Consider the following 72,089-nt stretch of genomic DNA (forward strand, 5'->3'; position numbering starts at 1 on the left):
GAAATTAAAAATCACTTTAATAAAGATTTTTTTCAGTTCTGTTTTAACAAAACTTTGCATCAATGACAAAGAGTGGAAACTTTGAAACTGGAAAACAAGATCATATAATGATGCTGATTTAGCAAGAGCATAAAGTAGAACAAGAAAACCGATTTTCCAATTGCATTTAATTTGGAGAGTTTAAGACTTAAATAAAGAGAAAATTATGGAAACTTATTGGAGCCAGAAACCATTAGTGGACTCTAACACTATATTAGTTTAAAGGTATTCTGTCAAGTGGGATTTTTAATTTTTTTCCATGTAATTACTGTCCCTGCAACATTCCTAATGCTGTCTTTGAAGCTGAAGATTAGCACTTACTTCCCTACCTTCCCTGACACCTAACCTTCCTTTGTGTCCTCTACAAAGATATTAACCAGCGGTCTCATCTGAGTTATACTTTGCTTTGTCTGTTTATCGGGCCAGTGTGACCAACGGTATTCCTTATTCATGCTTCCCAAGGATCTGCATAATAGTTGGTAAGCAGATACAGCCTCTCCTGGATTTGAGGGCACTGATAGGCAGTGAAGAAAATAATCTGGTGCCCATTAGAGACATGAGACCACGCTCTGGAAACAGTTCACACCAAACCTGTTAGCCCCGTTGGAAAAAGTATTAATACTAACAAAAATATACACCTACATGTAAACCAATCTCTATATATTACTGAAATCTTGGCAAGAAGCATTATTGTCACAATGATCCCATGATACAAGATCCCACTGGGTCTGGGTGTTGGGGGCAGACGTGTGCCCATCCCCATGAACTCTGTGCAGGAAGCAAGGTTGGAAAAACCTGGCCTGTAGGGCTGAACTGATATAATAATCAGAATTGGTTGTGCTTTACCTTATTTTATCTTTATCTTTTGTTAAGCTAACTTCGCTTCAGTTCCTGGTAGGATACAGAGACTTAAGGAGGAGTGTTTAAGCAAGATGTCTGATTCCAGAAAGTTTCCATGAGAAGTTGCTTTGTCTGGGGAAACCCCGACTTATTAAATGTGCCATGCTGATGGGAGAGCTGCTGACTTGCTAACTGAGTGACTCAAATGTGTTTGAGCAGCAATTCGTGGGAGGTGCCAGTCAGTTTTCCTGAGTCCTATAGATAAATGTGGATATGAATGCTTTTTGCAGTAATTAGCATTCCAAATGGCATGTGGCATTTCTGCCTCTAACATTACATTAACCGTTTTCTGTTTTTAACATTGTTTGGGGAAAAGTAAAGGCCATGTTATAAAAGACTTCAATGTGGGAGACTAAGTTTAGTTTCCTTATTTTGCCATAGACGTGGAGGTCCCCTCGGTATATGACTTAGCTGCCTTCATCAGATGAGTATTTGAAAACCATGATAACTAAAGTTTTCCTTTCCTTGCCATGTTCCCCTTAGGGATATTTCTTTTTTTTTTATACAATTAAAACACGAAGAGTTTCTGAAATAAGTGAAGATTCCTGCTACCATGATATACAAGTATAACTTGTATTTACATAATTAAATTTAATTTTTCAGAAAGGAAAACAATCCAAAAAAAGCATGGCCACTGCTAGATGCAGAAGAAAATCCATGGGCTCTATGTGTGCTTGTGCCTGGCAGAGGCCCTGCTAAAACAGATTATTCAAACGTCAAGAATGATCCACAGAAATTGTAAGCCTATTTATACTTAGGACACTTTTATAGCACTTGAAGAATCAGAAAGTGTTATGCCATAACTTACTACAATCTATCTGCAACAGATTTTATATCCCTTATTTCATAACATCAATTCACACAGAAATCTCTCTCAAGCAAAGTTGCTTTGAATAATTTTAAACATCTTTATTCTTTCAGTAATCATTTATTATACATATCACATTTTTAGAAAGCACTCTCAATTAGAGCTTATTTTATGCTCTCATGTGAAATACTTGTCTTTTGTGCCAAAAAGATCTGAGAAACATCTACAGGCAACACATTACTGTAACAGTTCCCATTGCAGCCAGTTTATTATCTGTCTAAACTGCAATTCTTCCTGTGCAGTAACCACTGAAGTCAATTGGGCTCCACGTAGGCTCTCTGCACTGATCTGAATCTATTCCCACTGAAGATAATGGTTAAACTCCCAGGGCCAATCTCCTAAGTACTTTTGAAAGTCAGTTTGTCAACACTGGCATTTTAAGGAACATTTTCCACTGGGTCATCTATGTCCTTAGCATTTGCTTTAAGCTAGAACTTGGCATACAAGATTTCATCACCGAAGAATATTTTCCTAGCAATACTCAAACTTACTCCTTCCCCAGCTCTTCAAAATTGATGTTGTCAGTTTTGTGCTTTGAGTAAGAAACAGAGTTTATTAGTTTAAGCGTCTTCAGAAGGGCTGGCTGAGCATCTTTAATCACACACAAAAATTAGAAGTCTTCACAGAAATGACAGGCTTGAATTTTCAGCCACAGAGAGTAAATTCTCAGCTGTTTATATTTCATGTGGTCTAATTTCTACCTGAGCCTCTGGGGACTTGGAGATCTCTTCCTAAATTCATATTCCACAGAAGATGAACAACTGCGTTCAAAACACAGGACTACATATATACCCGCCAGAACAAGAGAGAAGCCTGGAGACAAGTTTATCCTATAGACAATGACTATGCAAGTGGGGAAAAGCTGTCAGCCTTTTGGTTTCTCAAAGAATTCGCTGTCCCACCTTCAAATTCAGGCATATTAAACTCAATCTATACAGCTATCAGCATTGCAACATATCATAAACATACTTTTTTTGTCCCATCAATAGCTTGGCAAGCTTATATGTCTTCCTAGAAATGGTGACATGCAGATTGGGTCACCCTGTTTAGCTACTGCACTTTTATAACCTCAAAGCTACTGCATAAGGCATTTCACTATTTGCACATATTAAAATATATATATATATATGTGGGAACTCAATTTTCCAATGGTTTTCTATGGGAAGACTGACACACAAAAAACAGGAATCAAATGACTATCTACTACTGAAAGGTGACAGCAACAGGGTGTTCATCTCCCATTTAGGTCTCTGGAAATCTCCCAGTTTTCCTCTTTTTTGGGGAGGACATTCACAAGATACCACTTGCATGTGTCACCGCCACAGAACTTTTGAGCAGTTAGGACTACGTTGGTTGAAAACAGGAATATTAAGCCTTACCTGAGCCCCACTACCCACTCTTGCTCCAGGGGAAGCTGCCGCCTCATGGGGAGCACTGGGCTTGCCAGGCTCATTGGGAAACCAGCTGACAAAAACATTGTATTTATTGGTTTTGCAAACCCCACTGGCATTCAAGCCAACTTCAGAAAGGAAACTGCCCTTCCTCTTTTTTTATCTAGCCCCAAACAATGACAAAAATAATAATAATAATGTAATATATTTATGCCAGCAGTTGCAATCCGTTACCACAAGCCCCCCAGGTGCAGCACACTGCCAATGCTCCCATGGATTTTGTTCTCACTGGAGGCTGCAGGAAAGCAGGGTAAGAGTTGATGAAAGATTGGAGGGAAACAAAGCAACAGTGAAAAACATGCCTGAAGTATAACTAGCACCCTTTGCAGGGGAGCTTTTGTAGATTATTTCTGTTGTGAGACTGGAGAATTTAGGAACAGGGGAAAGAGGAAAGGAGGCTGAGAGTATTCGGTCAATGCCTGTCTGCAACTACACGGGCAAAATGAACAAGCAGAGCAAAACATGTTTCACCTACAGCCCTCCATCCCTAATAGCAGCCATGTTGGGAATTTTGTTTAATTAGTGTAGAAGAATGAAATAACCATGTTAGGGCAGCTAAGTAGAGACGTATATTTTTTCATAAACCCTAATTTTTCCCATTTTCATGGAAAATCTAGACGATTTCAGCTTCTCTGTAGGGGAATAAATTTTCAGTAAGGTTCAAGACAGAAGGGTGGCAATCCAGCAGGGAGTGAGAGACGCAGAAAGGGAACAAAGCACCAAGGTGTTTCTGTGCTCGGTAGCCCCCAGACACTGCTGTGCTCCAGCCTTGCTCACCTCCACCAGCAGCTCTGCCTTGCTTGGGGTGGGAACAGGGCGGGCAGGAGGGAGAGAAAACATCACTGAATCACAGAGCTGGGCTAAAGCATTCTTCAAATATCATTTCACAGAAAAATACATGCACTTTGGGAGTCAATGAAGCTCATGAAGTACTTGGCTAGAATTGGAAATGGGATGTGTTGTACTGAAGAAATGGAAGACGCTGAAATATTTCATCTTCATTTGTTCCCCAAATGCTTCAATTTTTCATTCCCAAAGGACATCATGCATTACTTCCCAGCAGCTCATCTTCCCAAGAACCACTGAAGCAAGCATGCTTTCTGCTTCCAACAGCAAAGACCTGCTTGATGGCTGTGGGACATTTTGGGGGTGCATGAGCCGTGGTGGACACCCAGAGCCAGCTCTAGCCTGCTCGGTCACTTAGAGGGACTAAACCAGAAGCAATTGTAGATTGCACGGGGGATTGGAGAGGCACTTTTCTGCAGAGCTTTCATGCAATTGCAATAGTCACAACACTCATATTCATCTCAATACAGCCACCAGGGACGATAGCTGGTAGTCAGTCCCTTCCCAGCTCCCAGGAGGCGGGCACCAGCAGTTTCTGCAACAAATCCAACAGCCTGCTTCTTGGACAAGAAGTTGGTCAGACTAGGAAAGGCGTGGGGTGGCCATTCACAGGGACTCTGGAGATCCTTCGCTAGCACAGGGACTAGGAAAGATCCTAAATATTAAAATTTCGGTTTCTGCAGTGCCCCAAACAGGTATTGTTGCCTTTATTGTTTGCCTTTAATAATAATAACAATTTTATTTAGCAACAACATACTCCACATTCCCCAAGCTTTAAGCTCCTGTATAAAGGAAGGATCATGCATCTCAAGATGTCAAGAAATGGGCAGCCTGATCCCTGGCAGTGCTTAAAGTTCAAGATCCAGCTTTCAGTACTCGCTATGAAAGGTGATGATAGAGATGACCATGATGACCTTTAATTTCTAGCCCCAAAACAGTCTTTGCTTGTCAGTTTGCTTGAAAGCTGCTGCAGCAAATGAAGAGATCAGATGCCCCATTAGCAGACACAAAAAGTCAGAGCAGGAAACATCCTCAGCTGCACCAAGACACAAGGCAGCAATTTTCTACCAACAGAACTAACACTACAGGGCCTGGTTCAAAATACAAATTCGGTGAAAGGCACTAAAAAACAAGATAATTCAAAGGCTAAATTTCACCCTACCCCAAAAAGCCTGTTTTCCTCAATTTACTACTCAGATCATAGCTTAGATTAATAAAAAAAATGTATATACCTCACTTTTATGAGATGCTCAAGCCTTGGCAAGTGTAATTCTGTTCTTAAGTAAATGTGCTTCACATAAAAACTCCAGGACATTGTGAGGTCCTTTATTTGTCATACTTTTTGGATATTATATTAATGGTAATGGCAGATGTACATGTGTGCTAGGTGTGAACATCCTATTGGATGAAAAATTTAAAAAAGAAATAAGGCCATTCAACGAGTATTTGAAATCCACTATTTTATCCCTGGCTTATGAAAATAATTTTCATTTTCATTAACGGGAGTTATACCGCTAGAAGCGCTTGCCTTCCAGAAAGAGCGATAATTTAAAGCTGATTCTGCAAGCAATCTCATTGCAAGAGCACATCTGGAGCATTTTTGAATGTGCTGAGTGCTGACATAATTAAATAGCCTCCAAAACAGTTGATTCAGTCTCTACAGCTGGGATGCTGCGAGACAGGCATGTAGCTTGTTCTATCACTCATAAAACAGGATTGTTTGATCTCATCTCAGCTAAGCAGACAAGGAAGAGAAGGAAGAAATGAAAGAACTCTGCTTTCCCCTTGATTTTTAAAACTGAAGGGACAACCTACATCTTTGATGCACCATGAGCTTTGTTTTGTCAGATGGCTGCTGCTGTAAAATGGAAAAGCTTTTTCTGAGAAAAGAGGAAAAATCAAAAGAAAAGGAAAAAATGGAAGAAAAATTAAATGCAAAGCATGTAAAATAAAGTTTGAGCCACCAGGAAAAATAATTAAGCAGCAGTCTGTGTGGACTATGTCACACTGCCATTATAGCAGAGCTATCGCCATCAGCATAAAAATGCTTTTTCCACAAAGCTCCTTTATAAATAAAATTAAAATAATATACACCGAGAACAGCAGAGGGTTGAAAAACCTGATTTGCTCTTTTTCTGCTTCTTCTGTAATAGTTATTATAGAGCAATACGCAGGTGTAGCTCCGTAACTCCTGAATCATTTCTAACACAACTATCTCTGTACCGTACTGAGAACTACAGGAAGACCTGGGGGGAGCTGAGGGTGGTCTCCACTCCTCAAACAGAACAAGGACTGCTTCCTACCACCAAGAGGTCATTTATCCAGCTTGATATAAACTGTCCTCTCAACAGGTCTGTTATCATCAACTTACCTCACTAATCCTGGCAATTACAGGATTAATTCCCCCGGTCTACAGAGCAGAGTCACCCAACTTACTGGCTGTGGTAAATGGTTTTCCTTCCAGGCCTGGCTTGGTACACCCACGGGCCTACTTTGTGGCAGCCACAAACCTAGAAAGCAAGAATTTGTTGAAAATTTGTTGAAAATGTCAACTTAGCACACTGTACTTGAGAGCCAATCATTTTAAGACTGTGTTAATTCAGGTTTAAAATATTTCTAGCTTAAAAGAAAACTGTTAGTGAGAAAAAGCACCCAAACACCTCAACTCTGCAAACATGCACGTGCTTACAAGGAGTCAGCTTCAGTGTCAGCAGGAAGCCAAGCAAATAGCAGTGCCTAGCCGTGATTTGGGAGCTGCAGAACCGAAGCGCTGAAGATAAAGCAGGGGTGAAAGTCCCCAGAGGGTGAAAAAGCACGGTGTCATTACCTTTGGCAAACAGAAGACAGCAAGTGCCACCTACGTTTAGGAAGGTCTGCAAGGCCAGGCACTGAAGAGGCATTTGGTTAAAATTAATCTGCAATTTATTTCTTAGTTGCAGAAATTTGCTAAGTCATAGGTCTGATGTGTCTTAAAAAAAAATAATAAAATATATTTAAAATTTTTAAAAAAATCTTAAAAATAAAAAAGCAGATTGCAACTTGTTGGTAAAGTTGCAGTAAAATTCAGGTAGCATATCGGACTGTGGGGGTGTTTAACTGACTTTTGTTTATCAAGACTGATTATACATTAGGAAAAGTGACTAGAAAAGGTAGAAGGAGGTAAACAATTTTTCCAAAAACAGCTGTTTAGTCATCTCTATCAGCCCTTGGTAGACACAGATGCGCTGAATCACCAGGTGCCGAATGGGCTGCGAGCGAGTGGCAGATTGCAAACACCAAGCGATTTGCTTTTTTCTGCACCATTGCCATCTAAGCTGATCGTGAAAAAGAATTAATAATTAAGGGTAATTATCTGACTGAACACTTTTCAATATGCTGAAATCAGGCCCGTGTTGTTTATGGACACCTTATGGCTCTTCCTCCCTGGATCCTGCTGCTGCCCCATGCAGGGACACGAGAGAGGCGATGGCAGGGCGAGGACAGGCACGTGCAGACCTTATCGTGAGACTTGCCTTGACTTGGACACTTAATCTTGCCTTTCATGAATGCCACATTCTTCTTCTCCATATGCCACTTTCCCTTGGCTGTTCACCAGCCCTGAATGCCAGAGGTTACAGGAACGGAAAAAACACTTACTTCCTAATTAAAGAGTCATTTGGCAATATGTGCTGTAATTTCACTGCCTTGGTTCTTTCCTTCTTATGTGCTGCTGGGCTGGCAATGACTTTTGCTAAATAAAACCTCAACAAAGGAATGACAAACCTGTTAAAATAAAACATTGATTTGTGACCTTTATAGTAAAAAGATCCCCTTTCTTTCCAGCTTTGTTATTAAAAAAGTATGTGCTGTGAAAGGTTAAGAGACTGGAAATAGACACCTTGAATAGAGCTCCGCAAAGAAATACCTTAGGACATGCCAGCGAGGATCAAGCAGTATTGACTGAGGTCCAGGTGGAGAGTTTCTCACAATGCCTCAGCATCCTGGTAAATAGGTCTGTCTAAAGCACTCTGCTGGCTTTTCCAGCCTGGGGCTCCAGCCGTCACTTCGAAAGAGTGAGGAAGCCAAAACCTGAGGAAAATCAAGTTTTTGAGCTAGATTATTTCAGTCAGTGTGCACATGTTTAGTCCCAGTGACACAGGTATGAAAGCAATGAGCATAGCTGAGCTGGTAGCTGGCCCATAACAATTCCTCCACCCAAAAAAAGGAGCAATAACAGCACCAGCCTCCCCAGTTCCTTGTGCACAAGACTGCACTCACACCACTGCTTGGAGACTGATGATATTTTACAAAAATGCACTGGAAAGAGTCTGACCAGCTAAATATGTGACTGGTTAAGGCCACTGACTCTGTACAATATTGGCCAAACATTACTACATTCACCAATACAATAACCTCTCCAAAATAGCGAACGTATGCCTAAAGTGACACAGAAGCCCCACAGAGATTTCTTGGTTTTATGAGAGCCAGCAATTGCACAAAGGGAACACTGCACGGCGAGGTCTTCTGTGCATGCAGGCTACCTAGAAAACCAGCACAGATCCCTAATTTCTTTCACTCTTAGACCAAGTGCCCACAGAGGACTCGCAGGTATTTCAGCTCTCCTCTCCGATGCCTTTGAGCCACTATGATTTTGTGTGCATCACCAGCATTTCAGATTTCAATTTTGCACCAGTTTTTGTATGGCTTTGGAAGCCTAAGTGACTTTTCGACTGTCAGTTTTGATGGCCTCACTTTCCTCATCATAACCCACAAAAGCCACGTGAAATACATGAGGGCACAGTTTCTGTGAGCTAGCTCTAATACAAAGTATTTGTCACTGAAATAACTAGCTACAGATGCACATTTGCAGGCAAATCTTTCTGTGCCTTAGGTGAGATAACAGGCTGGGATGGTATTTGTCCATTTTACATTTGTGTTCTTACAAAACCTTTGCCATCAATCTGTGTGTAGTCCAGATGTCTCCTGCTATCTTCCATCGCCTTTCTGCTCATTTCTCTTCCCATCTCTGTGTCCTGTAGGTAGGTGTAATCAATTTAAATGAGATACTTTATCTCTTGCCCAGAAGTCTGGATTTTGCTATCAGTTCAATGATTTGTACACTTCACATTGAAGTCAACTATTATTTCAGAAGTATCTTTTAGTATGCAACAAATAATAAAAGATATTGTATTGCTGTCCCAAGTCACAAAACGCTATGACCTGGCTTTGCATCCATTTTCTTTACTTACACACATATCATGTTTCCTCTCTTAAATGAAAAAATACTTTTAGATAAGGGGAAAAAAAAAGAACTCAAAGAAAAGTGGGGAAAAAAAACGAGTAACTTCTGCTACTTATGCCATTGTACATTGCTTCCTTGTGCAGAGAATTTCCAGTATTGGAGCAGTAATTTCAAACCAAATTGGACTAGCGGGGTCACCAATCCTCGTTAAGAGACACGGCTTCCCAGGAGGGGGGCAGCAGGTTTTCTTATGCTCTGTCTCTGGTTAAGCGTTGTGTAAATTATGTGATAAAAGCAGATGGTACTACTCTTTCTAGATATGGCTGAAAAAATTGGCCTTGCTTAGAATAGTCCCTAGGGCCCTTTCTTGGAGCATTCCTCTACAAGGAGAAACAATTATTTTACTTTTGGCTGCTATTGTCTCCTGCTGAGGGAATACATGTACAGTAATGATGAACTCTGTGAAGGGTGAAATGAATGTTGCTGCAGTTTCAGTATCTTCAGCGCTGAAGAGTTTTGGCTCCCATGGACCCGGCAGGACTTTGCTAGCTGCAATCTCACACTGACTTGAGTTTGCTTAAAAGTGATGCTTTATGCTGGCTCCTGGCTGGAGCTGTGCAGCAACAAAACCCTTCACAGCAGGGCACGCCCAACACCTTGCTTTACACCACCACAGGCCGCGCTAACCATTTATTTTCTGGCCTCTGTTAGCATTACTGATGCTTACAGGTCTACGGGGTTTGGAGAAGAGCAAAGAACACTTCAAACACCTCGGCCACCCTGTGTTAGACAGGAAATTGAGTCTGCCGTTGAGATCTCGGGTTTTTTTCCGCTTGTTTACAGGACAACACAAACAAAGAAAATGCTGTCTGAACACGGCCAGCATACCGCTGAGCTCAGTTATGTCCATCTTCTACTTCAGCTGGCCTCATGAGCTCAGTTTAACACCACTCTGACGTTGCTCATATGGTTTCCAAGCTTAACACACACACCAGTCTCATGTCTGTCCACAATATGCAAGGAATATCTTAACCCAAGAGTGTCCTCTGCGTGGTTTGATCCAGTCCCACTGATATCATGCCGCGAGTGGGACAGTACCTGATGTTACCTAATAAATATTTGTTTGGTGTGCCTGGAGATTCACAGCAAAAGCTGTAACCTGGTCTTGTAAAATGGCTCCCTGGATATACTTCGGACAAAAAATAAATCTTCTCCCCAAAACTTTAACTCTTCATTTTGTGATTTTTTTGGATATAGCATTTCTTTGGGGCTGAGTAACTTCCCTTTTTCCCATATATATGGTAGGGGTTTTGTTTGATTGTTTGGTTTTTGTTTTTAGCTTTTTTTTTCTGTCCATGATATTCCTCAAAGAGAGGGTGTCCAAGCTGAATATTTTTCCAAACAACTTATCACAGTGCACAGTGCTAGAAACACACATACCACAAACATTAGCTCTATGTGGTCATTAGGTACAGAGTTTCGAAAACAGTGCAAATCTCAGCTATGTACTTTGTAGAATTTCCAGAAAACTGCCATCTGGCCTGAAGCCCTCTTCAAACTTCATTTATACCAATACACAATAACTTGCTCATCTTCATCAAGCCAGTCCTTAAACTTATACTCAAATGACTCACGAAAACCCACAATTTCTATTTGCACAGTTAGAGCAAATCTCTTCTTTAGCTGTACAAACACTGACACTCTACCAGTTCTCATCTTTTCTCTTGGTCTGCAATCAACACCCTTGTATATTGATGCTGTTCACGTCCTTTTCTTTTACAGGCACATTGAATTCCATTAAAATGCTCTGTATAGTACTTCATCCCTCTTTATCTGTTTTTCATGAAACTGGACTAGATTTTTTTTTCACCGAGAATAAGAACGGAAAGAAAGATAGTATCATATAGCATTTACCTCATACTTTTAAAGAAGCTTCTGAAAAAATGTAAAATAAATATCATTGACACCAACAGTTTTCTTCTTAGCTAAGAGGTGATCACATTATTTGGTAATTTGCATGGATAACCTCAGGACTTCTCTTTTAGCATATATGTCTCATCAAAAGAGTTTCCTTCAACATATTTGACTAATACAAAAATATTTGCACGTGGCTGGTCACTTACACAGTGTAAGCATCTTGACCCAAATCACTCAATAATTTCAGCTGAACGGGACCTCTGGAGATCATCTAGCCCTGCTCCGAGCACCTCCACTGCAACAAAATCAGGCTTCCCAAATCAGGCAGTATGGCCTCATCATGGCCAAGGTCTCTCCAAGAAGAGATTGACTGTGCCAAGCTCTTTAGCACTTGACCCGTGCCTTATTCCATACGTGATACTGCCTTCATTATCCTACACAATGGGCACGCTGTTATCCTCAAAAGGATATACCTTTATCTGCTTTAGCAGTAGCAAGAACTGAGGTATGATCCCACAATGTTTGCAGGAATTTTTGCTCTTTGTCCTGGATTTTTCTATTACCAGTTTGCCATAAATCTTACTGAATGATAAATTTTATATACGTATTAATTAGCATCATAAAATTAACTTAAGACAAAATGGTAAACCTTACTTGGAAACCTGTTTTTCTTTGTCTTTCTGTTATTGCTTATCATGCTTCCCTGACAAATAGAGGAGCTTCTCTAGGGCACATACATTTCCATTCAAATGAAATTAATTCTGATCAGGTACACACAGATTTACGTGCTCCTGGATGCTGATTAGATAGAAGAGTAATCTGTTTTGAATTAAACGTTCAGATTGCATTACACTATTTCATGCCATTCATCACATTAGGAAATGAAAAGTGTTGCTTCACAAAAAACAGAATCACTGAATGAGACACACTGCTATGAAATGCTTCAAGCCTATCTGAGATACTGCTAGGACAATCTACCATCTAAGTGATAATTCAATTTAATTTTTTGCCTATATTCCTTTCACTGAGATAGACGTCATGGCAATTAATGAAGATAAAATTAAACTAACTTGAAAAAAAGAGATAGATGGTTCTCCAAAAACATTGAAATGAAAGACATGGTGTCGTTATGCTTGGAAATATCTTTGTTTTCTTATTATCCTTGAAAACCTCTGGATTTGTTGCACTACCTTTATTAAGCACAGGCTGCACTGACTCCCAGGCAGCAGGGGCAGGACAGCAACAAGCCTCAGCAGAAGACCAAGTCTGGTCCTGTTGCCACCAACAAAGCTGGAAACTGCTCTACATTGCACCACGGTGCACCACAGGCATTTGCTTCCCAAAGAGTAACTCCTCTCAGCTTTCTGGAAAGCAAAAAAAAATAATCTAGGATTTGGGTCTCTAATAACCTGCTTAAACTTTTGTCATACTTGCCACCATCTTGACTCACGGAAAACAAATTCCTTCTGAGCGAATAGCCCTCAGTTAGGATCTCAGTGATTTAATTAAAAGGGAAAAGTTTCCTTCCACAGCCAGAAGGCAGCTAGAAATATTGGACAGTTAGCGAGAAGAGGAAAACAGCTCAAGGATATTGTTCAAAACATCTGGGTAAGAGAAAATGCAAATAATTTAACGAATTGTGCTAAAAGGAGACCAGACCAAATAATGAAATTTAAACTGCATCCGAACCAGAAGTTACTGGCCTTAAGTTTAATCTGTATTGCAGGGAATCTTTTTGTCTCTCTGGTCAAGCTTCAGCTGGAAGCACCAACTCCAAATTACTAACAGCATTGTCAACATCCTTATATACAAAAGGTGCATTATTCATGGGAAAGAGAGCCCGTTCTTCTGGGATCCAAACCCAGGTTTTTGGGCTCACGCGTCAAAAACTTCACACACTTATCAGGAGCAAACAGAACCACCTGAAGCTTGTCTGCTTCTTGCAGGGAAGTAAACAAAATTCAACTATTATATCCCAGAGTTCACCTTCTGCTTTTGTCCTACCTACTATTCAAGGGGAAAAAAAAATTTTGAGTTCACAGCTCTCATGAAGAATGCTGCAGTGACAGTAAAAGAGATGTCCTGGGCCAAGATCAACTACTGAAATACCTCTCTGAGCTACTCATACATTTGTTTGTCACACAGAGACCTCTCCTCTTCATACAGATAGAGGAAGAAATAGAGGACATAACTTCAGCTTTGGTTAAGCTGAAGGAACAAACACCCTGTTTTCTCTGGAGCTCAATAACTTCGGTTTCCTTTGTTCACCTGAACCCATAACATTGATTATGACTGGAGTATACTCATTACTCTCTGAATGCTGGACAGCATAGAAGAAAACTTGCTTTTAACCCTTTAATATACAAATGATGCCAGCAGCCTAATGCAGTGATTTCACCAAGCTAACTTCCAACAGTCTGAAAGGCTGAGACATTTTGTATTCAAGAGAAGGACTGACCACTGGACACACATTCTCACTACGAGACCACTTTTTCCTTTTCCTCAATGCCAGATTAAATTAACCTCTAAAACCCTTATGAATCAGAGGCATGCGGGTGGGTTATAACAGTCTAAGGGCAGCAGCTACTTACCCAGCTTCCTTAAAACCAAAAAAGAAAAGGTGTCTTATTTTTCAAAGACTAGAGGCTATGTGCTTTGTCTCTTCAGGTTCCTAAGGCTTAAATGAGAGAAGATTGTCTTTGCTTAACCCATGCATTGATATAATTAGCCAGAGATATTAAGTCACTCTTTGTCATTCTAGATAACTGGCTAAGCTGACATATAAACTGTGTTTGCATAGGGTGCGTGTGTGGTTTTTTGTTGTTGCTTTCTTTTGTTTTTGTTTTTCTTTTTTAAAGTTATCATCAGTTTTGCAGTTTCTTGCCTGATTTAAGACATAGGGATCTCATCTGATTACCAGAAGCCATCAGAAATGATTGTCAGCAGCTCTGCAGCACCCTGAGTCAGCTCCCTTCATACCCAAGGGTCATAACTTCCAGGCTGGCTGATTTATGAACCACTACCCCTTACAGCCTTCCACCTCTCCCCTACCCATCTCAGTCTCAACCATCCTGCAAGCCTCACTCATCAATCTTATTAAAGGCAGCAAATATATTAGCCAAGTCACCAGCCTCTCCTTGATGTATATAATTACTCTCCTTTCCAATTTGCAGTGAAAATCTACCAATGCTCCAGTTTTTATTTCCTAGCAACCTTTTCTAGACCTCTTTTGGCTTTGTTTCTGCCTATCCCACTAGTACATTGCATCCCATTTTCACTTGGTAAAGGTGTGCTTTCATGCTTTCTTTCAATATCTGGCTTTTGGTCTCCTCTGAGCCACTGTAGTCAACCTTATGATAAATGGTCTTAATTTTGAAAAACGCTTCCTGCTATTTTCAGCATTTGGAGCCGTCCAGTGGCACAAATACACACAAAATGCTGCAGCTCAAATACAGGCTGTGGGAGCCAGAGACTGAGAACTGGAGGAACTGTGTACAACTGCCATAAAATCAGGACAAAGTATGGGACAATCTCCAGAAGCACTGGAGGTATGCCAGTCCTTGGTGGAGTCTGTTTTTTTCCTCTCCAACACAACTACTGCTATTTGCCCCATATTTTGTACAGCTACGAGGCACCAATGCCACACTCACTTTCAGAAGCCAAATTAGGCTTGGTCACACTGTATAGGCTGTACACCAAAATGTGTTTCTACTGCAAATCAGGACCTCCCAAGGATCAGTCTCCATGGAAATACCTGAAACAGATTATTTTCTGCTGGTGGGAACTCAGAGAGCAAGCTTGTTAGCGAGTGTGAGCATTGCACAATGGGCGAGGATCTGGCCAAAACTGAATGAGGTTTCACAGCTCCTAAGCCCCCTCACCCCCCAGTTTCATTTCTCTGGGAGACTCCAGAGGGTGACAGCACCCATAGGAGAAGGCTGGGCAGCAGAGGGATCTTGCCTCTTGCCCATCTGCCACAGCTCTTGGCCACCATCCCAGGGTAAATCTGCTTCACATCTCCTGGACAGCTCAACCCTTCAACCCATGAAAGGAAAAGAGCATGGGATGTAAAAAGGAGCTGCGGGCTAGCTGTGAGTAAGCTTTAAAGCCGTGCAAGAGCTTATGCATGTGCAAAGACAAAGCATGAACTCTTCCTGCTGGTACATGCTGAAGAGGGCTGAGGTAACAGCTGGGTGAGAATTAAGAGCTTTAAAACGCAAAAGCACTCAAAATGCACTAAGAAAAAAATATAGGGAGGACGATAGGGGAAAACAAACACCAAAAATATGTGAAGAGGAGCCATACACCCTGAGGCAGAGAGGATGCCAGTCCCCAGCCCTGTGCTGGGAACATCCCCTTCACATCAGCTCAGAGGCCCTCCACCCCCCGGAGCTGCCGTCCTGCTCAGCACAGCCCCCAGGGCTGCCCAGACATTACTCATTTCTTCTAGCTCGGGATCAGCTGAGTTGGTTTGGGTGACTCATTCAGTCCATACTAAGAGTCAGGTTTTAAAGTTATTCAAGCATTTCAGTAGGTATCTTACAAGATTTTTACATCTACGGATCAAAAATATATTGCATGTGAATTGCCACTAAAAGCAAAGGGACGTAGTGCCTGGAAATAGGAAAATTCTGATGCCTACATCATAAAGAGCCTCAACGTGTTTAGAAAGGTGGCCCAAGGGATGCTGAGCACAGTTCTGCCTTAACGATATACTGAGGTACAAGCATTATGGATATGACTAGACACGGTGCTTTGTGTCCCCCATGCAAGAGACATGGCTGGGTGCATGGCTGACAGTAACTCTGATGCTTGAAAACTGGGACATACCTGAATTCATTCCAGTTTCTTTCTAAACCCTAATGATGTAAATGCTAGCAACATAAATCATCTTTTTTTTTTTTTCTGTACAGCAGGTCTTGCTCGCACTCAGTTTACATGGTTATAACTCACAATGCTTTTAGTGTACTCATTCCTATCTGCAGCTCAGGGAATGCATCAAGAAGCCTCTTGTTTGCTGGTATGAATCTTGTCTTTTATGTTCTGAGAAAAATACCCAAAGTTGGGTATTTTTTTAATGTCATTTTTATTCAGTACTTGACAATGGCAACAAAAACCGAACACTGAAGAATTATACTTTTAAAGAGGAGTTTCTATCAAGCAGCTATTCTTGTCCCAATGTAATATCTCATTTTCTCAGCAGTTGATTAAAATCCTTCTGTTCCACTGGGATACACCCAATGACACTCCCCTGATACAGAGACATACAGAAGAGATAAAAGAAAATCATATATCACTGGCAACGCTTAGAACATTGTTAAAAGCATATATTCAGTGCCTACTTTTATGTATACAGATAGCTGTGGTGACAAATAGCCTATTATGGTATATGATTGACAGAAAATAGAAACCAGAAACTGAAAAAGAATACTGAATAAGCCAATGATCATTTACTGGTCATATTTCATATTATTCCTCTAATTTATGCACTTTCAGATTACCCACAGGAGAAAGAAAGCAAGGAAAGAAAATAACAAAATTTTAATGTGCCCCCCAGCTAAGAACTGGAGTTAATTATGGATTTCTCCAGTATTCAAGCCAATAAAGGATGGGACTCAGGTTTATATGACGTGGATGCCATCAACATCTCTATATGCTTCTCCAGCAGCACCAGGGGGTCTTGACACTTTGAAACGCAGTGTCACAGAATGATGCAATCTTGAATCAAAACTTAATTTGACTCCAGTGCCTTTGTTTCTACAGCTTAAAAAAAATATTAAATTTTGAGATCCCAAGCAGTTGTATATTGCCATTCATAAAACCAGCGTTGACCTTGCTTTACTCGCGCATCGACACTGATGAGTTAAAATGGGACAGGAGTTGTCAGCACACCGCACAGCCTGACGGCTGCATTCGTATGTCGGAGGCTTATCTCTGCTCTTCTGCTCAAGGACACTTGTGCACAAAACCTTCAATAAAATGCTCACCACTGGGAGCAAAAAGTCTTTGAGCTCCTTCTTGGATTTCTATTTTATTTTTCATTTGGGCAACTTCTCTTTCATTTTATGTGAAATGCAGTCCTCACTGAAGTCACTGGGAATTTTGACACTGACGTGAAAGGACCCAAATGTCACAATTTAACAACAGCCCACAAAGAAACTGAAAGTTTGGCATCTGAAATCTGTTCAGAGGCAATCTCAACCAATGCTGGGCTTAGGTTATGGTTTGCTTTGGAATCTTATTGTGTGTCTACTGAACTATTTTACAGCAATTTTTCAGTAGCTGCTATCCCAAATATGTTATAACTGTACACACAGAATCATAAAGGAGAAAATTGAAAAATCCCTGTTAGATAGATCCGTGCGCCACAATTCTGGTGATTTAACTAAGGATTTAGTGGTCATACAAGCAATCAGGTCTTTTACAGTTTCATTTGCCAGTATAATAGAAAAAATAGAGGTTTTAAGAGTAGTACTGTCAGAGCACCTCTGTTTATTGACTCTTTAAGGCCTCAGTAAATTACTTTTGACCTAAGTATTTTTCACCTTCTCATCCATTTTCTTCATGTAGTTAAGACAACCATATAAACTTTTCTCCTTAAGCAGATGAACCTATAATTACCCAATTGAGATTTCTTTGCCCATTTTTTTTTTTTTTGTTCTTCATGAGCATCAGCTACCCCCCACTGCCAAGATGAGATACTGGTCCCATACTGCTGATGCAGTCCAGAATCACTGTTCCTACAACCCAGCAGGTAATCATTCTTTTCATCCACTTCATTCATTTCACCTAATCAATCATCAATTCAAGAAAGTTCCTTGCATTTTTTGTATCTATCATTTAGATGGGCAAGCAGTACATATTTAGCTCCCTTAATATTTCTTCACACATCAAGTCATCAATCTCTCTAGTCCCTAAATCATTTTTGTTGCTCTTCTGTGAATACCTTCTGGCTTTCCCAAATCCTTCCAGCCCTGGAAGGGCTCAGCTGAGAATGCAGCATTTCAGCTTCACTCTCACAGGAGTACAAAGTTAAAAATGAACTCTTCCTTTTTCACCAGGCATTTCTAATCATAATTAGGCCAGTTAGCACCGTTTTTATTCCAAATATTAACTCTGCAGTGGCAGTGCATAAAGTTTGAAAGTCACTCAATTTACTTTGCAAGATTTTTAATGACTGTTTTCTACCATCTTGATTGAGTTTGTTCCAAATTTTTACTGGCAAACTGAGGTTTGAAAATAGATGAAAACACCAGAGATCAACACCTTGGAGTTTGCTGCATTTTGCCTCAAAATGATGACAAAAGTCATTTGATTTCTAATCAAACACCATAAACCATCTTTTGCTTTCCAGTTCTTGTCACTCAACTCGTTTGGCATTGCCTTCTTGCAGGCTGAGTTACTGTCTCCCAGTGATGCAGGAAGCTGACAGTCTGCTTTAAAAGTTTTATATATATATAATTTGTGTATGTATATATACATGTATGTATATATAATTTGTGTATATATATATGTTATATATATATATAATTTGTGTATGATGTTTACTGTAAAACAATGCAAAATTTCCTCTTCTACTGCCTTGGAAAACTTTTATTAAACCCTTGATGGGTCTGATTTGGATATGAAGTACCTTACTAACATAAGGTAGGCAAAATCCTACTGTGGCTTCAACAAAAAGCCATGGGTACAGTTTTGTCTGATACCCCTTCACATTGTAGGAGGTCTGCTCAGCACAGCAGGATGATCAGCTGCTGCAAAGTCAGCAGTGGGAGACAAGTTCAGATATTTCCCTGAGCTCAGGAAGAAGTATTGTTTTAGAGCACAAACTGTCTTACAGTTAAAATTTTATTTCCCTGGTACTCGGCTTGCAAAGTCCTTGGTAATGCATCCTTCCCAAAGAACAGCAAAAATTCCTTTTTTACCTGCATCCAGAGCACAGGCCAAGGTAGAGTCTGAGAAGGTGAGCCTGACCCCCGGTGATTCACTGAAATGAACGGTGCAAGGATCTTCCATGGGACCATTGCAGACCTCAGGCTAGGAGTAGATCCGCTGCCTGAGCAAAGCCGTCTTTCCATGCAACACTGGCCATTGTTGGCTGAAGCTGACTTCGGTTTATTTGAAGCTTTGAAGAACATGTTGAGAGGGAAATTCTGTAGCTCACCTCTCCCTTCTTGATGCTTCTGAACCTTTCTTCTTTTCAGACACGGCATTCTACATGGAGGCACAGAGTTTTGAGAAAAACAGTACTTTCTTAAATGAGTGGCAAGGGATGCCAGGTGCACACACGCAGGTTAGCAGCTTTTCAAACTAAATAAACATCAGCAACCTATGTAAGCCCAACTTCTTCTAGTAAAAAATAAGGTTCATGAACCGATACTTTGAACCCTGTGCTCATTTAAGGCTTTTAAAAGTTACTTCATCCCTTCCACTCAATAAGTTTTCTGATTTATTACAAAAAGGTGAAAGGTTCTCCCTCCCATTACAAATTACCTGAGCCATGCAGTTCTCTTTGATGTATCCTTGCATGACTAAGTTTATTTCCAGACTTTCAGGTCCTCACTACTTTAACTTAAAATATTTGTCAAACAAGAGCAATTTTCTACTTATGCAGAAGCCAGCTAATTACTATGGTAGCCTGTCATTCTGTCACACCGCCTTGACAAACAATATAGCAGATTAAAGAGTTGCTAATTGGCTGATACTGTTAGAAGCAATTTCATAGTGCTAATGTACCAAGAAAACATTAAAAAGTTGCTTTGATCAGACTATGGAAAAATTAAACAAAATGAGCTTGTCAGTTTTGCAAGATGAAGAGTGTTGTCCTGAAGAAGAAATCCCATACGCAGGTAGCACTTTCAATGTGGGATTAAGGAGCACTACTGCTATATATAGCGCACAGGTACTCTGCCCAACAGAAGAAAATTTCTCATGATTCATTCTTGGATTTGAACACCATTAATGAAAATTAGTAGGAAAAAAAAAACAAAGAAATCATTAAAGCACAAATGATGAATGCATTTAAGAATATAAATACACAAGTTCCTTGTAGGAGTGGCAAGATCCAATATGAGTAGCAAGGTATTCTATTTCATCATGGAAGACTGCGACCAAAACGATTGCCAATGAATATCCCAAATCAACCTGAAATATGACTAATCTCTCTCTGACCACTGACGATGAGTTAGAAAAGACTGCAGATAGGATAGAGCATGCCTTTCAGTTACAATCAATTAAGCAGAAAAAGACAAAATAATAAGGGTAATTAACAACATTTGGACTAGGCTAAGATTATAAAAATTAACAGCATTAATTTTGTTACTTTCAGTTAATGTACCCTTGGACAGATTTTAAATGGATGGGTAGAGGTAAGGTCAGCAATCGGTGCTACATTTCTATACTTGTCAAACCAATGAGAAAGAAATAAAACATAAGTAGCAGGAAAGACATTAGTGAATTGTTCTGAAAAACACCGGAGCACTCAATTTTTTCCTCAGGAGAAAAATGAAACAAAGAGATAAACATTTACAGACATACAAATGGTATTCACAGCACTGTAAATATTGGAATACAGAAGTCTACGTGAGTTTAATTCTCCTCTTCATGGCCAAAGCCTTGCTAAATCTTCATATTTCTTAAAAAGCTTGTAACAAGAGATAGTAAATAATCATACTTGGGAAGAAGACAGTGTCTCCTAACTGTATCTTGATCAGTTCAGTGAATGAGTCAGAGCTCCTCTTTCCTTTCGGCTTCTATCACCTTGAGTTTCCTGGTTCCTGCAGGGAAAAGAGGAAGGAAAATCAAACAAACTTCATTCAATCCCCTTGGTAGCTATAGCAGAGATCCCAAAACAGGGCATCTGCCTCCCAGAAACTGAAAAACTGAGAACTAGTCCTTTACACTAGAAGTGCCCAGGTATGGATCTTCCATCTTGTGCAAGAGTACTTTTTTATTATGAAACCATATCAGAACAAAAAGAGCAAGTGAGCATGGAATCTGGCAAGTCAACAGGGCTGCCAAATCTAATGGGAAACCCTTCCAGTACCAGGTATTGCAGGAGACGATGTGCACGATCTAATTTTTGTCAACAGAAAAATGTAAACATTGAAAGTTAAATAAAAGGTAAAGAGTAAAGGATGAAAGTTTCTTTTACAGCTTTCTGCTGCAGGCTCTCTCCTTTAGGAGCCAACCAGTGCAGCCCATATCAAGGAAGAAGCTGGCGGGTGGCTGGAGGAATGGCAGACCCAGAGCCCACCTGCTTGGCACAGCAGTACTCACTTTGCATTTCTGGATAGTCAGCAGCAGATAGGACTTTTTGGCAAGACAAAAGAAGAAATTAAGAAGACATCTGCTATCAATACGCTGCTCTTTAGCAGCTTCCGCTTGAGTCCAAGACACTGCTTCCCCCCCCCCCCTCCCCCCACAAAGCCCTGAATCCTCTTATGGGGGGCTCCAGGAAGAAATTAATGTTTATGCTTTTGGAGGGATCCAAATGTTACCATCTGCTGTTGTGCAATTTTTCTGTATTACACTGAATGTGTTTAACACATTAATCATTGACACACTATTGTTACCCATTACAGTAACTGATGTTGTCTAAAGTGATGAGCAAGAAAAAGAATCATACTGAATGAATTTCAGCTACAAGGAAAGTTACTGACTTCTGTTCAGCGCCTTCCCAATTTAAAACGCTAATTGAAATCAGTCTATTCCTTGCATCAACAAATGAAGGATAATTATGTTGTTCTTTCAACCTTGTGTTCAGAGATTGCATTGATCTTCATTATATTAATAAGTCAAATTATCCTTCATTTCTGCTAGCTTCGTAAGTAGAAAATTATGCAGGAAAGAAAAAGTAAAGATGTTTTGCATGAATATATCCACTTTTTTTCTCTTGCTTGTTTACCATTAATAGTTATATTTCGGTTATACTATACCTCGATTGCTAAACAACATTAGTTCTTAAATGATCTGATGTTGGTTCACAGAATTAGTTTGGTCTTAGATGTAGTTCTTTAACACAAAAATACGTGAATGGCAGCAGAATTTTTCCAAGTTCCCAGAGCATAAACAATTAATTCTTGTAGGCCGTGAGGTGCAGAATCATCGGCTTCTCTGGTGGTGAGACCTCTTCCAGAGTAGCTGGTGCTGCAGGTCAGGGTGGCTGTGGATCAGCTGGAGAGACACCATAGGGAGCAACAAGAGAGACCAGACAGCTCTAAAACATGACCTAAGAAGGGTGGGAGGACTTGGAGGAGCAGTGCGAATGAGAGAGAAATGAAACCCCTTTACCTCTCAGATGTCTCAGGAGCTGTCAAGGTAAAGCGTGCAATTCCAGGGTACTCAGAAGGCACATCCTGAAAACTAGCTGCCAGCAAACAAATTTCTGCTGGCAAACAGTTTTGGACTTCGTGTTCAACTTACCTAAGTCAGTCCTTTGGTCTGCACAGAAGATCTAAAGGAATAAATATTTAAACTTTGTTGCATCCTCGTGCGTCTATTTTGGATGCTGCATCAGAGAAAAAATCTTGAGGAAAACAGCTATTTCATTTTCCTAGCAATTAAGTTTAGATGCAAAACAAGTATCCACATAAAATCCTTGTTCTTTTAAGTGAATGAATACAGATACTTCCAAACCTCCAATATTTTAGAAACATAAGCTCTAACAAAAGAGCAATTAGTACGACAGTATATGACTCCTATCTGAAAAAAGTCTTGCTTTGTACATAATTTCATTTCTGCTATGTTCAATTCTAGTTCTTACAATGCCTAAATAACAAGGAAAAATGTGAAAAAACTTACAGAACAAAACAATTTTCTTAACTATGCTATCCATGGATAGTAAAATGCAATATGCAGACTGCAGTAAATTTAACCTCTTATTAATATGAAGGAGAAAAATGAGAACAGTCTAAGAGTGCTGCTAATGGGCATTCATTTAGCACAGATTGCAATTACAATCTATGCAGCAGTTCAAAGCTGTTCTACTGAGCTATGAACGGAGTTTATATCACAATTCACAATTTGAAGAGTATAGAACAAGAATGAAAATTATACTCCTTGTTGAATGACTAACAATATAATTTCAAGACATATTAAGCACTAAATAACTAATCTTGCAAAACACTAAATTATTCAAGTCTCATTTGAACTCTTAAGGGTTTAGCAAATTGCACTTTGAGCGTCTATGATCAGGCAAAGGTCTGACCAATTGATGAGACAAAGTCAAACTTTCCATCCGCTAGCTGTTTATCAATGTCATTTTCTTTACAGTCAATTAACTAATGAAGGTTATTTGTTTCAGTCTGTTACACTGAATATTTGGCTAAAGTTTTACTAGATTTAATCACACCTTTTACAAATCAGCTTTGTTTTCAGAAACAGCAAATGATAGAGCTTCATTTTATAGGTGTCACATTAGACAGGGGCATTCACATCACATCGAGCGATGGACACAGCCAAATTCTTTGCTTCTTAGTCTGCTTCCCTATTTAGTATTTAGAGAGACTTTCAAGCTTCTGGTTAATCAAAGCTAACATAAACCATTCTCTTTGGTGTCACGCCGAATTTGTAGAAATGGCTCAGAGGCAATGAGTTGAGCCACCAGCTCAGCAGTCATGGAGCACTGGGATAATTGTCTCTATGTTGACAACTTCAGTCTGAGAGAAGGCTGCCTTTTCATCCTACCACAAAACATGGAGAAAGAGAGAAAACTACATTGCAAAAAAGTTTATTCTCATTAATTCAAAGGCAAAAGGAGGGTGCTGCACCACAGCTTCTCTTTCACTACTATGCTTGACCTTGCAGGCTACAAAATAAAAAATCCTTGTAGCTGTGTTGGTAAATAAACTGATTCAGGCTGACATAGTGGTGATGGAAGTGATATACATAGAACATCAAGCTGTCATTTCTATAAAATGATTTTTTTTTAAACTAGCAGCACTTCAGAAAGTGCCTTAAAACACAGCAATCTTTCAGACAATTTTCTTATGTTATAACATCAAAAACAAAAAGGGATGAAGGCTGTATTCAAGTGTTAGAGGACAAAAAAAGGGCGATTCAAAAAGCTTCAGTACTGTAATTACAAATAGGACAGTTGCTATTCATATAAGATTGGAAACAAAGAAATATTTTGTGCACCCTGAAATCTATTAAAGCTTCTTGAAAGTTTTCTAAATTGAAATATACCTAACTTAGCTTCCAGCACTTCCAGCTTCAGTTACATCCAAGCTGTATTTATTTTAAACAACTGTTAAACCAAAATATGATATAATCATTAAGATCTGGTTAATACTTGAGCCTTGCAAGCATGTAAGCATTCTTGTTCAAATACTACCATTTATTTCTTCTGTGACTAGAGACATCAGTGAAGATTATGATCCTATTATACTCAACGCTGTACAAACACTCTGAAAAGTACTTTTCTCATGCAAATAATATTGTAGCAAGTACCCACCTATCATTAATCTTAGTGAAGTACAGACACTTCTGGATACCTCAGGCAACCACATCCCCTAGGTATGGGATTAGATGCCTGTATGATTCTCATAATCCACATCTGCCATCTCTGGGATTATAGTTCCTAGCTCACAGGTAAATCTCAATACCTGTTTTTAAATAAATATTTCATTAAACTCTTATGAAAAGTTAGAAAGAAAAGCAAAACATTATTTCAACTCTAATACAGAATTTATTTCTTCACCAGTGATTGAAAGTATCAATTTTACTAACACTTTCAGTTAATTATTATTAATATGACTGGGATTAATTATCTGTGGGTAGTATTGCAGCACCACTTGGAAAATTTATGCTTATGACTGTCTGCTGTGCTTTGAAAATCATCATCATTTCATAATTAACATGCAAGGTATTAAACAAATTTAATCTTTTAAAGCTAATATTTTATGAAAGAGCTAGTGTAAAGTCTTTCCCATAAAATAGCAGTCAGAATTATTTAAACCCAAAGCCCACGTAATCACATAGCATACTCGAACCGAAATAAATCAGTAGCAATCTAGTGGAAGATCTAGGGAGGACGAAGGAGAGCTTTTGGGGCCAGGTGGACAGTTCAGACACCCCGTGGTATAGGGGGAGCCCCGTGGCAGGTTCATCTCTCCCCATGCAGGAGCTGACGGATGCGTTCAACCACAGCGACTGCGGTGCTGGTGACAGCAACTTTGCTTGAACTTTTCCTGTGATAGGAGCGATGATGTTTCATTCTGAAGTTGAAAGTCGGGTTCCCAGGAGGTCATCCAAAATTAGCTGCTGATGTGTGTTCCCTAATGAAAACATGAAAAACTAGTATTTAAATCGATTGAATGAAATGTCTGAGTCATCTCAGGCAAACAGAGATGCTTCATTTTTCCCTTCTATCTCACACTACTGACTCCAGTCCAAAAGCTGGAAAACTCTCAGAGCAACATAAAGCAGCAGAGGAGCTTGTGTACAAGACAATCAGAAATGGATTTGGAGCTGATTATCAGCAGGAGCAATTTGCTCCTGGAGGCTGTAACACTGCAGATCCAGACTTTCGTCTTTCAGGGAGGTACTAGCTCACAGAATATGGAACAGTAGTTACATAAATCATAACAGCAAGGAAAGCAGCCACAGCATTCCCAAGCAAAAAAACTCAGCAATGGCATGTATTTTACAGAGGCATGGGCTCTCTGGCCCCTCATGTTACAAGCCATTTAGGTATTCCTTTCGGAGCCAAAGTACCTGCTGCTACAAAACTCTTACTGCATTGCATTTCTTCTTTTGCAGTATAATATCCACTACCATAGTTTTATGTTTGTGTATAATGTGAGAGCTTATCCAGAGGAAAATAAGATGGAGCCGGTCCAAACGCTACATTGTCCTTTACAAAGGCAGAATACAGCAGCATGCCAGCCACTGTCTGCCGCTTCTCGCATCCCCCCCGAATAACAATGACAGCAAAAGACCTTCAGCAGGAGCCAGTCCCGAAGAAGCACTGGGAGGACCCAGGATGAAGTGGCCCGGCTACAGATGACAAGAAGTTGAACTTGACAAAACGAAGCTTTTCATGTATCTTGGAGCTGCATGCAGACATCACAATTAAAATTTTGTGTAGCTCCTATGTGAACCATAAATAGTTTCATCAAAAACAATTAACTCAACCAGAAGGAGGTTTTTCCCCACTTTGGTATACAAATGAGCCTTCATGGACTGTAAGCACTGTAGGAAATAGTCTGCACAACCTTGCCTTCTGTTTTGAGACTGCAGTAGTCAACATCTACATTCACGATTCAAAGGGAAAAAAGACATTGAAATGAGTCTGCTTTAAAATATCTTTTCTCACTAGTAATCAGACTGAAACCAGTAGTGAAGAGTTCATAATCATCATGCCTACTACAAACATTTATTAACATTTATTCTCAAATCAGTCTCTTCCAAAAAATATTGTAGGAGAGTGCCCATAGAAAATAATTATGCTGGGAAAAGACTGAAAGAACATACTAGAATACATTAATTCACTTTGTACTGCAGCTGCTGTAAAGTAACCAAATTCTGTGTTAAATCCCGTTTATTTTACCTGGTGGAGCAAGTACTGCTTCAAGCACCGCAAATTAAAAATGAATCTCTTTAAGAACAATCCCAGCTCCTTTCAGGGGATTCGTGAAACAGCTGTCGAGGGAGACAAGGACAGGGGAGGATGCATCGAGCTCAGGTGGGTGAGACCCACCAGCCCTCGCAGCAGGCACTGAAATTCCCAAAGCAGTTGGGAACGGTGCCCTCCAGTACATGCTGGGGAATGTCCAGAAGGGTAAATGGGAACGTAACGAAGGCAAATAACAAAAATCTGAGCAACAGGTGCCCAGACTGAGTTCTTAGCAAGTACGAGTTCCCCTGGATTTGCTGGGAATACACTAACCTTGTTTGGGGAACGTTGCCACGTAGTCAGTAGAGTTCTGACTGCGGGGTTAATGACAACTCCGCTCACCAGGCTAATGTGGCTCCAGGAACCTGAAAACTAAATTTTCTCTTTCAGATGTCAGAATCATTTAAACCCAGTGGCTCAAAAGAGAAGGCTTTCATTTACCAAAAAAAAAAAAGTCACCCCAATGATCTGGAAAACAAGCATAGGAAGGAAAGCATGCTCTGCAATCCTCCTCTGTGAGCAGAGAAATGCAACAAAAGGTATGCTGATTTTGTTCTTTAAATGGATTTCTGCTTTAACGGAATGCTGCCTACCTAAGTGGATTTATCAGATCTGCACAAGCAGCCTAAACTACCGAGGAGCAGGATGACTTTCCTATCAGCTTAGCATCAGAAAGCTATGCAAACACTGGCAGACAGGGTTGGGGAAATCATGTCTGCTCAGAGAACAAAATTCTGGTCTTTCCAATTGTTGGCTGCACTTCAGTAAAATCACTTCAAAGTATGTGTAAAGCCACAATTTTTATTTTCATGAAAGAAGCAATAAAGTCTTCTCTTTCTTGCTGTACTCTAAAGAGACAGTAAATGCTAACATGTCTTTGAAATGCTTTCAGGGCTGGCGGCAGAGGCCCGTGTTTAGCAGTGTTTGCTATGAACATGTTGCACCAGTACTGGATTTCCGCTTACTTTCAGGTACCTGCAGACCAAAGTATAAGCTCTCCATGTCTTGAAAAGTTCACGCCACAGGCCCAGCGTGACTCCATCCCTCCTGTGTGGGAAGATCCAGGAGACAACTTGCTGAAGACCTGTAGTGATGGCTGCTCTTCAGGCTTCCAGGATGAAGGATATGTGGAGATCACAGCAGCACTAAAATGAGAAAGAAGTCACCTTCATGGTATTTGCAGTGATGGGTAGCCCATGCCTGTGATTAAATGGGGTAGAGAGCAAGCACTAAGGCTGCAGGAACAGCAGCTGGCCAGCAAAACAAAACCACGAGACCATCGTGTGCCTGGCTGTCTGCAGGGCTGGCTCCTTCCTGGGGAACACACGGTGGGGTTTTGTTCACGCTTAGAGCTCCTGACTGAGTATGTGGAGACTGAATTTGTCTTTAAATAAGACGAGCGCTCAGTTCAGAGCCAACCTGACCACTCCGGATCCATCCTCAGACCTGACAGAGCCAAAGGGTTGATGTGGGCAGCAACGAACAAACTAGGGACCACAAGTGGCAACCTATATATCACACTAGAAACCACCACGACCATTTAGTGTGCGTCTGTGCATCTATACATTTTATATATGTTAATAAAACCCTAATATTATTAACATGATGGGAATTTTAAAACTATGGAAATGCTCTCACAGGGTGATTGAATTCAAGAGCTCCAGAGTAGTGTAAACCAGAATTAAGTGCATCCAGTGCATTATCCGTGCTGATGCTGAGGCCCACCACTGCACAGGACTTTGTTTTAGCTCACTTGTTTAGAAACCTGTTGCTGCGCAAGTGTCTGAAAATTACCATGCAGTCACAACATGCAATTTTGAAGCCAGAATATAAATAGTTTTGAACAGGAGGAGGAGGGAGGTACTTCAGATGCAGATTCTAAAAAACTTCTTTTTGAAGTTTTGAAAATTTTGAAAAATTCTTCTTTAGATTACCTTTTGTAAAAGAAATATTTTTATTAAATAGCAGTTTCCGTTGGCTAAGTACTTAAAGCTAAATGAAAATTTTATTCAAATATTAACAAAGAAATCAGACAGTGAATACCCTGAAAAAGTTGCCTTTTAATAGATGAAAACAATTTAAAAACATTCTTTAGTATGAATAGGTTTATGCTGATTTACTTCTCTTACAAGGTATTCATTTAATAATAGAGAAAATACTAAGAGGAGCAATGAGAGCATACATACTCATTTTATTTTTTTATTTTTTTTTTTAGTTTTAGCAATACATTTTGCTTCTTTCTTGTTTCTCCTACCAAGGATTTTTTTTTATTATTTCTTAAATTATTTTAAAACCACTATTAGCCCATAGTGAAAAATAAAATAATGACAGACCAAATAGATTTCAAGACATGTAGAAAGATGGCCCTAAAATGTCCAGAGGGGTTGTCTGGTCAGTGTTTCTGTTCCTTTTTATCACCAGCTAGCAAGGAACAAAACCCTGTCATTGTGATTTGTCACGCGCTGTGCGCGCGTGTGTACTTTGCAGCTGAAGTCTCATCCACTGGCCCAAAGCGATCCTGGGTGCTACTGATACAGAGCGAGAAGTAATGCACAGAACAGAAGACAATCCCACGGAAAGCAGCTAACTACTCCCACAGACGAGCATCCCACAGGTTTTTGCTTGCTCTACAGAGCTCCCCAAAGGTGTGCCACCGCAGGGCACTTCCTCCCACGAAGATGCCGTGCTGCATCAGCAATGCTCCCCTGCAGTGTAACACCTCTCCCTTCTCCCTCACCTCCCTGAACAAAAGCTACTGTGGAAATACATAAATACTAATATTTTTATGCGAAGCATCCACAAGTCTACTCCAAATAAACTCAGGTGGAGTCCCCCACTTCACTATGTTGTGTTATGCTAAAAGCTCAAGCAGACGCCACCGTGCATTTGTGGTTTATATTTTGCTGCTAAAGAAAAGAGAAAAAAACAAACATGGAAATGGAAGACCTTGCTACTTCTTAGCAGACATGGAGCTTCATAGACAGGACTGGGAGATGCAGCAGGGAGCCAACAGGCAACATCTCCCCCCAGAAACGCAGCAGACGCTCCCTGCAGAAAGGCAGCGCGCTGCATCTGGGTTCTCACTGCCAGCAGTGTTCAGCAACTTCGGCTTTTGCAGATTAGAGCATGCTGCAAGGACTCTGAGCACAGCTGAAAAACAAAGCCACTGAGTAGAGAAACTACTAGTTAAGCTAGTTAAAGGATCACAAAGCAGACTCGCAGCCCGCATGGCGTTGACCCAGCTGAGCCGGGCAGGGCCAGGCCAGCAGGAGGGCAGGCTCACGCCGCTCGCTGCCGCTGGAAAACACAGCACTGAGTCACAGCTTAATGTTCTGAGGCTGCAGCACATTTTTTTTTTTTTTAAAAAAATCATCAGAAACCATCTTTAAAACTGCTTGCCTGGAATTTCAAAGAGCACTTTAGAACAAGTTCTTAAATAAGACTTTCAAAATTTGCCAAGGACTACTCCACATTAATTCAGCAGAAGTAGCTGTGCTTCCCATCCTTTGCCTTGGCAGCACATTGCACCAACACTCCTGCTCAGAAACCATTTCCAGCTCTTCCAGAGCACAGGATCAAGTTTGAGGTAAGTCATTTACATAAATCCATAATGCATCCACCAAGCTCTTAGTTCTCAAGGGTGTTATAATGCTAATAGAGAAATAACAAAGGAGTAGTTTTATCTTCCTAGACCCAACACCTCTATACTTGACATCTATGGTCCAAAACGATGGATACAGCTGCAGGCTTCCCATTGTAGTATTTTCATAATCCTTGCTTCTGGGCATTTATGGTCTAAAGCTGTCTGTTAAGGGCTGCAAAAATGTTTTACTAAAGCAAGTTGAAATGTTGAAGATAGCCTGATTTTATGAATGGATATTTAAACTGATATTTGGTAAGCCATGGAGAGCACTTAAGGAACAGTTTGTGGCTGCGTTCATAAGCACGGTAGGGTCAAAACCGTTGGGCAGAGCACCCTGGTTCACACGGTAACTGAGGCTGCAGGCATAGCACACAGCACATGCCACTCCTGCCAGGTCTACACATCCCTACTATGTAGGAATAGCAGAGAGGACTATAAATGTACTGACCCAAAGCCTTTGCTAGTAGAGAAATAACGTGGGTTTTTTTTTTTTTTTGAATATTTTGCATGTTTTTTCCATGCCATGACACTTTAAATATAGGCAAAAACTTGGATTTAAATTCCAGAAATACAGGGATCTACACCACAGCCATCTTACCTTCAAGATGCTATGTGAAGAACCTAGAAATTGAAGTCCAAGGAAAAGCACCCACAGGTCTGATGTATGGTAACCAAAAGTAGCTTTGAAGATGGAAATAAACAATGGACTGACACCTGCACTGTACTCTATCTTTATCTAAAACACACTGCATATTGGTTTTCTTTAACTTTAATTTAGTTCCAGAGAACGAGGATATGAAGAATATTCAGCCCATCTAATTTAAGCTACTGAGCACCCAGAATTGCTACTAATTGCCTCCCGGGTACATCCACCTCTCCCCCATTAGCTGTAAGAGAAGTTTAGATTCCTTACTTTGCTCCTTTCAGTTGTGCCTCAACATTTGGTCTGGTTTTTGACATTTATAGAATCCTTTTTCTTTTTTTTTTTTTTTTAAGAGCTTTTATTGTAAATGACCTTACATGGCACTGTATGTCCTTTGAAAACTTTTAGCAATAATTGATCAATTTTCCAAAGTTTGGGGGGGGGTGGTGGGTTAATGTTTTTTGTGTTAGTGGAGCTGGGCATATAATACATCTGAAAGCAGTTAATCCAATTGTCTTTCACCCAAAGGTCAGATAGTCCCGAAACAACGTTTTAGAAAATGTAGTCTAAATGAGCAGTGACCTGCATACACAACAGTCCTCCTCATCCGAGCATCTGTAATGATCACATTTCCCTTTATGGGAAGCCATGCAGGATAAAAAAGTCCTGTTGTAGGACTAGAAAGAAGAAAGGAAGCCCAGGCTTCGGGGACAATTGTCTCAAACCCTTTTAAAGGACCAGCTGATGTCCCCAGACTCAGATATCTTAAATTCCAAAGTCAGAGTGCATTGCAATATTTTCCTCAATTGCTTCCACCATAGCCAAGGGCCATTTACAACACCGGCAAACTGCTTGGGAAATGGAGGAGCAGGATGATGGCATTTTGAACACTGGCAACGTACCACCTTTTATGGCTGAAACACCAAGCCTAATTTGCCACTAGCAACTCATAAACTAAGTAATCTCATATCAAGAAAGTAGCATTGCCACGGAAAAAAACTAAAGCTGCAGTTTGACCCAGTTTCAGATTCCCTTGCTGAATTTTAAAGGATTAAAACAAAAGTTGACTTTTACAAAGTAACTCCTTTAAGCTGAAAAATAATGCATAACATAAGCATGAAACATTTAAATTAAAATGGAATTAAATATAAGGTTTGGCACCGTGCAGAAAACCTCAGTTCTTAGCATAACGTTGGAACCTTGTCTCTGCAGATGCTCTGCAATGAGCACAGGCAGTAACGCCGCCTGGGAGTCGCCCGCTAAAACACCTCAGCTACAGAACAGGTACAGAGGGGATGTAAAAACACTCAAATGGTGAAATCCTATTCGTGTGCTAGCTTTAAATTTATTCAACTTAGTTTGGGGAACCAAAGGTAACGTTTCATCAGATAAAGCACCTCAAGACCCTTCACTACATCAGTTGGACGTTTCACTGCACGGTGTGCCCAGAAGAGACGTCTGGAGACACGAGTGCCAGAGCTGCTGGAAAAGCAGGGAAAGAGGGAGGGAGAAGGGAGAGAGCAAGGAGGGAAACTACAGTTTTGCTTATTTGGATGTTGCTTCGTTTATAGAAGGCCCAGCTAAAGTGATACCCAATTATCCAGGCCCAGGTGACAAAGGAGGGTCATTTTAAACTCATTAAGGGATAGATAACATGAAATGCTTTTTCCTTCTCCTGAGGAGTCATGGTCCTTTCCATGTCTAAATACTACAGGAAAAGTCATTCTTTCCCCAGTGGATCTCAGCTATTTCCATAACAGAAAGCTTCAGAACCATGAGGTGCCCTTCAGAGGATTGCACACCCAACACATTTCCAAAAACTATTCATAAAATAGACAACTCAAGGAGTTTCCAACCACAGTCCAGCTGAAAACCTGAAAGGCTGAACACCAGTGACCTCTCGAGGTCCCTGAAGTGCCCTCGGGGCTCCAAAAACCTCACCAGCTTGCAGCAGCGATGGGCTGCATGTTAGCGGGTCAAGGAGCACCTCCCAGCTCAGAGCATATCAACCATGCTTACAGATTACAAACCTAATGACATCATTTTTTCAATGCACGCTGAGAAGTAGCCAGGACACGACAAAACCAGCATATTCCCTTCAGCCTGTACTTGGTGGTCCTATTGTAAGTTTTATAAAACAGGCACACATATGTGCACTCAAGCACGTTTTGTGCATGGATATCTTCATTGCAGCTACCTGCAGGTGTTCTGCTTTTCCCCACCTGTCCTGAGCACACTGCTGCTGGCATTGAGATGCAGATTTACAGGTAAATGGGAAAACCAGGCCAGGAGTTACCAATGGAAAAGGAGAATGTGATAGCTACTTAAAGAGATTAACTTTCTCATTATTGTGTCACTGCACGCTGTAATTCAAGCAGCTGGTAGCCTCATTTCTGTAACTACGGAAAATTAAACTGGGAGAGAAAGCTCCTTTTTGTGCTGTTGTTTTCATGGCTACAAGACTTTGTTATGTGCCTTTTGTGCCTGTGGTCCTGTACAGGAGGCTCAGCATTTAAAGGGCAAGAAGAGTTGTTTTTCCTATAAAATTTGCTTTTCTTTAATTTGCTACAGAAGCGGTCCTGTAAAAGTCCAGATAATCTGAACTAATTTGCAACAGCAGTGTTAACACCTCACCTTTCCCTTACACAACAGAGGCAGGCAATAAATGTAGCAAAATTAAATTTTCTTTGTTTAAATAGGTTTTTCACTGTAGGCTAATTTTTGCATCAACAAATTTATCTTTTATGGAAACATATGCAAAACACTACAATATATGTTAGAAAAAGCAAGAGTAACTCATTTTATTGGTAGCGGAGACCCTATGGGCTGATATAAATCTGTATCACTTCTCACACATCTATGGAATTTTTTGCTGCATTAATTTTGGTTCTAGCAATATTATTGCTGGGTTAAAGCTATTTTCATAGGAACACTTGGAGCAAAACTGTCCTGGAGCATAAAGAAAATTAAAACATTTTTTTTCTATATTACATAATTATCTTTAAGCTCCTTTGAACTCTACTGCTAAAACAGGTACTGTGGGTTAAATTAATCCATCTTTACTGAGGGACAGGCAGCAGCAACCTTTTCAGCGAAAACTATTTTCATGTGGGTACCTCAGGGGCATTTAAAAATCCATGCAGAGTATCTCTTACTCATGTTCAAATTAACTATATGGATTGGAGAAACTCAGCATGTATCATTAGCTTTGGAATTAGATACTTTCCTTTCAAAGCATGAGTAATTTGTGCGCCTTCCTATCCCATATGGGATCTACGAGCCTTTTATTGAAGTAACAGTTAGAGAAAGGTAATTACTAGAGAAAACATAGGATAACTTAACCAGATAATAGGCTATGTAAAAATCTCAGGTTTATCATTTCTAAGGAAGATTTTTCCCATCAGCAAAATGCTGTGGGTTTGCCTTAACTGTTTGTCTAGATTGAAAATCTGACTCGTGGGTCAGTGGCCAAGATGCGGCTCAAGCAAAGAGAAGCTACAAGAGGGAAAAAAATAAATAAACCTAGAAAACACTGCCCAAAAGGAAAGATTGGGAAAACTGGGTTTGTCTGATTTGCAGGTGCCTACAGGGAGTCACGATAGCACTCCGCCAGTGTTTTAAAGGTAATGCAATGGTCGGGAATAAAGTCTTCTCAGTGGTCACTAGCGAGAAGACTACAAGTGATGAGCAAAAATCAAGTATTAACAGCCAGAAGGAATCAGGGTAAATACTAAGAAAAGCTTCTCCAAGGTAAGGACAGTCACACCCAGGAACACGTGTCCATGGAGGTTGTGGGCTCTCCATCAGCACAAAGTCCTGTAACGACGGGCTACACAAATGCCTGTCGGTAATGGCTTAGATGCAACGGTGTCGGTGCGATGGGATGAATTCAATGACTCCCCAAATCTGTTTTCTACATGTAAATCAAGGCTGCTCTGTTCACCAAACCTAGCTCTTATTTACTCTAGTCCTATTCTGGCAATTTGGCAATGGCCTCACATATGAACAAGTAGTTCCCCAAGTGCAAAAGAGCCATTTCTCTGTGAGGAGGGCTGCAGGAAGGTGACCAGCCAGTAGCACCTAGTGGCTTTTTTTTTTCTTACTTCAACAGTGGGATCCCCTCTAGAAATGAGACACTTACCTGTAGTCCCAATGCTATCTACGTCAGCCCCATCTCAGAGCACGCCTCAGCTCAGTACAGACGTTTTCCTCTTTTCTGCAGTGTGGTGATTTGGACGAAAATCTATCAAAGTAGAGAATATCTTAGATTGTAGAAAATAAAGAATAATTCATTTGTACCCATTTGTATCAGAGCTGTAGTTGCCCTACCAGAACAGTCTCTAATATCATCTGTCCAATACACAGCCCAACGGATATTTCAGATATGTGGTTCAAAATACATACCAGTAACAATTGCTTTCAGTTGAGAGAAAACACTGCTTAACACAGCTACCCAGCAGTCAGTTTTGCTGAAATACATTCAGAAGAGAAAATCCTTCCAGAGAAGGTGAGTGACATGCTGGTCACTGCGGTAAGGTGAATAGAGCAGCTGAGTGCTTTACTGTTCTTCACTGATACATAGCTCTTTGGAGTTAGCTCTGTGAAAAGCTGAGTAAGCAAGCCCAAAAAATGTTTGTGAAACGCAGAGGGAAATGTGGACAACATCTCACTAAAGTATCATTTGCCTGTCCTTTGACTATTTAGTTCAGTTAAATTCATGATCCATAAAATAGAGAGCAATAAAATCCATTTTTTGTTGCTGTGTTGAATTAAAGTATTACTAATCATGCTTGAGAAAACATTGCTCTTAGACACTGTTGTGGTTTTAATCAGGAAGCTGAGCAATTGCAGATATTATTTCCCCTTGACAAGTTTCAGCCCGAGTGTTTCTTAATGCCCTAGTAGCCTAAAGACTCCTGTAAGAACAAAACACCAAGCCCTAGCATAAAGACAAAGGGCCCAAACTATTCCACGGGCAAAAATTATGCAGTGATTTAGCCCAAAAGGGCTAAATTGGTTTCACTTATTCCCCTCCCCAGAGAAAAGCTGGACGTTTCCAATGGCAAACCTCCATTTGCATGGTGCAGAGCAGAGGGGAGGGCAGAGGAGGGGGGCAGCACCTGCCTGCGTCGCCCTGTAGCCACTGGTGCTTTTGTTGCACTGTTGTGACGTTTCTTTCAAAAACAACTGTCAAAAGGGAGAGAAAAAAAATCTACTTTAAGCCTGCATTAACATCCAGAAAATGCAGCCCTCTATAACCTTCATGCCTTCAATGCTCATTGAAAAAGCAACATCCCTCTGCAGCCTGGGTGCTGTACCCTATTCAAATGCAAGCCCACTCCTTTGAGATTCCTTTTATTCTTTAACAAAGGTGCACTGGTTCCCAATAAGCATCCTTTATACCTACAATTTTAGGCTCCCAGATCTAAATATAAAAAGCTAGATGTCCTGTTGCTACACTAATATGTTGTCCTCATTTCTGCATTAACTCAAGTGATTCTCTTTGCTGACTTCACCCTTTTGGTGATAGCACCCCTGTGGTGTCTAAATGGAAGGTAACTGCTCATACGTGAGTGGAGGGGGGCTGATGAATTGCAAATGAGGATGACTTATGCAGCAACAGTGCAGAGAGGGAGAACATGTAAGTAGTTTTGAACTACAGGTGTCTGACAAGTATTCTTTTGCATTTCCCCCTATAGCTTCCAAGTGAAAATTCATCCACTTTGTCCCTCTAGTAAAATTTAAATGACTGCCCCACATCTAACAGTTTGATAAGCGAGGCTGTTCTCGTTTTCAGGCTAGAAAGGGTTTCTGAAGTAAACATCTGGAAAAAAAATAAAAATGAGTCCTCACCCGGCCCTCGAAGCAGAAGAGAACTTTGCTACAACCGCAGTTTTGCAATGTACAAGAGCCGTTTGTTGCTGATGAGGTTTGCTCTTGCTGCTCTTCCCTGCTGGAGCTGTTTGCTCTCGATGTGTCTGTTATTGATGCCGTCTGCCATCAGCCTTGCTTCTGTCCTGGGATTCGCACCAGCCTCGTACACAATCCTCCTCGCTCCCAGCACCATCAGCTGTCAGATAAATGTGCTTCTCTCATTAACGGTGTACCCGGCTGGCATTAAGTTTCTCAAGTCTGAAGAAACCTGCAGCGTCAGAGGGACTTGGCGTCCCGTCTGCTGTCAGGTGGGGGCTGCAAAGCTGGGGACCAAGGAGGGGCGGTGCTGTGCAAGGCGGCTTCTACACAGGTGTGACAACTCCCCGTCAGCCACGGACCCCGTCTGGTTTTCAGCCACTCCAGCCTCCTGAGGAGTGCTCCCGAAACATGTACACGCCAGCTCAAATCATGCCGTGGAACTCAGACCCCCAGGGCGCAGCTTGGAGGTGCAGGGGCTCACAGCTTCCCCTCTCCTGGGCCAAGCACTGACCCCCATCGTCCCTTACCACCTACCATGCATTTCTGCGTTTTTACAGAAATAACGTCATCTAAATTTTGAGGACGCTTGTTCAAAAGGATTACTGTTGTAGAGTACTGCTACTGCCAAAATCCATTAATAATACTTTCTACATTTCATCTGTGTTTAGAAACCTGAAGAATTCTATCGATGCAAGAAACTTTGTATACATCAAATTATAAACTTCAGTGGAACGGATGATCCCAAAAATATTATAATATATATTGAAATGCTAGAAACAGATTGGTTTTAATACCTGTACAGACCTTTACTGAAAACCACAGTCAGAGAGTTGTAATATATGGGAAAAAATCATTAAAATGAATAGCCTCTGAAAGAACAAGAAATTACTCAGTAGCTTAAGAATCCCAATGAGGGAAAATGACCTACAAGTGTCATCTCCTGACTGATGCAAGCAATTGAGTCAATGTCAAATAAGCAAAGCAACATATAATTTAGCTCTAGCCTTCTTAGCGTATCATAGCAGCAAGTAAAGCACAAACATAAGGCTATCATATCTCAAGAGCAAAAGAAATTAAGGTAATGAATCTTTGAAAAACACACTTGGGACCATTTTTTAAAAGATTTCTAATCATTAAATCCGCTGTGCCTAAATGCAAATGAAACAGCATAGCCATAAAAATGGGTAAGCCTCTAACAACTTAATTCAGATAACCATTTCAAAATGAATCTAAGACTTACCCCAATGTCTTGAAACAGTAAAACAATGCTTCAATCTGGAAATTCTCTGTGATTAAGACTCATTCTAAGATTTCTAATAATTAGGTCCCTACTGGCAGAAGGAAAGGCTATTTCAGTCATTTCAGTTTACCTTCCAGCTCTTGCCTGATTGAAATCCCATACTAATCAAATATTTATCATAGCTTTCAAAATCTGCTTACTGCTACCAAAATATTTCAGAGCGTTAATACAGTTCAGGTTTAGCACACATGCAGACACTAAGTTGGGATTGCATTTTAAGTAGCATTTTGACCAGAGTTATTCAGCCAAACGCTTCCTGAGGAGCACCTGCCCAGGACATACACGTGGATCTGGGCTCATACCACCGCCCGTTTTTCTGCTTTTCTCAGCAGGAACCCACTTCAGGTGTTCAGCCCATCCAGTGCATCCTGACAGAGGATTTCCTGAGTGGGAACAGAAGGTAAGTGGACACTTAAACATTTTGCAAAACAACACTTTATTAGAGGAGAGCTTTAAGAGCTACAGAATTGTTTCTTTTTTTTTTTTTTGTCCTTTAATACTGAGAGAAACGTTAAATAAATGAGGAACCCTGTGGTCAATGGAGTAGTCTCACTGCTATCTAGTCCTACCCTAGCAGATGAACGCATCAAGTGGGAAGATATTTTAATGAAGCAGAAGATATTTCTCTGGAAATTTATGCATTTAAGAGGCAGTACCCCTGACGAAGAGAATTCCAACAGGTTTTGAGAAGCTTGAAGTCAAAATGGCCTTTTTTTTCCTATACAAACACTTCAAGAAAATGCATTTTATGTTTCACACATTAGCTGCTGCCATTTTTCATTCAGTTTAGCTCCAGCATATGTTAAGGTATTCCCTATTGTGTTTTTACAGCTACAAACAGTAAACTACCCAAAGCTCTAAGGAACAGAGTGAACAGCATGTGTGTTGTGTTTCATCACAACAATCACAGAGAACATAAATTAGTGAAGTCATCTGTGTCATTTATCTGCCTAATTGGGCTTCCCTAAAGGAAGCATTTTCCCTTTTCCCCTTTTAAGTTGATGGTAGACTTTCTGATTTTGGGTACAGACACAATATCACCTAAAGAGAGCACTGGGAGCTTTCCTGATCTGCAGCTTCGCAGCAGGAAGAAGTTTCCCTAGGTTTGTGAGACCACATTTTCCTTGGTCAAGTCAATTTTGACTGAAGACAGATAATGAGCATCCCTGGAGGGGGACTGCTCAGCCCCAAGGAAGTCATGGCTTCCCCTGTTCTTACTTTAGAGCATGTTTCCCTCGAGGTACTACAGCCTTTACTCCAGTCGGGGGATTGTCTGAATGCTGCAGGACGAGGTGGGGTGTGAGGCTACATTCCTCATCTTTCAGATTAAAACAATTGTCAACAGCACCTCAAGCAGAGTTAATGGTGAATCTGAGCAAGTTTCAGGAACAGAGGATTTCAATACATACTTGGATTTATTTTTATTGAATTACTTTTCTTCAAGTTAATAATTCTCTAAGCCACAAGCCTCGATCTTCAACACTCTGCCTGTAGCGTGCAAGTTCTGCAAATGTCTTTTCAGAACCACGGCATCAATTCTTTGCATAAATCAAGCCATTCAAACATGCATCTATGAAAGCTGGAGTAGTAAAAGTCCTACAATCAACTGTAAAAATGACCTATTCAAAGTCTTCAGATTTCACGCTATACAAAATGTTTGAGCTCAGCCTCTAAGCTACCACAGAATAATTCTTCAGCAGCTATCGGTGATCAGTCAAAGAAAATTTGGCAATAATTTATGACAATTTTTCAGATAAAAGGATTTGTTCACTTTTAAGGTGATAAGTCCTTTGTTTTTGACCAGGCAGAAATCCAGTGGATGAAGCCTTACCCACACAGCACTGGAACCCCCATACAGGAGGAGGCCAGAGGGAAAGCTCAATATTTTATCAATAACAAAAGCTTGGGTGCACATCACACTTTGGAAAACAACCATCATAGCTCTGTTCGTATGCAAAATGTCTCATTAAAATTCTGTGGAATAAAGGTTCGGTAATGATGACAGAGTAGCAAATGACAATGCAGAATTTACAGTGTGCAGGTTGCTTGGGAGTACCACAGGAGAGCCTTGAAAATTGGAAAAGAGACCTGAGATCGACTGGGAGCATCAGCAGAAGGAGTCGTAAGTCAGAGGCTGGTATTTGCCATTTAGGCTGACAGATAAACAAGATATGTCAGGAACCAGGATGTAAAATAAAGAATCAAACCGAGATGCCAAATGAGAAGACAGAAACCAGCACAGCAGATGGAGATAAATAACATGACTATTCACAGGAGAGAAAGTGCCTGAGAATTACGGCTTATTCACCAGAAAATGGCAGCAGCTGCCTACACAGTCACCGGGGGCTGCCCCTGCACAGGGTGCCCTAGGCACCTCGAGGGGAGCAGGGACACGTGCCACACACCCGCGTCCCTGCTCGGGGGCGAGGACTGTCCCTGGTGACCACGGGTCAGCTCAGGCACTGTTCCTCAGCTTCACGGCAGCTTCTGAAGCTGCATTTTGACTTGGCCTGATGCACGAAGCCTGGAGCCCCAGCGAGCGTTCAAGGTGGGGTGGCAGGGAGCTGGGAGCCATGAAAAGGACAAACGGAGCCCCCGTGGAGCGTGGGCGTGTGGCCCAAATTTCTCACAGGTAAAATATCCTTTGCTATTTTGCTATCAAAGAAAAACGTCTTCCATTTCGTCTGAGTTATGTAACTGAAAAGCCCAGCTGATTTTGACACGACCAGGGAATCCTCCCAGCACACCGCTAGCACCAAACAGGAAAGTCCCCAGCTTTAGCAAAAGAGAGCAAAGGAAACATTTGGCTCTGGATAAATGGTCATCTTGAATTTCTGACAGGAAACCTGACTGCATTTAACAGAGAAAAACTGAGTAACAGAGGAAGTGCTAAACAGAAGCCCATTCTAGAAAATATTAGATCAAAAATAGAAAGCGAGGAAGGGTGTACACCAAAATGATGCTCCCTCTCTTTTTGGCCACTTCTGCCCTCCAGTGTGGCAGAATTGATGAGAGCAGCAGGCTGGGAGGCAAAGCCAGCCCCGAGACAAACTCTGCCTGCAGAGCCAGGAGATTTACTTTGCAGAAAGCAGAGAAGGCTGAATTCACCAGCGCGGTTTGAAGGCCACCCCTCCAGTTGGTATCTGTCTCAGAAATAGCTGCTTCCCAGCCATCTCCACGCGTGCTGGCTGAAGAACCCTGGCTGAAGAAAGGTGAGACTGTCTCAGTGAAGCATTTTAGCGCACAGTCTCAGCACAGTTTGCACTTATTGCCTTTTGTCTCTTCACTGGACACCACCGAGAAGAGCCTGGCTCCATCCTCGGTCCTCCCTCCCGTCAAACATTTACACACACGGGTGAGATCCCCCCGAGACCCCTCCCAGCTAAACATCCCAGAAACAAAACACAGTAGGAACAGGGCATTTTCTGCTTGCAAAGAAGCACTGCTTGACTTTATGCTATGTTACATTTTTATTGGAGATAGTTCTGCTTTCTTTGAATAAAATTTGATTCCAACAAGATCACTGTGCCACTTGCATAACTAATCACATAAGGGCCTGTACACTTATTTAAGCACCACTGCTTTCGCAACATGCCCTCAATAAAGCTTAATAGACCACATACCCCAACTCTGACAAGCCAGACTTTGATTATTTAGAGTTGAGTGATTTCTTTGTTCTCTCTTAGTAAGAGATGTCACAGTCATCACAGCCTGATTGGTACTTTTCATTGAACAGGAGGTAAATATGCACTTATGTAGCAATTTATGAAGATTTTTGAAGGATGGAGAATTGGAAATGAAATATTGAAAAGAGTAAATTAAAAAATATGAGATAAACCAGCAATGAAAACAGACACTGAAGAGGATTTCTTTACAGAAATTCTTAAAACCATATTTCTGCACTAAATATTAAGTCATTTAAAGATGGCCAGAAAGGATCTGAAAATATGATTGCACGGATTACTTTCTGTCAAGAATTAAGTAACCATTAGCTAGTTCAGATGGCACAGGGCCCTATTCTTCCCTAACTCTCAAACCAATGTAAACCATGAATAATGACAAAGGATGCAGTACTTACTCCAGTCACGCTAGATGAAGAACAGAGAGACAGGAGAGTCGATGTAAATGCCTCCTACCTACATAGAGATCAGTTGGTCTTTTCCCTTTCATACCTCATAAGTCTGCTCCTCCTTACTGTTTTTATTTGTGTGACTGTCTTTGTTCCAAGGGGAAACAAATATTAAAATATACATTGAGAAACAGAGGAAACAAGATTGAAATCTGCACAATAGCATCACTGCTTAGCATCCAAAAGAACCAAACAACAACAAATATTGAGGTGGCTTCAGATTTCTTTCAAAGGAATGATTTAAAAACATAGCAGTTCTGATAGCAATTTCATAAAATTATACAAATATCATCTAGTTGTTGGATTGTATGAAAAGTTGCTCCTATGAAAACACAAAGACCTCTATGGACCAACGTGGTACTCCAGAGGGACGATCCACAGCAAGGAACTCGTGGCAGCTCCTCCCTAGGATCGTGGGAGGAGGTCCCCTCCTTCTTCAACCTGATCCAGCTGAAAAGCCACTTTTTCATGAAAAATTGCTGTTGAAAAATTGTGCAGAATCGTGATAAAAATGTCTCCTTTTAGGAGACCACAATTCTCTTAAAAACCTCTTCAAGGTGACAGTGACAGCCCCAGGGCTGCTTGATGCCCATATAGCAGAGGGCGAGTTCCCCCTGAATTCAGCAGTCACAGGATGGGAGAATATCTATCCAAACCCCATCCAGAAGCAGCAAATTCATCCAGAAAGGTAACAGTGAATAAGCCAGAGGAGGTAAGACAGCACTGAATATTTTATTAAAGAGAAAGCTAGTGCTATGTGCCTTATTGCTCCAAAAATCTGAAATGCCAGGCATTTACAACCAATGCAAAATGAATTACAAAAGCTTTGTTAAATGAAAATCTGTAAAAATTCAATGTTTAAAACTAGATTTTAAACTTGTGATACAGCCTACAAGCTGAGGATAAATCCATGACCCTTGAAACAAAATGATAAAAACAAAAAGCAGCGTTGGAAATGAAAAATGGCCTCAAAATGCGAGAGGCAGTCTTGTCCCTGAAAGCCGTGTCTTTTTCCCCTGAATATTCAGGTAGTCATCTCACAGATGTACTGCCTGAGAACTGTATCAGATCCAGCCAAAGAGGATGTAATCATAACTATTTTTACATGGCGTAAGTCTCCTCTTTGATATTTTTTAAGAATGCTGATAAAGTACTTCAAAGAGATACATGCAGTCATGCTTATCCTCCCTCCTCAACGCAGGGTGTATTCTGAGAGCTGCAGAAGGACAGAAAATTCAGCGTATTTTTAGCTGTCATTTATATTTCTATCTCTGCATAGGCTTAAGGAAGTTTCTCCTCCTTCTGAGAAAAATGAAAGTACCGAGAATAAAACTGCAAAATCAACAACCAACATCTGCTCAACTAATATTACTGAAAGAATCTACTTCCCAGAGGGATTAACAACAACTGCAAAGCATGGATCAATATTGATATAGTCAAATTATCCAGATGCATGCAGAGAATCATTTGCTGCTCCTCAAAATAAATTTCAGAACTTAATAAACGTAATTCCTCATTACTGAATGACGATATATGGTATGGATGTACATCCTTCTAGCCTCAGTAAAGAAAGAAACATGAATGCTGCTACTCTATGTAAGCTTTAAAATTTTATTTTCAAAAATATGATGAATGATTTATCAAATTATTTTGAAACTTACTTTAGTATTTCCAAATGCATTATCAATCTTCATGGACTATGAAACCGAAAATTAGATTTACAAAAATCTAGCAACACAGAAAACCGGGATTCTCTCAATCCTTTGAGGAGTACATCCAAAACACGTAAATTGTAATGGGTCAATTTCTGTCACAATTAGGCAGGCTCAACTAATGTGAAGTCAATGATCCAGAAATCAAGACAATTAGGTAGCACTCATGTCAAATGACCTTACTTTAAGGGTTATTCTACTACGTTCTCACTCCCAAACTATTTAAGTAACATTCTGGAAGTTACAGGCTGTTGACTGCATTTTGTTTACCTAGGGATGGTGATATTTTGAAGTAACAATTTGAATAGCAAATTAATTATGGAGGAACAAAAAAAAGTTGGTACCTAAATTAACTAAATTTTGTTATCTAGAATTTTTTGCTCCAATTTAATTATAGCTAAATTGTATCATCACTAAATTAAACCTAGGCCCAATTAGTTCTCCAATTCTTGTTTCAAGAATAAATACTATTTGCCTTCCAGGAGCACTAAAGTATAGAAACTGCTTGAAATTATATCTTTTAAAAAGTGTTTTCTACCTACTTCTAATTAAAACCATCTATCACTGGAATATCATTTGGGTTTTTTTTGTTTGTTAGTTCTGATAAACACTCCAGACGAAAGTCTAACGCACTTAAATTTTTACAAGCAAATGCCTTGCTTTCCTGGGATGAACCATGAATGACTCCTGGAGCAGTAGCACTCAGCTACTCACCTTGATGCTCAGCAAAGCCCTGCACCTCTCCAGAGCAAAAGATCAAGCACACGTGCTTTAATTACCCAACACTTGTGACCATGGGGTCATGCTATTTTTACTATCCAGGTTGACAGGAGGACAAAAAATAGCCTCTATCTCCCTAAAATCAAAATAGACTGGCTAAATGATCACCCAACTCCAGAAGCCACACCGCCAGGCTCCTTGGGTCTCCTTGCAGAGCAAAGCTCAAAGAAAAGGCAAATGAGAGGTGGCTGTGCAGGGCAAAGCCTCCCTGCACCAACTTTCTCTTCTGGTCTCTGGCTCTTTGTCGCTACTGCCTATGCACTGTCTAATGAGGATCTAATGAGTGATTTTGTGTCATTCCTACCTACCGAGATCATAAACATTGCAAGAGGAGGTCAGGTGCATATGCATGCTCTGTCGTCAGCTGCCCTGCTCTTTTCCCAGCCAGATTCATGGCCAGATTTTCAGCAACTCCAGGTCAGTGCTGTATAGAAATTGCAGTGCCCCAAATCAGAGCCAGCATCTTAATTCCCAAAGGTGTATTGCCCTCACTAGCAATTGAGGTGGTTTTGTTCTTTTTTTTTTAATATATATATATATATCAATGGCTTTAAATTTAATATTTAAATTTAGCACTTAGCTAAATGCAAAATTAGCATTTTAACTTTCATTGAATTTAAGTGGCTAAGTTTTCCAAATCAGAAAACTGATGTTTAGAACTGTTAATCTCAGTGGCTATTGAACCACTTGGGCACTGTGGTACTTTGTGAAAAACAGCCTACATATACCTACAATAATATGGATCATCCTCCTTCATCAACAAAACAGAGATATGTAGGAGAAAAACAATGAACTCAGAATAGATGTTCTAAGAGGTTTTGAAACAGGAATTGAGGAAAATATCTTTCATTATGAAAGGAGTTGAACCTTCATGTTGCTATACCACAGAGCACATTTTTAAAGAAATGAAGTTTCTCAACACTGGGTCTGATCTGGAAATTCCCTTTATGTCAGCAAAAGGTAGAAATATTTCAAAATGTTGCAGAATCAAGCTCTCAAAGACGTGTCCCTATTAGCACCCATGCTAACTTTTCATAAAAGTCTCTTTCCATCTAAAACTGTAGAACTTGCTGCCTTAAAAACAATATGTACCTCTGCTAATGGTTGGGTTATAAAAGGGAATTTAAAAGCAGAGAAGTCAAAGAAAGGAAGGTTTCTAAAAATCACATGAGCTTTCACCTTCCTGAAAGCCTGGAGCTACACAAATTACAGATGAAATTATATTCTGGAAAGGTTTGAAGATGAGAGAAACATTTCTGCTCACACTTCTATCACTTAGTTATCTGTAACTGTCTTATGCCATTTTTTCAATCGGACCTGCCTGCCTCTTTTTGGGGAATTTGTTCCGGTGAACAGATGAGCAGAAAGCTGCCTTTTAAGCACAGGAGGCCACAAGGATGTTATCTCAGCTGTACGGACGGTTCAGCAAAGCAGCAACCAGGACACCTGACCAAGAGCAGAAGGGTTTGGCTGCTGGCTCAGCCACAGCCACGTCCCCTCCCCAGTCCATCACAGCTTGCAATGACATGTGTCTCATACCAGAGAGAAGAACTTCCAGTGAGAGAGATCCACCAGGACGGACTTCACAAACTCCACTCCCCTTTACTCCAAAGGGCCAACATCTGCAACATTTCCTTGAGGATGTAGAGGTGACCAGAAGGAATTAGGGCTGCAGCTGTGGAGCATCATATCCATGCATACTGCCTGTATGTGTGTTAAAACAACCTTGATGGCCAAATCCAGTGGCTAATATTCCAGTGAGACAAAGTTTGCACACACCTTGCAATTTACGCCTCTTGCACGCACCAGGTGAGCACCGCTAGCACAACGTGCTATCTGCAGTGAGAGCCGGCTCCTCCCTTACGGCAGGAAAGCCCTCCGCAGTAACTCCAAATTATAAACAAACAACGTTATTCAAGAAATTATAGCCCGTTTTGGAAGCTGCAACCATTAATTACTTTTGTGGTTTTAGGTTTTTAAACACAGCGCCAGAGTGCTTAAAGATCCCCCTGATTAAATAATTCAAAATGTTTGCACTATATAACATGTTTGAAGGGGAGAGAAAACTATGCTAAACACTTTGAATTCACAAGCAAGCACCTCATTAACATGCTATGATATCAAATATTTATTACCTTCTCCAGTGTAATGAGCTCATTTACGACAAGCGTGAGAAAACCCCATCTTATATTAAAGTTGGCAATGTTTTATTTATGTGCACTTTAATATTCACTTTAGGCCACACCAAAACATAACATACAATTAATATTTCATTAATGAGAAGGTATGATCTATTTCTCTAGCCAGTGCAGGCTTATTTCATTTGAAAAAGACAAAGGAGGGGTCATGTGCTGTAATGCTGCAGCGCGCACAGCTCCGAGAGGGGAGCAATCAATATTCAGTTATTAAAAATCTTTTTCCTTCCCAGACCTGCCCAGAGAAGCGAAGCCTTGCCATTTCCACAGGAGCTGCAACCTGCTTCTTTTTGTGGGAAAGGGAGAGTACCAGATTATAGGGGCCTGGGACTAAAGGCAGCCTCAGGACACTGCGTGTGCCATAGCACGTGGTGAAAAGAGGGATCGTCGGGACGTGGAGGGAGCTGGGGAGGTGCCAGGTCATCCAGGTCAGTGACTTCACCACTGCAAGCAACCTCCATGTAAAATATTGATGGGCTCGTGCCTGTGCTGCAGATGTCAGCTCCTGAAGGCGGTTCTACCCCTGGACCTGTGCCAGGCTTCGCAGCGATGCCATGAGACAGGCTTGGGGTGGCTAAGCCCAGCAGAGCACCGAGCTCTGTGCCACTACCACCGGCTGCCTCCCCCTGTGGAGGGACCCCGGAGAGCTGTCAGCCTCTGGTGGGGGCAGAGAAGACCTGGAGAAGCACAGCAGCAGCAGTTTCTGCAGGACCCAAGCATTGTTTTCTCCCCCAGTTAAGGGGAGGAATACTTCAGGTACATCTGGGAGACCACCACCCTTATCCAGGGCTCTCTTCCAGATCTAACTTTAGATTCATTTTTTTTTTCCATGGGGATAGATGCGCATGTGTTTTTGTGGCAGGGACCCCGGCTGCAGTGTATGACAGGTATTAGACAGCATTTCCTAAGGTGGAGCAGTAGATCAGATGTTTGGTTCTGAAAGCAAAATTAAACAAAAGCAAATTAAACAAAATACACTGTAATCATGCATGAGTTTCATCTAATTTGGTCCACCATACCTAGAGTTTAGAAGACTGACTACACCTTTGCACACAAGGAAGAATACTGCTGAAGCAGCATCAGTGCAGAAAAGATTTAGAATTGCTCATCTTCCTGGCAGGATTTGTAAGACTAGGCAATCTGTAAATCAAAGTCATAATTCATTGTTTCATTATGTACAGATAAATGGGAATAGAGTAAATCCTAAAGGAGATTTATTTTCAGACCTGTTGGGTACTAGGCAACATGCTTTAACTGTTATTGCTAAAAATAAAAGATTTCAAATATTATTATGTGTTGACAAAATTATCGGCTGTTTCTGACAGTGTGAGGCACCTTTGGGTCAGATTGACTTACAGGCTGGCAGAGTATTCTAGGAACAAATGAACAGAAAATTCACACACACAAGGAGATTACCCACCCTCTTTGCCCAAAACACATTGGACAGGATTGATAATCTTACCCTATTTTTCTGAATGCAGAGCAGCTAGAATTCAGCAGTACAGCTGAAATCCTAATAGAAAAGAAAGTATCTGCCAACCTATTTCTGAAGTGGACTGAGTGATGAGTAGGTACATATCCAACAGAAGATTGAACCTAAAATGCATGCCAGCACTTGAAAGGAATCATTTGCTGCCAGACATGGTCATACACATTTGCAAATGCAGCTGGCAATTTGCCCACCTCATTTTGAAAGCCCAGCTCTTGTTATTGCTGAAGTGGGGGGGAAAAAAGCTGTTTCGGTTGAAGTAGCAGTGTCCATAGCTCTGAACCAATGAGATTAGAAAATCTAATTCAGGAAAAGTTTAGGACAGACCTACGTACAATGTCTACATAGTCTGTGCAATACATACACAGTTCAAGGAAGCTGAAACTTCCCCAAGCAGATGAATGAATACCATCGCCTCATGGAGATGAGGGGAAGTATTAGTCATTCTCACTGCACTTTATATTAAAAAGGAAGATGAAAATGCTTTGAATAAATAGTAAGTTTGTAAGGATTTGACATTGCCTAATGAATAATGCATTGGTGCTTAGCTTTGGGAAATCCTGACTCCTAGACCAGGGGATTAAATACCCAAATCCACAAACAATGAGGTACATGAATAAAAAGCTTTTACTTCTGACTTGACAGGTGAAAAATTTAGCAGACATCTTCAGATCTCCTTGTTTCCTAAGCAGACATTTTTTAGCTGCCAAGATTCCGGTGAAGTTTGGGTGACCAACATTCATGACCTATTGAATGGATGGGTGCATTAAATTTCAAAATTGCATCATTCTATGCCATCTGATGATTATTTTGTTTATTTCTGTCTTTTGTGCACGCCCAGTCAGGAATGTATCAGAGGCTGGATTTCCCCCTAGCAGCTAGGCATAAGAGCATAAGGAGTGCTTATCCTGTTACACTTATTTAACTGGAGAGACAATTTTTTAGACCAAAGAACTTTCCATTCAGAATGATCAATAATTCTCAGATTTTTCTCATATCTCTCACAGGAGACATCTGCCTACGTAACTAACACAAAAATGGTGTGAGTTAACAAAGGCCTGATGACCTCTTTTGAGCTATTTAGAGAGGATATAAGCATACGGTATGTGACCCTACTGCCGCTATGTTGAACCTCCTTGAATGTAGGCATGGATGTGTGGGATCACAGCTCCTCATTTTCGTTATTAAGTTGGCCAAGTTCATGAGAATTATGTCTTGACATCAGAGACAAGTCAAACAACTACTCTCTTGAAGATCCAAGCAACATGAATGAACTCATTGCATCATCCACTTCCATAACATAATTGTCCTCTTGATCCAACCAGAGCACAACTTAGCACACACATACCAAAGACCTGCAACAACTCCACTAACATGACAAATAAAACATCAGAACCAAGCCATTAGTCATTTGGCTTAGATGCAGGTAAAGGGGGAAAAAAAAAAAAAAAGGAAGAAAGTGAAAGAAAAAAAAGTATGGTAGGTTTTGACAGGATAAAAGCCTCCCACTTTGGAAATAAATGTGTCTGCTTCACCTTGATGTGTATTTCTGATAAATGTCCCAGCTTTGCCTCAGTATGTATCTGGCAGCAGGACCATTATCCTGTGACAAGGTCCTTTTCTACAGGCATTATCTTAACAGCGACCATATGATCAATTTAAAAACACCAAGATGAACAATTTGCCTCAATGAATGTGATGAGCGCGCGCGCACACACACACCAAAGCGACTGGGGTGTACAATGCAAGAACGTACAAGTTTTTTAAAAAAATTGAGGGTAATAAGCTCTTTATGGGCTCTTTACAGGGTTATTGCATACAAAGTTCATACAAAATATCTAATTATTTTGATAATCTTTCTTAGGTTCCTCAAACAAAACCAGTTGCTTTACACCCATTATATTACCATAACCTTTTTCAATCACAAGCACGCATAATCACAGTTTCTACTGGCTGAAAGAACATTTAGAATGAGTCTCTATTGGCTTCCAGGAAGCAGAGGAAATAACCATTCTAGTGACGCAAATTCCAGCTACAGCTAGCCATGCATTTCTACACATGAATCAATACAACAGAACGCATGCTTTGGTGACCAGACATGTCTGGAAGAACATGCCTAGGAAGAACATTTAGAAAGGTCTGAAAAATCCACTGTCTGCAGGGGGATTTGCCTATTGAACAAAATTCCGGAAGAGAGTTGGCAACTCAAAACATTAAGTTCCTAAGGAAGTGCTGGGAAGCATCTCTTTTGAGAAAGTTGTTATGGTGTTTAATTCCATGCATATTTCCTTTTACTCTTAAACTCAGCAGTTCTCCCAAATACACCAAAATGCCCATTTGACCTACAAAAACAACAACAACAAAAAGGTGGGGGGCAAGGGTCAGGTGGAGCCAAAGCATCCCAAAAGTCTTCTAGACCCTCAGATGTTGACATAGATTTTGCACAGAAACTTAATAAATAGGGAGTAGTACACAATCTTTAAACTAATTAGGGAGAATCTGCCCCACAGTTCATCTCCAACTCAACACCCATTATGGTGCCTCTTTCATCTTCTCTTAATTCTCCTTGCAAGCTTGCAAGGTCTTTCTTCAAAAGCCGAAGAAAATCTGTTCATTTCTTTGAGCTAAATTTTGTCCAAGTATGTGTGAACTAGATCAAAAGCTGCCAGGTAATCAGGTTGCATATTGCCACACCTACTGATGCTGCTCAAATAACCTGACTGTAATCCTCAACACAGTTTCTCTAGTCTGCATCCAAGCTCATTTGAAGCCACTAGAAACATTACCATTAACTGCAACAAGATCTGGGTCCAGTACACTTGTAGAATTCCCATGCCTTTAATTGGGAAGTTTTTCTGCAAACAAAACCATCTTTTCTGGCCAGAGCAAAGAGCCCACCCTTAAGACAGTTGAAGAGTCACAACTCAGTAAGTGTATCAAATGAAGAACACCTACTCACCTGCATCCACAGCACTGAATGCATCTGTATCAGCCCTTTGCCATAATAGAAATAAATTTATCTTAGGGGTTTTCTCCCACAGAAATTCAGCTCACAGCTTGGAAAATAAATGGGATGGTTTTGCTTCATCCCTTATCCTGTGGCAGATAATATTTTATTCCATTGGTATCTTGAAGAATTAATCAGCAGGGCAGTGGGAACATGCAGTATGTTACAACACTTCTGTCAATACATCCTTGCTGGTAGTCAGCCTGTTACCTCTTCTGTGACAACGCAATTTTTGAGATTGACATCAAGGATTAGCTCTCACCTTTGCTCTAAGAGAAGACAAGTTATCTGGGGTTACCATCTAGAAAGACTTTGACTTCAAAACAGATCTTAGGCCTGTATCCAGCCCTCAACTCTTTTATGGCATTCCCAGGAGATGGGATGCTCTGTGATGCTACTGGAGACAGTAGAGGAGAGGTACCCGTCCTTGCTCTAAAGGGCCCCGCACAGAAAGCACACACTGGAAGACAAAGTCCAGGACAAAAAACCTACCTCCTTCTCTCTTAGCTCATGCAAGAGCTGCGTCTTTCTCACTACTCTCTTCCCAATTTCTCTGTGTCCCCAAAGGCTGCTGCTATGTGCCAGCGGGCTGCAGGTCTCAGCTATGAAGCACTGCAGGAGCTCCACATCCCGCCTTAAACAATAAGCCAAGTCCATTGCCCTGTTCACAGCCCTGAAACAGAAGTAGCAATCATGTGGATTTATAGTCTCAAGTTAGGGATGTTTCATCTGACTTGTGATATTTTCATTTTTCTAGTGGTCTCATTTGTCAAATTGGGATCTAATTCCAAGGCTTAAATCGAGTTCTTTAAAAAAAATCTTAAGGGATTCTCCCCAGTTCTTAGCTAATTTAGGCAGGCTTAGGAAGCTGGGAAAAATACAGCTGCTCCAAGTTAAAAATTAAATCACAAAAATTGGCAAAGAAAGCTGCCTATAAACAACTGCTCATTTCAGAATGGCCATCTCTTGGGAAAATCATAGTATTATAACTAAACAGTCCTTCCAAATCTGCATTCCCTCCCTTCTCTCCCACTGAAGCTAAACACAGTTCATAAAAAGAACAAATAAAATCTGGCATAACATTACATTAATTTCAAGGAAAGTAAAGAAGGGTCATTTTATTCATGTATTGATTTAGACCAGTGTAACTCCATCAACTTAATCTGAGTTATTACTCCTGTTAATCAAAAATGCTAGTGGAAGCGGAATCAAGCCCTGGGGGGCTCTTAGTGAATTTTTTTTTAAATGAGCTTTACTAACACGATTCAGTCGGATGAGTCTGAGTAAGCCACACGGAGAGTCTAGGCAACTTCCAAACAAACTTTTCTTGTATTTCTTACATGGCATTCCCCTGGGGATGGACGAAGCCAAATTGGTAGCTGCAGAGACTGGACATATTCATACTCACAAGGGAAAATTTACAACCACTGTACACTGGTCCTAGCCTTCCCCAGCAATTTTTGCTGTAGGCAGTGCTACAGAGCTGAATACCTCTGAGATTTAGTAGATAGAGGGAAGCAGCTGAGCATTAAACATGGGTCAGAGGAACAGAGAATCAAGGGGTGAAAGAATGATAAAGGGCTATTTTTGTCTTGGAAAAGGTCACTGTGAAAGTTGAATTAAAATGAGTAGCTACAGCACAGAACTGTCCTGGGATACCTCAAGAAAGGGTTCTTCAATGCGATGCCAAACTACACTTATACGTGCTGGAAAGCAAGGTCGTACCTCGTATGAGACTTCTTGGGGAAAAACTGGTTCATTGTTTTAATGTAAATAGTGACAGTAAGAGAGATCTAGAAAACCGCTTAGAGCTGATAACGCAGCCTTCGGCAGCGCTTCTGAAGTCGACTTCTGTCAAGCAAGAACCTTACCCTCCTCCACCTAAAAACTCTCATAAGAGCCAAACAAGGGCAGGCTCCAAGTTAAAAAAACACTATCTGCACTGGTTTTCCTTAAGGGACATTAATAAGGAGTGATAAATATGACAGCAGAGAGAATTTAGATGGCTAACAGCTCGGGCCCACAAAGCATTTTGCACAGATCACTGAAGACAAGAGACCCAAAGCATGCGCAGAGCTCCCGTGCATAAAGCACTGCCGAAGGACACTGGATGCAACTCACACTGAACAGCAAAATATTTGAACCCTTCTTTTATTATCTTAGAAACCTGACTGAGACCTGCACAGCAGCGTAGTTCAGTCTTTTAAAAAGGGACCTGAAATTTCAGTTCTTATATTAAGCAATATTAACTCACGTAAGACCACAGTCACACTCAAGTTTAATCAGACTGAGAGCAAATCAAACAACAAGCCAAACAGGGACGGCTGCAGCTTCTGGTAGAAATGGCACTTAATGCCCATTTTTGACTTTAGTAAAGAGTTATTTCAAGATAATTTCATTTGCTCTTCTGAGACTGCAAACCAGAAACACTCTCACAGTTTTTGTACTTTCCTGTTCTTCAGAAACAACAGCAATCCTTTCAATATAAGTGGTTGTTCAGAATAAAGCAACTAGATATTTTCTTGTAAATATTTAGATTAAATATATATATTTTAGAACAGTTGCTTTCAATGTCAAGCCTCTTTCAAAAATTCTATTGAAACATCCTGTTTGCTCACATACCTTCAATATAATATTTCTGTTTATCCTTCAATTATGTTGCCTCCAAAAACAAACTGCTAATGTTGCCAAGCCTTTCATAAGCAGAAGGTGGAAAACTGTACAGATAAATCTGGAGGAAGGGAGACACATTGAATGTATAAACACTACTTTTTGCTGTCTTACTGGTATGCTGAGGCTTTCCTCCGTATAGCATCCCTTGGGTAAGGAAGCTGAGACTCACCAGGCCAACGCAACATTATTTTTCATGTTTAGAAAACACAGGATTTAACAGCAAACCACCACAAAGAAACACCCAATCAGCCAAAACAACATCAACCCACCTCCTGGGCTCCGAGGTATATTGCCCTGTGATCTGCTGTGGAGATTAGAGTTTCCATCCTCATGGAGAGCCACGTCTGCCATCAAGTTGCGGATTTCAGCTTTTCCCAGTGATTTGCCTGGAAACCTTCACATGCTGACCAGGAGCTCTGCAGGGAGCTGGAGAGCCAGACGTTTCTGTTTGGCCACAAACGTGACACTATGAGCCTAGGGTGAAGGCGAGCAGATTTCAGATATAATTCCCATGGAAGGATTAATCAAATCACTGTTTGCTTGTTTGTTTTGACAAGTGAGCATTTTCCAAAAAGAAAAAATCAAAAATTTCCAAACCCAATCCACACCCGACACACTAAAACCTTCAGCCTTTTAAGGGTCAAATCAACTACTGGTCTTAAGTCATATTTTGTCAAAGTGTACAAAATCTAACTTGTTTTCTAATGCAAACAGAAGTTTTTTCATATTATATATTTTGGTGCATAATCACAGGATAAGGGTTCAGAAGTTCAACGTCTATTGACAAGAGAGTAAATTTTACCTTTACGTATGCAGCCACACTATATCAGCCATGATTTACGTGCAGGCACTTGCCCAGGAAATCAAACTGCCTCGGCCCCAGGGAAGTTGATAAATTGGCATTTCTTCCATTGTCACTTTGCACAGAGCCCCTGAGTTCCTGTTGCTTCTCCCGTCCTTGGGAACAGCTCCATCCTTTTGGAGCATGTGGAGAAGTGCACTGCTAATGAGCACACTCACAAGTCCGTAACCTTTCCTAGAGATGCATCCATTGGAATAACAGCCTACATCTTCACCGGAAAGAAGGCATTAGCTATAAAATTGTGCTTCAAAAGCACTTAAAACTTTGACCATATGTTTATAACTTCATTTTTGCAAATTCTCTTTAAGGAAAAAAGCACCAAAAAAAAAGAGACCCAGAAATTAACAGCTGTTTCAGCTAGAAAGGTATTTCACACATTGAGAACCTGCTTACACAAAGCTATTATTATGTTTATATAGACAAAAATTTGGTTTCCTAATTAGCACTGGGAGGCATGTAAAGCAGGCTGGATGCTGTCTGGCCGGTATTCTGCAGACTGCATGTTTACGCTATTTGTTTGTGTTTTCTTTCCCAAAAGAAATTCTCTTGAAGAAATGAATCCTCCTACATTAAGGGAATTACTGGACACATGGTTCATCAAAACGTCTCCACAACAAAATGCTTCTTTTACTGTTCTGCTTAATTAAAATCCAACTATGAAATATCTAATTCCACAAAACTTGCTTCAACTATTAATTAGCTAATGGACAAAATACAAAACACCCACTACAAAGCAAAAAAAAAGAACACTCACTAAATCCAACAAGATTAAGCAGAATAGGATACACTGAAACTTTTAAGATGTAGCTGTACTCCATCCTTTTAAGGCATGGAGTACAGCTACAGCATACTTACTTCTGTTGATGTTCAGTTGCTATTATATCTTTCATCAAAAAAAAAAAGGCACTTCAATGTGAAGTCAAGAGATGAAGGATGTGTTCATAAACTCTCGTGAATTGAGTTAAGGGAGCTTATCAACAGTTCAGGAATAAAAATTGATGTAGTTCAAGCTATTAAAAAAGATTATAGTGGACACTGCTTAATGCTGACATTGAGCATGGCGCAGGCTGAGCTAGGATATCACCACAGCCTAGATGAATTATTAGCTAAAATGCCCAATGCTGACTGCCATAAACATGTAAGAAGCTGAGACGTATCCTTGCCCAGCTCACCCTGGAACACATTAAAGTTTTGAAATCCATCGTGCGGGCAGCAGAGCAAGCAGACTGCAAAAGCTGAAATGCCATGCGAGGCACGGGTATACCAACCAATTGATTTCAAATAATATAGTATAATTTGCATATTTTAAGGTTAAGGTTTTATAAAAACAACCGTACATACATGATCCTTTTGTTCAGGTGAGTTTATCTCCCACTCTTCAGCAGCTCTACGCATTTGCCATCCTCCCTGGGCCATCCCCCTTCACCTGCTCTGTGGACACCTGGCCCCAGGTCTGCATCCAGCAGCACATCAGGGCACCAGCGTTACTCACTGAAACCGGAACAGAAGCGCTCAAGAAAATCCGACACACATGGGGAGAGAAGTGCATCCATCACCATCTTCCATGACCAGAAACAGAATATATCAAAATTTAGGTGGAGGAGACATTTATCAGCTAAACGTGACAGTGCAAGTGCATGGGCTCTTTGTTTTCATGTTGAGGAGGTTCAGTAAAATAATGAGGTGCAGTTTTATGCCAAATATATCAGTTGTGAGACTACCGGACTCTCTAGTGTCACTTTATAACCTAAAATACCTTCAGATTAAGACTTAATACATTGTGTTCACTGGAACAAACGTCCAACATTTGAGATGTTCCTTGCAGGGTTATTAAATGGATTATCATAAGAGACATTACATTGCTAAACTGAATTACAGCATATAAATGAAAAGCTTAGAGAAGTGAAATGGATTAACAAGCTGCTAAAAGCAGCAGCATATGACAAAAAGATAACAACCATAAAATAAAATGATTTTGGAAATTTTACTTAAAATTATTCTGAAAAAACTTCCAATGGTCAAAATTACCACTTAGCTCACACCTGTGCTGCATATGGAAGAGAGACGGGAAACAGCAGAAATAAATAAGGCAGCATCCTGCCCTCAGGGAGAACCACAGCCGTGCTTTCCTCCACACAGGAGGAACGAGCACACACACGTGGCGGGGGTCCTATGGGCAGCACCACTTTGGTCTGCACTTTTAAAAATCCTGCCTTCTCCAGCACGGCCTCCTGTGGCAAGCAGAGCTGCATCGCAGCATTGCTGTCGCCGGTGCCATCTCCTTACATTTCATTACATCCAATTTTCTCTCCCGTGCTTCATAACTTGACAGTTCAAATTGCATCAGGCTCAGAGGTGGCGTGTGCCTTGTCAGGCTGCACGCAGTTTGTTTTCCCTCGCCTTACAAGAGACAACACTAATTAAAGCGCAGATTAGATTTTAAATACTGGATTATTGCTTTTCTTCAGGGAACTCGGTGTATCATTATTTTTATTTTCATGTGTGGATTCTGACATGAAGAGAATGCGGAGATTTGGCTTCTCCTCTTTAACTGATATGAGCTGCCTTAAGACGTTTCTGAATCCCGTAATCACATAAATGCTGCTGCATGCTGTCACTGAAGGTCTGAGGACAAGGAGACCAGCTCTTGTCCACAGCTCCAGAGGCTCCACCGTGCAAATGTACAAGAGCCACACTGGCTGCAGAATGGCAGGCATCTGCCCAGTGTCAGGTTCTGGGGTTTTATTTCTCAAGAGGAATCACATCCTTCTGCAGGGAATGATGCTGTAATGACAATAAATACAGGGGCCATCTGGGATGGGAGATATTTTTCCCAAGAGAATTTTTAAACTACTTTGGAACAGCATTTGCTGTTATGGTCTTAGGCTCTGCATTGTACTCCTACATATGAGCAGGAGCCACCAAGTGTAAAAAATCTTGCTAAAAAAATCAAAGTAATCATCATCAAAACCAGCAAAAATTGTAAGTCCTGTTCCCTTCAAATTCTTTAAGGAAAAAAAAAGCCAAAACCAAGCTTTAAGAGCAAAATGATTTCAAGCTTCAGGCCAAATGGCCACCGTGGCATGGGCAGGGCTAGAAACACTTGATGCCGTGAATGCCCGTCTCTCCTGGGGGAGCTTCAGGTGCACATGGAGTGGGAGTGCTGGGGACACGGATAATATTCTCACATGAAGGAATCAAATGTGCTAAGACTCACCTAGCTCCCTTTTAATGGGGGTTGAACGCAGCACTTGGAAAAGAAGAGAGAGCACATGAATATGGAATTGCATGCAAATGCCAGCCACGCGGCGGGTGCGTCTTCGGGTGGATTTTTAGCACCTTGCAGCGAAGGAGCCATAAAATGTCTCCATGCTCTCTCTGACTGTAGATTGCCTAACGCTCATCTTGCACTTTGGGATACAAGTTGTCCTGTGTCTCTATACCTAAATGCCAGAATATACTTGTATTTCTACCCAAAGCCTTCAATCTACTGTAGCTTTTAACATATAAACTATTTTAAAGCTATTTCAACAACAGTTTTTCAGCAACTCATCTATAGCATTACATTTTTAAGATTAATTTTGCAGTCCTTCCGTTAAGATTTTGAGCAAACTATTAATCATAAGACTAAGAGACACTTAACCAATTGATGGTTTTATGGTTATAACTGTTATTAATCAAGTATTGTTTTGCCACACTCTTTATAGCATGCCATTTTGTATTTTCACAAATACTTCACACCTAGCTTGTCACTTTCCCCGTTGTTTTTGATTTTAAAACAAACAAAAGGAAAATTCAAAAGCAAAATTAATAGCAATTTTTCAAGTACGAGTTCAGGTTTTAAAAGGGAAAGGTGCTTAAAGGTATTAGATGGAGATTGAACAACAAAAAGGCAGAAATTCAAACCAAATCCTAAACACATACACACGGCCCTTGCTAATATTTCCCAAGGCAACTTTGTCCTGCAGGACACTGCAGCACAAACACAGCAGAACCTAAGGACATGGAGCACAACCAAAGACCTGTCAGTCATCACACCATCATGCCATCTCAAGGCGCAATGTCTCGGCGAGCAGTGCAGCACGGTGCCATGGCCCCGTCGCATGTTCAACCCCAGAGAAACGGCAAAGCCCTGAGAAAACAGGCCCCAGGACCAAGGGGCTGAGAAAGCAGCACCCAGTCTGGGCTCCAACCCAATGTTCTCAGCTCATAAACCTTCCCCGGGATGTTCTTAAAACCACCTTCTGCTTTTCCTCACCCACAACGTTACTTTTCCATAACCAGCATTAACAGCTCTACCTGGTACCCATCCCTTCTCTGACGGCCTCAGTGCATCCTTTGAGTGCCCGTAACCTTTACAGCTGTTGTGCCAACAGACAAAAACCTAAACGCATGCTGCAGTCGCAGAGGGAGCATCTTTTCTGGGGACATGAAAAACACCCTTGCATATTAAATAGGCTGTTGGTGGCTACTAAATTGTAGGGCAGGAAAATAAACTGTGGCTGAAAATGGGCTTTCCCTTCTCCCTGTCCCATCTGCGAAGAGTTGCTCCTGCCAAGTCCTGTACACTGCACCTCAAGGAGACCGCGCTGAGCGTGTCGGAAAGGTGTGGAGCTGCATTTACTGTAATCACTGATAAACGAATTAAGAGCCTTATAAAAGTGATGGAAATGGCCTATTTATAGTTGAGAGCATATTTACAAGCCTCAAATCGCAATTACATTTTCAGTTTTAAAAATGTCATTGTCTCCTCTAACCTTTTGTTGCTTTCTCATGCCCTTCAAATTAAAACGAATTCACGAGAAGCACCAGACAGAAAACTTTACCTGTCACGTTGTCAGTTTGCAGAGCAGAGGCTCTGGCAGCACGAGCTGCCAACAGAGAGGCCGTCGCTGCGAACCGAAGGGCGTTGAGCTCCCGATGCAGCGCTGACAGATGTGGTACATACGGCGCAGCGCGAGCTGCCAGCCCTGCAAGCCTGAGCTGGCTGCAGGGGCCACGGGGCTGCTCTGCCCATGCCTCATCCTTTGTGGTTCCTGTGTTTGCCTGCCCTAAAAATCTATTCCTGCGTGGTAAGGGCACCCCTGCGGCAGCATAGCTGTGCTCACGGCTTTCCCAGCGATGCTACTGCCGGCAATGAGCTCCTCTACTAAGTGCCCCTGCAAGCGTGCACGGTGCGAAGAGAGGCCGAGAGGTGGGTAATTACTCACTGCACGCACAGGAGCGCCAGTGCTACGTCCCACAGCCCCCAAGACACCGCAGGGAGGAAAGGCAGAGCAGAGGCACTTGCCTGTCACCCCATCACCCCCCCCAGCCCCCCAGGGGACCTGCTCAGAGCAAGGGCTCAAACCTCATCCCCAGAGTAGGGCTCCTCGCAGGGTCTGGCGGAGCACCTGAGTGCTTGCGGACTGGTGCTGCAGTCCCGTGCTGTCCTCCTGCTTTGTCCCCACACCAGCTCACCTGGATTTTTATCCACAATGTTTTCCATAAAGCCATAACTCAAGAAGCACAATAGGACCCACGCTTCCCCACATCGCTGGGAAGCCCCCAAAGCAGCTGTGTGCCTGTGAGGTGCAATCGAGCCCAGTCCGATTATGATATTTTCAATAAATCGCTAGATTTCTTTTAATATGTTTCTAGATGAGTTACCGTTTGTTTTTATTTAATTCAGTTCCTAAAAAAACCTTTAAGTATTGCACAGCTCAAAATCAGCAGCGGTTGAGAAGCCCCATGACTGGGAGAGCTTTGTTCACATGGGCAGAAATTAGGGACTGCCGCTGCAAGCTAACAGCTGGCTTAGCCTCTCCGTAACCCAGTCCAGCTCGGCATCGCATCCTGGAACAAGTGCCTGTAGATGAGCTAGACAAGCACTTAAACACATTAGCAAACTCAGGTTAACGAGCAATCAACTCGCTTAAATGCAAATAGGGACCCAAACTCTCCAGCCCAGATAAGCCCAAAGCGGGGCCCTGACCCCCTGCCGTCCTGCCCTGCGCCCTCCCGTTTACGCTTGCAAATCATGAGTACAAAATATCATCAAATGAAACAAATGCAAAGCAACACACAAGAGTCCTAAGGGGACAAATTATTCTCTCATTTACATTAAGGTAGCCCCAGAGTAACTCACTTGACTTCAGCCAAATTAAGCTGTACTTATCCGACAGTAAGCAAGAGCTCAAACGACTTTTTATCATTTCAAGTCGATCCCCCAAGCCCACGGCACTAAAATCACCACCACCTGATCCTTCACAGGTTGCTGTTAACTGCATGCAGCATCTTTGAAGGGTTTTCCTTCCACGCAGCATCTTTGAAGGGTTTCCTTCCCAGGAAGCACAACGTTAAAAGCCTAAAACCACGCTATCAGCAGCGCTGCACAGCCCTGCGGCTCCAGGGTCCATGCTGTGCAGGATCCAGCTGCTCCCAAAACACTGCAAACGCTCCTTTCCTCCTCCCAGTGCAAACTATGAGAGTTAGGCCATATATGTTTTCCTGTTGTGTTACAAAAAAAGTGGTTTAGCTTCCAGATCAGCACTTTTTAATATAGCTCAAATTAGTTTAGTTATAGCTCAAAAAAAAAAACACCAAACACTTTGTTGTTTCAGGCTGTTAACCACAATGTCTTATAAAATGAAACATGTTTACTGTCGCTTTGGAAAAGTCGTTCTTCCTTTATGAATCTGGCAAGGAAGGATTCAAAAGATACCAGTGTGGGATTGTTATCATGCGCAAGCCAGCGCTGTCAGGCTTCATTACTTCCGAGACAAAAATTACAGAACGGTGCTTTAAAGGCTCAGGCAGGAAGGCGCAGCGGCAGGGGGATGACACCAGCCGCCGGCACCTTGCACTGCAGCACGGGGGCTGCAGCCTCTGCCCGCGGCGCTGATTTATTGCAGCAGCCCCCAGGAACGCTACCCGTGGTGCCACCGTGCACAGCTCTGCTCGGGGAGGGCTGGTTCTGGGGAAAAAATAAGGTTTTCGGTCCTTCTAATAAGTAAATATATGCATTATTTTTTTAAAAGTGTTCTAAAGAAGGGAGGGAAAACCCCACTTTCAAAGGATTTATTGGGATGCTGAAGATAAGAAAATTGTTGATTTTTAGAAAAAATACTGGCCAAAACTCATCCTCGTTGCAGCTTTGTGCCTGCCTTAATTTTAGAGGTTTGTGCAGGGCTTTTCACCCCTCTTCTACAGACAGGGGTTACTGCCCTTTGACAAGGATAATCTCAGGATATCGCCTTCCTGCTGCAGCCCTGACCTCCCCACACAACAAACTAAAATCCAGAGAAATGAACATCGCTGCACATCCCTGCATGACCCTCATCACCCCCTGAGTCTCCCAGGTTGCTCTGTTTGCTCAGTGCCCTCGCAAGTGTGGTTCATGCCAGAGCCTGGTGCCGCCGCTCTCGATCCTGCTCCCAGCCTCCCCGTCCTTCGTCCTCTCCCTCCCCTTTCTCCTCCTCCCAGTAATTCCTCAGGTCTTTGTCCATCAGAAGAGAAAACTGCCTGCAGAGTGTCTCCACGCTCTCCAAGATGATAACGTCCCTGCCAAGGAGCTAAAGGATGGATTTGGGCCCCGATTTGGGCAGCTGGGTACCAGACACCTGTTCATAGCCTGACTTAGCAATGTGTTTTCTAGTTTCCTCCAAACAGCTTATTTTCCAAAAATAAGCAGCCAGGGTAAAAGTTTACCCGCAGGCAGAACACTCGCATGAGACTCAGTCACTTAAGCTCAACTTAAGCCTTACTTTGATGGTATAACAGGAATTTACATGGTACACACGACTCTCTCAAGTTCCCTACACAGGGATGATTTCACCCTCTTTGCACTTCAAAGCCTCGGCTTTCCCATCCAGCTTTTCAGAGTGTGCATCCCATTGTGCTCTTAACACCTTTCATCCCTTTCAAATCGCACCGTGGTATCTCGCAGAGCTATAAAAGCACCAGCCTGCGACCAGCGGGGATCCACCAGCCGACTGGAAGCTCGGGGCAGCTCCAAGCTAACATCAAGCAAGCGTCCTGCATGGCTTGCTGCAGCATCGCGTGGGGCCGTGCAAACAGCTTCCAGCAGCACGTTCCCACTACAGAGCTGCACCTCCGGAATCTTCATTGTTTTGAAGAAGGAAGGAAAGAAAGGAAAAAAAGAGAGGAAAACTTTTTAAGATTGACTTCTTGCTCTCACTGCTGGCAAAAGAAGCGTTTGCACGTACCGCTCAATTCATGCAAACAAAAGCTTTTACCACATCCTCCGTCTTCCCACATTGAAAGGCAGGATAATTGGAAAAGGCCTTTTGGCACTGGCACCTAGACCAGAAGTGCTATTTCCAGGAGACAGGCTTACAGCTTGCTGTGAAGAGAAGACTACGGTCCCCACATAACCCCAAAGAGAAGACCAGGCACCTCCCAAAGAGCAGAAGCGCACAGAATACTCAAACAAACGTGTCTGAGCTCCTATAATGAGTGTATTTAAATCTACACCAGACCAACCATCAAGGAGTTTGTAATTTGTCTTTCATGTCTCTTAATTAAAATTTGTCAGAAACTCAGGGATGTTTTTCAGAAGTGCCCAGCACTCCCTATCTCCTGTTGTGACTCATAACGTCCAGGTTTGCAAAAGGGGTCTGAACATCATGCTTTTTTTAAAGTAAGGCTTAATTTTGAGCGTAGATCCATAAAAGTACACATGGGTCTCACATCCCCAACAGATTTCACAACACTCATCGTAGACCATGAATGTCATGAGCAAATTTTGGTACTCAGAAAAGCAAACGTATGGAGCAAGGAGCTGTGAAAAGCATCAGTGGAAAGTCCTGCACACAGATCCCATCCCTGCCTAGGAGTGAGGAGTCTTATTTCTGCCCCGAACCCCATGCTTAGGTCACAGGGATGCTTTTGAACCTTTCTTTGAAGTTGTCCTATCAATCTCAAATCTTCCTTTAATGAGAATTACCTTACCGGTTGAGACAGGCTTTTTGTCCCTGCCTCCCAAAGTTTTCATTGTTTAATAATAAGGAAACAGCATTTTAAGATAAGAGACCAGTGACTCACAGAGTGGGATCTAAATGTTCCCACAGCCACCCAACAAGGTCATTCTCAAAACTTCAGCCTCAGAACAGATTTCCTTCTTTCAAACAAAGTAGAAGTGCTCCTACAGGAGGTAATGCCAGCATCCGTCCTTCATGCCTCCAGCATAGCCCGATCCTCAAGTAGGTTAATTAGGGAAAAGAGCCAAACCCGTATCTCCTGCTTCTGTATATATTAAGGCACTAAACTATTTCAGAGAGTTGCATGGACCTCACTGAGGAGCTTGCTTCAGGAGTCCTTGAGTCGCTCCCTGCATTAACAGGAGTTAACTAGAGAAGGGAAAATGGTTCCCATCAACACCAATTTGACCCAGTCCCTAGCAGTTTGGTGGAAAGTCTCAGATGCATCATTTTAGGTTGTCTTTGACGTCTCCGCTCTGCTGGCAGCTGAACTGGGCTGAACCAAGCTCTTCAAAGTCATTTCAAGCAGCCCACATCTTTTGGGCACTAATGACCTCAGCTAGCAAGTTCCCATTTCAAACAGAATTGGACTCAAAAAATAGCTTCAAAGTAAACTGATAAAATGATGCTTTGTTCTACGTTTTTCAGATGCCATTAGGCACAGTACCATGAACACTGAGGGTGGCTTGATACCCAATCTTTGCGTGGCCTCAGGTACTTAAAATTTCTCTTTCCCATTAATACAAAGATTGCACTGCTGACGGGTCATTCTGCTTAACATTTCTTAATTGAAGGCTTTCTTGCTATTTGCCATTTTTCAATGACTGCATCCACCAAATGCAGCTTTGTAATCCTAGCTCATTTAGTAATCCAGCCGTTAGCAGCCTGCTCCTGGTCTTGACTGTCCCAAAATCTGCTCTGGGCTCAGGCTGGCAGTGTTAATACAGGGGAAGAAACTTGTGGTTACAGCACTCAAACCATCAGGCTGTAGAAATAAACAGCTGAAGCTACCCAGGTGCTTTAGGCAGAAACAAGTGTAAGGTAGGAAGAGCAGGGGAAAGGAAAAGGAAGGACTATATGGAAAGAATTGGGCACTATTATTTAAGAGAGGAAAAGGAACAATAATAAATGGGAGGAGGTAAAAAAAAAAAAGAAGTAAAAAGTAAAAGCAGGAACCATGAACAAAAGAAAAAAAGCAATTAACCAAGAATGTGAAGCCTGAACATTAGGTGTTCCCAGCGGTCCCCAACTTGAGTCAGGCATTCCTGATTCCTGAGAACAAATCCCCATTTCTTTCTGAAACAAACAAAACCACCAACAACAGATCTGGATCTTTTTACTGATCTCCCATGAGAATATCACTGGCTACCTCTTCACAATCATCCCTCTTGGCTTCCAAGGCGATGGTCATGGACCATTTCACATCATCCAGCTCTAGCTAGGACAACTGGCTCTAATCATCTACCCCAAACATCAAAGTGCCTAAGAACAGCCTTCTGCTGGCCCTTTGCATGAAATGCATTTCCTACATTAGACAGAAAAGAAACAGCATTATAGCTGTCTCTTAACGAGTTTTGGCCTGCTCTTTTGCTTGTAATCCTTTATTTTGCGCACACACATGCAAACCAAAGTAGCGGTCAAGCCACCAGCATAGATAACTCTATCTTCCTGGGGTCTTGTTCAGTCAGCAAAACAATGAATGGCTTCCCCCTACACCCAAATGCAGGTGACATACAGGTACTTTGTCCTCTTTAAGCAATATTTTAATAGCTTTCTCACATGTGCATCCCGCTGATGAAATTTGCGGTCATTAACCTGGATGGCACTACACAGCACTGATATGTTTTTCAATGTAACTTAAAGGTTAAGACTCACAAAACATCTCTTCTGGAGCAGTAAGGAGTTACCCGCTGTGTTGGAAGCTCTTTTTCAGTATTACAGACCAAGTGACAGGGTTGGTTTGTTTTTCTCTCCTGCTAGAATGGTTAGAGGCAACCAAAACCAAAAGAAGTAGCTTGTGGCATGAATCAAACTTAATTGCTTTCTACATTTTATAGAAGGAAGGAAAAAAAGCCTTGACCCTACCAAAGAAACTGGCAGGAAAATATAATGTCTCCTTAGAGCAATTTGACCTTCAAGCACTCCCTTCCTAGCAACTTTCTCTAATCCCAGACAGATACGCTTATCAATCATAGCGGGTGAAAGAAAATGAATCTGTCAAAACAGTGACATTGCTAAAACTATAGCCAGCAGTGTCATTTGTTAATTTGCCCAGCGCCTCTCATTTTCAGTTTTTGAGGATTTATCAAAAGTATGTTTGATCCAAGAGACAAAGCATTTAACTCTTGCCCGAAACCCTGTTTTTCTAATACGGACTCCTGCTAAAATTTATTCCGGCTCAGGAACCTGGGGCTCCTCTGCAAGAGGCTTCCCAGGGGCTGACCACACGTCCTGAGAACGTCAGGGACCTGGAGTTACCTGTCCACAAAGCAAGTCCAATGTGTCATTCTGAGCAGGCTGGGTCTCTTCAGCTATCAGAACAGGAGAAAGTCATCAAATAGGCTTAAGTAAAAACTTTTTAAATATTGTTTTTAATTGTTCCCCCTCAGCTGTGCTATTTAGCTCCATTTAAGTAACATTTTCACTGAATTTAAAGCGAGTCAGGAGTGAAAAACAGATTCTGCTATCAACAAAATGCTTCCCTACTATTGGTTGCTCGTGGTGTTTTCCCAGTCTGAGCGGCGTACGACTCTGAACCAGTGAGATATCCGAGCAATAGCAGGCAGAAACCATCTGTTCCAGTCAGGACAACCTCCGCGACAGTCTGCTTTTAGGCGGGTGCACCCCTTCCACCGGGTAAATCGTGGTGTATCGCACACAGACATCTGAGGCTGCCTTCTGATATTCAGCTGGAATGAAACGTTTCTGTTGATGGTAACTAGAAGCACAATACTTACAGAAATTAGTCTCTAGACTTCCACTCCTTGCAGAGGAATTAATACATTATTCAGAGGGTGAAGCTTAGTCTTGGCTACATCAGTCAGAACCGCAGTGCAAGAGAAACTGGGAGGCAGAAGAAAACATTTAAGGTTTTATTACTCCATTTAGAATGAAAAAAATGCAAAATCTAAATAAAATATGAATCTACCAGAAAAATAAAAATAAAGAACAACCCCCTCCTGCCACTGGCAGTTTTTGAAACAAATCTTTGAACTGCTCAATTTGTATTCACCTAGATCAGTTAGCTACTGGTAAGGTGCTGATGTCTTCACTCTTTAGGAAGTTATGAAATGTTAGTAGAAAAACAAAAAGCCTCTCTAATATAAGCCTCTCCCCTTTTTCTAAAATGAGTCTATTTTCATTGCAAAATCCTTCAAGCAAAGAGAGACTTTCTTCTTCCTTTCTTTCCTAGCTAGCATGGGATTCATTTACTTGCAAGGCAGGGCTAATTCCTGAGGAAAAAAAAAAGACTAAACTTTCCACACAAAAATGCTCATGCTTAAAAAATAAATAAATAAACTTTGCACTCATATTTCATATGCCCTGGTTTTAAAATTAAACACACGTTAATGGACAGTTATCTGAATATGAATGTATCTCAAGTAAAACAGCCAAAATGCTCCTTGCAATGTGCCAGCATGTTATGCAAGCTTGCGTGAGCTGGGGGCACCCATCCAGTCATCCGCATCCCCACTTGCAAACAAACCTGAGGGGCGGGAGGGGACAGGGGACTGCACAGAGGAGGAGGAGGATGCACAGGGACCAGGGTTGAGTGCTGCTGCTGGTACAAGTTGTCAGCAGCACAGGAACTCCACGCTGCTCTCATCTGCTCAATACTTGCTCTGCAGGTGTGTGGATATATAAACCCTCCCAGGCTGCCAGTCCAGTATATTTGACAAGCATTGTCAAAAAAATAAAACTCAAAAAATAAAAATAAAAGAAGTTGGCAGCACTTACAGCTGTCCAGAAGGAAACCAGTAGGAAAACACTGGTGTTGACAACATGGTTTATTGCAGAGCACTGTGCATTCAGCACAGACGGTTAATTTGATACAGCTGGCGTGACCCTCCACTCAAGACCACCTTATATTATTTTTTTTAAAGATGTGCAGTTCACTTTGAAGAAAAGTATGCTTAAGCAGCTGGGTCGAGATGGCCATAACTTGTGTTTCATCTTCCGAATTTCATTTCTTTAATGCTCAGCACAACACTAACAAAGTGGATCAGGGATCCTTGCTCAGTGTTATGCTACACATTCAATGTCACTGCAGGCTCTCAGCCTTGCGTAAGAGCTAAATTTATGGTACATAAAATTAGGAAGTAAAGAAATGCGGTCAGCCACGTCTGATCTGCTTTTAAACAATTGCACTCTGGAGTGATTCAAATCCTCCCAGATTCATGGCATTTGGAATAATTGTACCATCATTTACAACCCTGCTCAGGGGCCAAACGAATAGGAGACATTTTAAATCACATTGTGGTGACAGCACTGTTGGAGGGCTGAGCCACATGAGCGGCTTTCATCATGGGTTTATGGGACGTCCATAGGTGCGGTGATGTCTGAGCATCCCTGCCTGCCAGGAAGGGGAAGGTCCGGCACCGCCGCGATGCAGGGGGACGGCGGGTCGATGGGCATGAGCTTGGCATGGACAGCAGGTGTGGGAGGGTGGTGGGACAGAAGCAGCAGCAGCATCACCTCACCCTTCTTGCAGGTCGCACTTACGATCAAAAGGTCACACTTACAGATCAAAATCCATTAAATTTGTGTCCACCTTGGCAAACTCACAGTACGTTCACTCCATCTCCAATGGGAAACAAACATCTGTCTTGCTTCATTAAGTCAATAACTAATACCAAGCTCTGAAGATCCACCTGACCAGGAAGACAAACGCTATAGAACAGTGAGGTCTTTTTGAATCAGAGCAGGAATTGAAGCAAGGGTCTCCCACACCCTGAGTACTATAACATCAGGGTACTGGGCTCTTCTGGGGGCTACGTCTTCTCTCCTTCCTCCAAGAAAACACATTCTGATTTTGAGAACCATTTCTGAGAGAAACTCTTGATATTAAAGGGAGAAACTCTTGATATTAAAATATGGCATGAGTGGAATTAAATCATTCTGACTTTGTACAGAGGTCCTCTCATTGCATCCAGGAAGGATTAGTTCACATTATTTTCACGTTCAAAATGGTTCAGCTTCTTTAAATAAGAGAAAAGTATTTGGATTAAAACAGAGAAATAGATAATCACATAAGTTATGCTGCAAGACAGAGCCAACTAATAAAGGCAAGTTTCACTGTATTTTCTTAAGGTCCAAAGTAACAACAATAAAAAAAATCCCTTTTCTATGATGTTTCCTGTAGTTAACGCGAGAATATTGCGGTCTTTAAAAGCTTGTAAAAAGAATATCGTGTAATACCCACAAAACTCCATTAAACTATGCTTCTTTCCCTAAATGCACGTCCAAATCACTGGGTTCAAAACTTAGCGAGCCAAACAGCCAACAGCGTTGTGAGCTGCTACTCAAAGTACCTGCAGACATACAAGGTATGGTCACTGGTCTCCTTTCTACTTGACCATATTTTCTTGGATTCACTTACTCTAAGTGGTTTTGTGCACAGACTCCTTAATGCATTCCAGAAGAGTTTCTTCTTTTACATAAAACATGAAATTGCCAAGCATGGAGGCCTGCACAGTTCACTGCAGCCAGCAGAAGCCATTGATTCTTGCATTTTTTTCCTCTATATTTCAAATCTATTCCTCATGCTGCTTGTCACATAGGGTTGACATATGTCACAGGATGCCATTATACACTGTGACAATGCATAGACATCAAATGTCATCTGAAAGAGAATATTATATTTAAAATACTCCTGTGCACACTGGTTTGTTTTATTTGCTGTGGCCTCATAATTGCCAAAAGTCAACAGTCATTGAAACAATTCATCAGAGAATATAAAATTGCTGCTCTATTAAAGATAAGAAAAACTGAGCTAAGTTGAACATAACACCACCAGAATGATAAATCTGCACAGCTTGTTTTACACTTCGGTCTTTTTAATGCATAATTTATTTGTATTTATCTCCATTTATAAAAATGTAATTTTCTGTTGGGAAAAAATAGCAGAACTACCTCAATGACGGAGTACGTTTTTGTGTCACGTAGTGGTTAGACCACAGGATGGGAGCCAAGATAAAGCCCAGCTTTTGCCTCGATGCTGCCATTGAAGGCTGTGCCACAGCAGGTTTAGCCACCCTATGTCTCAGAGAACCCCATAATAAAATGGCTTTAATGCTACTTACTTCTAGCACTGTTCTACGTCCTGACTCACTATCATGAGCTCAGATGTCCTCGAGTTGCAAGAAGCTACTCCCGGCCACGGACCATGCAGGACCATGTACCTGCAGCATTAAGCTCACTATATATTCATTTGGGGCTGTACAGAGACATAAATAAGAGGTGCTGCACCACCAGCAATTGAAATTCTTCATGCAGAATTGGACTCAAGGATGCGTGACGTGTTACGGAAAGAGAACGTGAAGCCTGAGAGAACCAACAGAGAACAGACACCAACAACAGCAAGCACAGGTACACCAGTACAGCATGGGCTGCAGAGGGAAATTTCTTTCTTCCAGCTCTATCAGGCAATTATAAATGAATCCTGCTCTTTTGTGAAGAGAGAACTCAGGCTTTATATCCGTGCAGGAATGATGTGGGATTAAATACAACAAAGTGATATCCTGTAGTATCCAATGCCACTAAGTACGAGCAAAATTTGCCAAATAAAAGCGAAAGGCGAAAAAAGGCCAGTCTCTACTGAGACAAATTGCACAGCATGAAGCCCACAAATTTCAAACATGTCAGGATGTTTTCCAGAAAAATACAAAGAAATTCAGTCAATTTCTTGCTCAGCAGATCCTGCATCCAGCAATCCTTCACCGTGTCCACAGAGACAGTCAGCTCTCAAACGGGCTGCCCATTTAGGGGGCCTTTTTGGCTTTTGCTCTATGTTTTGGGTTTTTTGCTCTATATGTTATAAAAATGCATTTGCTTAACTGTTTTTAAGAGTGGTACTAAATATTAACATGTCAGCTCAGAAACACGCCTTTAGAATAACATTACTGATGCCATTTGGAATAACTATACTATCATGGATAAAGGTCTTCTCTGCAACATCCTCACACGTAACATTTCAGAAGTGGGAAGTCCGTACTATAAAGTGCCTCTGTTCTCTGTAACAACATCTTTAGCCAAAAAAAATAAAAATAAGAAGTGCTTAACCTTGGAAGCATCTTCACAGGCTTAGTTAACGTAATCTGACTTACATACAGGTAGAAATACTTCCTAAACCCTTAGTAATAGCAAGTATTTCAGGCAGTATTACACTCCATCAGCTTCTGTTGTAGGAAGTAAGAATATGACACCTGAGTTACACTGAAACATGCTCCAGGGTTAAGGCTGCCTTCAGGCATCTTTAACTTGCATGACCGGCACTTACACAGCCAATAAGCCAAACTGACACTGACCTTGGCAAGATTACGGGGGCAGTCTTTACATAATGATCCGCTGGTCTTGTTCATCATTGACTCGTGGCTTAGTCATCTGGGGAGAAAGACAAAGCTCTGCAGGTTTTGCTTTACTACTAGGCACACGTGCTCTGTGCCAGTGATGTCTGTTCCCAGTGCTATCCAAGTGGCCAGGTGAGGACGGCACCCCCAAAAGGACCATTAATCAAAATTACCCCTTTAAAGGTCATGGGTTGCTTTGTCGCACAGGTAGACTGATAGCTCTGTCATACTCAGCTGAAGAGCTTGATGAAATTCCTGCCGACCTCACTAGAGTTTCAAAAATAAGAAATGACTGAAAACGCATCATGAAGGCCTTGGTGCTTCCAGCTCTGC

The 72,089-nt window shown here is 41.4% G+C and overlaps 1 long non-coding RNA gene across 2 annotated transcripts; it reads right to left on the minus strand.

Annotated features, from left to right (window-relative positions):
- Positions 1-1,444: 1,444 nt before the first annotated feature.
- Positions 1,445-21,647, minus strand: LOC310904228. Of its 2 annotated transcripts, XR_014588125.1 has the most exons (4): positions 20,916-21,647; positions 19,168-19,456; positions 8,009-8,172; positions 1,445-7,866 (listed from the first exon to the last, which is right to left on the minus strand). It is a non-coding gene; the product is annotated as an uncharacterized lncRNA (long non-coding RNA). The 2 variants fall into 2 exon arrangements; XR_014588126.1 differs by having other exon boundaries at positions 1,445-8,172.
- Positions 21,648-72,089: the final 50,442 nt, after the last annotated feature.

Source organism: Anser anser, assembly GCF_964211835.1.
Source record: "Anser anser genome assembly, chromosome: 9".
Classification (NCBI taxonomy): domain Eukaryota; kingdom Metazoa; phylum Chordata; class Aves; order Anseriformes; family Anatidae; genus Anser; species Anser anser.